At 38.9% G+C, this 68,840-nt stretch overlaps 2 protein-coding genes and 1 pseudogene across 4 annotated transcripts in view; all 3 read right to left on the reverse strand.

The window, feature by feature from the left end:
- Positions 1 to 6,658: 6,658 nt before the first annotated feature.
- Positions 6,659 to 59,812, reverse strand: TBK1 (TANK binding kinase 1). Of its 3 annotated transcripts, XM_077775185.1 has the most exons (21): positions 59,700 to 59,784; positions 56,501 to 56,581; positions 53,338 to 53,478; positions 50,132 to 50,261; positions 47,808 to 47,989; positions 40,694 to 40,854; positions 37,914 to 38,024; positions 32,956 to 33,135; positions 30,607 to 30,803; positions 29,795 to 29,853; positions 29,099 to 29,190; positions 24,840 to 24,941; positions 23,998 to 24,076; positions 18,170 to 18,291; positions 17,990 to 18,066; positions 16,853 to 16,892; positions 16,241 to 16,342; positions 16,039 to 16,135; positions 15,382 to 15,488; positions 15,089 to 15,160; positions 9,139 to 9,941 (listed from the first exon to the last, which is right to left on the reverse strand). In XM_077775185.1, exons 3-21 carry the CDS (start codon positions 53,407 to 53,409, stop codon positions 9,890 to 9,892), a joined length of 2,034 nt encoding a protein of 677 aa, XP_077631311.1. In that variant the 5' UTR covers positions 53,410 to 53,478; positions 56,501 to 56,581; positions 59,700 to 59,784; the 3' UTR covers positions 9,139 to 9,889. The 3 variants fall into 3 exon arrangements, with proteins under 3 accessions (XP_077631310.1, XP_077631311.1, XP_077631309.1); XM_077775184.1 differs by lacking the exons at positions 9,139 to 9,941; positions 56,501 to 56,581 and adding an exon at positions 6,659 to 6,848 and having other exon boundaries at positions 59,700 to 59,812; XM_077775183.1 differs by lacking the exon at positions 56,501 to 56,581 and having other exon boundaries at positions 59,700 to 59,812.
- On the reverse strand, positions 55,021 to 55,139 carry LOC144240877 (5S ribosomal RNA; annotated as a pseudogene).
- A 5,088-nt stretch (positions 59,813 to 64,900) lies between the features above and the next one.
- The window catches only part of XPOT (exportin for tRNA), a 161,151-nt gene continuing 157,211 nt past the window's right edge, over positions 64,901 to 68,840 (reverse strand). Inside the window, exons 24-25 of the mRNA XM_077775254.1 lie at positions 68,787 to 68,840; positions 64,901 to 65,506 (exon numbers count right to left, since the gene is read on the reverse strand). The exon at positions 68,787 to 68,840 is cut by the window's right edge and continues 12 nt beyond it. Of these exons, the coding sequence (XP_077631380.1) occupies positions 65,480 to 65,506; positions 68,787 to 68,840 (81 nt within the window). The 3' untranslated portion in view covers positions 64,901 to 65,479. The remainder of the gene's footprint in view (positions 65,507 to 68,786) is intronic.

A 68,840-nucleotide genomic window follows, 5' to 3' on the forward strand; every position in this document is an offset into this window, starting at 1 on the left:
TGAGGGCTAGCTTTATGAAATAGGTAAGACTTTAGTTGTTGTTGTTGTTTTTTAAGATTTTATTTTTAAGGGGCGCCTGGGTGGCTCAGTTGGTTAAGCGTCTGACTTGGGCTCAGGTCATAATCTCACAGTTCGTGGGGTCAAGCCCCTCGTCCGGCTCTGTGCTGACAGCTCAGAGCCTGGAGCCTGTTTCAGATTCTGTGTCTCCCTCTCTCTTTGACCCTCCTCTGCTCATGCTGTCTCTCTTTCTCTCAGAAATAAATAAAACATTAAAAAAAATATTTTATTTTTAAGTAATCTCTGCATCCAATGTAGGGTTCAAACTTACAGCCTCAAGATCAGAAGTTGCACACCATATGGAGCCAGCCAGGTGCCCCTCAGTTCCTTTTAATGAAACTGATAAGCATTAATTTTATAATCAGCAATGGTCTTTGTTAAAAATAATATAATAAAGTACTTAGAAGAAGTTGGCTCTCCTAACCAGCTTAACATCCCCACTACATTCTTGTCAAATAATCCGTTTAGCCAAGTCTTTCTTCACACAGCAGCAAACAGCAGCCTAGCCCGGATGCCGTGAGTCAGAAGACGTTATGCTGAATTGTCTCAATGTTCATTACTTTCCAGTCCTTTTATTTCCTGATATTTCTGTTTTTTTTTCTTAAGTAATTATACAATTAAGAGTTTCCAAATCTGAAAAGAAGTAATTCTGGTCCCTCTAGAGTTTGTTAGGTTTATTCATAACTGCCCACAATCTATCTGGTCCTGGGAAAGGGACTGGGGATAAAGAGTAAAACATGTTTCCCTCCTCATAGAGCTCACACCACCTGCTAGAATATAATGCAGGAGGAAAAGTCAAAGAGGTGGCCCAGGAGAGAAGGGGTCAGAGGATTAATCAAAGAGATGTGGTAACCTTAAAGAGAACAGAAGACTCGGAAGCTAGGGAACTATCAAAGAAATAATGCAAGAAAATTTCCCAGAACTGAAAGATAGGGGTTTCTGGTTTGAAAAGGCCCAGTAAGTGTGTAGTTAAATAAGTAATCTTTTTTTTTTAAAATGTTTTATTTTTGAGAGAGTGTGCAAGCAGGGGAGGGGCAGAGAGAGAGGGGGCGACAGAGGATCCGGAAGTGGGCTCCACACTGAGAGCAGGGAGCTTGAGGACTTGAACTCACAAACTGAGAGATTATGACCTGAGCCAATGTCAGACACTCAGTGACTGAGTCACCCAGGAGGCTCAAGTTAAATAAATAATCTTAAAAAGATTCGTTCCAAAGCACTTCCTTGTGGGAATTTCGGCATATGAAATGTGAAATGCCTTTCATGAGCCTTTGTTACACAAAGCTACTAGATGTTGTTTACTAAAGGGAGGGAGTAAACAAAGAACAAAGAAGAAACAGGAGCCATGAAGTAGGGGATCCAACTCAAGAAAGAGGTAAAGGGAATGCCCAGGATAAAGGCTCAACCAGTGTTAAGCTACATGTCCATGTGGAACATGGATTCTGGGGTTTGGAGGGAAGGGTGGGATGTGAAGGTGACAGGCTACCTCTAAGATGTTTCATTATATATTAAATTGTATTGAGAGGCTATTGAAAAATACAGGAAGAATTACTAATGAGATAGTACAAAGTAGCTTGGAGTAAGAAAGTTAAACTATCAGGGCACCTGCGTGGCTCAGTCAGTTAAGTAACCAACTCGATTTTGGCTCAGGTCATGATCTCACAGTTCATGGGTCCAAGCCCTTCATCGGGCTCTATGCTGACAGTGCAGAACCTGCTTGGGGTTCTCTCTCCCTCTCTCTCTCTGCCCCTCCCCTGCTCATGCTCTCTGTCTCTCTCCCAAAATAAATAAACTTTAAAAATTAAAAAAAAAAAATCAATCATTGGTCTTGAGACTATTTTAAGTTTTCATTTGGGGTTGGTTAGGCTAGAGGTGCATAGGGAACCCTTGGCATATTACTGTGGCACCTTTAGAGTATAAGATATTGATGAGTGACAGAAAGAGTGTAATCCTGAAGAGGTGACCTGATGTTGAACTATCTTTTACAGGTGGCCACAATCCATCAATCTACATAAAAGGTTGGAGGAAAGATCCCAGGGATTAGCTTATTTCTAAGAGTCAAGTCATTCTTTTTAAGTTTATTGATTTATTTTGAGAGAGAGTGAGCCCACAAGTAGGGGAGGAACAGAGAGAGGGGGTGAGAGAGAGAATCCGAAGCAGATTCCGCACTGTAAGTGCAGAGCCTGATGTAGGGCTTGAACCCATGAAGATCAGATGTGTGTGAATTCAGGACCTGAGCTGAAATCAAGAGTCAGACGCTTAACCGACTGAGCCACCCAGGTGCCCCACGAGTCAATTCACTCTTCATTCATCCAATTCAGATCCCACAGGGCTGTATTCATGTCAATTCAATAAGATAAATAGTGTATTTGCCCACTACACAAAATACTGTGTTAAATATTGGAGACAGGGTAGGAGATAGTTCTTGCTTTAGAAGGGATATAATTCTGTAAGGCATATATTTGAATCATCTCCTTAGAATGGAAGTAATATCTCATCCAAAGACTGTTTCATTAGATCATAAGTAAAAAGATTACTGGATACAGGCTATTCATCTCCAAACTAAAGAGGATACTAGCGAGTTCTGCTTTGGAAGAATAAATAACCAAACTTCCAGGGTGTAGATGATCCACTGATGAAGGCTACCTGTAACGTATTCTGTGAGGGTTTAGATGTTCACATTCTCTGACGTGCACATACCACAGCACTGTGGTGCAGAAACAAGGGTCCTGGATCAATAATTAGAATGTAGTATAAATTTCTGGTTTTCCCATTAAGAGTTGTGGAAGGTTACAGGACTAAAACTTTTGGAGGCAATTTACTCATCTTTAAATGAAGGGATTGGAGGGGCACCTGGCTGGCTGAGTCAGAAGAGCATGTGACTCTTAATGTCAGGGTCATGAGTCTGAGCATGTGATTCTTAATGTTAGGGTCATGAGTCTGAGCCCCACATTCAGTATAGAGATCATGTAAAACAAATAAAACTTTAATAAAATAAAATAAACGGATTGGAAAGATGATTTTTCTAAGTTCCCTAGGTGGTCTGACATCCAAATATGCTGTGTTGTATCTGAAGGATGATATACATATAAACAGAGGGAATTTTAAACTATTTTGACAGTGAAAGAGAATAAGATAAAATATTAATTCAAGGAAAAATGCATGCTTGAAATGTATAGGCCTTACATTTTGTCAATTTTCTAATCAGTTATCTACCTTAGTGATTAGAGATCACAGTCATTTCTGGTTTTGGTTTTTATTTTAGAGAGTGCAAGCAGGGGAGAGGAGCAGAGGGACGGGGAGAGAAAGAGAGAGAGAGAGAATGGGGCGGGGGAGTCTTAAGCAGGCTCCACAGTTAGCACAGAGTCCGACAAGGGGCTCGATCCCATAACTCTGGGATCATGACCTGAGCGGAAATCAAGAGTCAGAGACTTAAACAACTGAGCCAGCCTGGTGCCCTGTCATTTGTTTTAATTTAAAAGAGGATCTGGGGGCACCTGGCAGGCTCAGCTGGTACAGCATGCAACTCTTGATCTAGTGGTGGTGAGTTCAACTCCATGTTGGGTGTAGAGCTTACTTGAAAAAATTAAAAAAATGGATCTGGTTCTAGATCATCTGCTGTATCATCAGATTATGTTTGATAATCTACTAGAGAAGGGGAGAACTATATGAGTGTCAAAGAACACATGATCCTAACTGTAACCCTGTTGCAGGATGGAACCTTATAGTTTGTTTACCTTGCTCTAGGTGCTGTGCCCAACCTCCCTCCTGCCCCAGAGGGCAAAGGCGAAAGCCAGTGCTGGCTTCAGACACCAGACCTGGAGAGCTTCTTTACTCCCTTCATTCCCCATCCCCTCCTCTGACCCTTTTAGTCTACTAGTCAGACAGGGCTGGATACTAAATGCAGTTTTATGGGGCGCCTGGGTGGTTCAGTTGGTTAAGCGTCCAACCTTAGCTCAGGTCATGATCTCACAGTTCGGGGGTTTGAGCCCCGCAACAGGCTCTGTGCTGACAGCTCGGAGCCTGGAACCTGCTTCAGATTCTGGGTCTCCCTCTCTCTTTGTCCCTCCCCCGTGCATGCTCTGTCTCTGTCTCTCTCTCAAAAATAAACATTAAAAAATAAAATAAAATAAAATGCAGAGCTTTATGTGATATTGTACTTAAGGTGCTTTAACATCTCACATCAATACCTGACTACAAAACAAAAACAAAACCCAAAACCTGACTAAAATATGCTGCAGAAACTGACCGAAACCGAAGAAATATAAAGTCCATGGACCTTTTCAGTTTTCCAGGAAAAGGAGAAGAAATTCACTGTCATTTAACTTATTCTTTTCTGTTTGTTCTGAGGGATTTTAATTGTACAAGCAAATTACAGTTTATTGGAAATAAAAGCTCTTTTCGTTACTTATTCTTTTGAAAGCTAAACATTCTCCATCTTTCTCTAGAAAAGTTCTTTGAACCTAAATGCCTACAAAGCATAAAACTGGAATTATAGAAATGTTCGTGGCTTTCAATATCTCACCTTCAAATTGCTTTCCTTTTCTCTCAGGTTCTCCTCAAACAACCATGTTAAACAAGGCCTGAAGAGCTTGGTTTTTTTCTCCACAGTTGAGGGAGGCCCCGTTTTAGTAACAGAAAAAAGAGTATCTGTAATGAAGCATTAGCTCGAGATAACTTACCTCTACCTTGGCTCCAGACCAACTTGGATTTCCGATTCCTTGAGCAGGTCAGTGATTTGGGGAACCAGTGAAAGAGCCGGGCTATTCTTCTTAAGGTCTTGTTGAAGTCACTTCTGATGGCCATGGCTAGAACTATGCATGTTCCAGAATGACTCCCTACAGAGCACGGGTGAGGAAAACACAGTAACGCCACATATGACACTTTAGCTATGAACTCTATTTCAGCCAATGTGTCTGGGGACCACCTGTTAGCCCTAAATCCCCCTCCCCTGTCATTCCTTTGGTTTGTCCTTTAGACCTTAGCCCTCCTAACTAGAAACTGTATTAATAGATGTTCTTTCTAAAGAAAGAGTTTTAAGCTTCAGAAACTTTAAGCTATTGTAACACTTGGTAATTTTTAAGCACACGCTCCCCACCCCCTCCCGCCCCTCCGGCTTCATAAAGTTACTTTCGCAGAGGAGCGAAGTAACCAGTATCCACCAAACTCAGCATCCAGCAGAATTTCAGTGGCAATGTGTGGGACTTGGCAGTGATTACCTCCCAAAGCAATAGCCTTGGTCCCATTTATTTTGTACAGATTTAAGAATGTTTTATTTTGGGGCGCCTGGGTGGCTTAGTCGGTTAAGCGTCCGACTTTCGCTTAGGTCATGATCTCGCGGTTCGTGGGTTCGAGCCCCGCATCGGGCTCTGTGCTGACTGCCAGCTCAGAGCCTGGAGCCTGTTTCAGTCTGCGACTCCCTCTCTCTCTGACCCTCCCCTGCTCACGCTGTCTCTCTCTCTCTCCTAGAAATAAATAAAACATTTAAAAAAATGTTTTATTTTGTACAAACTGGAAATTTTTTCCAGCGAAAGAAATGGTATGTGCTTTAAACTTTGGCAGGAATTGATCCCAGAAAAAAAAGTTTGATGGATTCTTACAAGCCAAGAAATGGTAAAGGAATAAGATTTTTTTCCAGGGTCCTATTTTAGAATTTACCCCTTTGTTGAATGATTCTCTAGGCCTCTCACCTTATTGTCTATTATCTCAGCAGACACTTGTATCTAGTTGTCTACCAAACAACCGGGGCTGATGTTTTCGACATCACACGTGAAGCTATGTCTAACCACTGGTCCTTGTGTATTCTGTTTACGTGGAAAGAAACTGATCACAGCTTGGTTGGTTCCTAAACATCCTGATGTAACATTTGGGCTGTAGTGTTGTTGTTGTTTTTAAATGGTTATTCATTTCTGAGAGAGAAAGAGGGACAGAGCGTGAGCAGGGGAGGGGCAGAGAGAAAGGGAGACGCAGACATGGAAGCAGGCTCCAGGCTCTGAGCTGTAAGCACAGAGCTCAATGTGGGGCTTGAACTCCCAAACCGTGAGATCATGACCTGAGCCGAAGTCAGACGCATAACTGACTGAGCCACCCAGGCGCCCCTGGGCAATGCTTTTATACACATCACACTACATTTCTGGTGCTGGCTTCTACTCTAAGGAGCCCAAATGAAATTACCAATTTTTATTTCCAGGTCAGTGTCTTTGTTTTCTATTCCATTTTTTTATTTTTTTATTTTTTATTTTTATTTATTTCTAGGAGAGAGAGAGAGAGAGAGACAGCGTGAGCAGGGGAGGGTCAGAGAGAGAGGGAGTCACAGACTGAAACAGGCTCCAGGCTCTGAGCTGGCAGTCAGCACAGAGCCCGACGCGGGGCTCGAACCCACGAACCACGAGATCATGACCTAAGCGAAAGTCGGACGCTTAACTGACTAAGCCACCCAGGCGCCCCATTCTTTTCCATTTTCATTATACCTTAGGAATTTGGATTTTGAGTCTTTCTCTAGGTGACAAGTGGGGAGGAAGTCCGAGTAAAACAACAGTGTAAGACTTTTGCAGATGTTTTAGTCTTTTTTGTAAGTTTATTTTTTTAATCTCTACTCCCAACGTAGGGTTTAAACTCACGACCCCAAGATCAACATTTGCACACTCTTCCAGCTGAGCCAGCCAAGCGCCCCAACTTCAGTCTTCTTAAAAGTGGGATGTAGGGTGGTGGATCCAACTAAGAGTTTTATAAGTTCTTTATACTTTCAACACTTCTCAGTTTTAAACACTTGAGTATATTTCCCTCAGCACTTCCTGAAAGACAAAGCATAATGCGTAAGAGGCACTTCTGAGTGGGGTGAAATAAGAAATAAAAGGCTAGCCTTGGTTGTGACTGTGATTCTGAAGAGAGAATAGACATTTTTTAAAAAAAATTTATTTTTGAGAGAGTGAGACAGAGTGATTGCGGGGGAGGAGCAGTGAGAGAGAGAGGGAGACACAGAATCCAAAGCAGGCTCCAGGCTCTGAGCCGTCAGCACAGAACCTGATGTGGGGCTCGAACCCATGAAATCGTGAGACCATGACCCGAGCCAAAGTCGGACATTTAACCCACTGAGCCACCCAGGCACTCCGAGAGAATAGATTTTTGATACTTCAGTTGATTTCAGTTGTTTATTCCTACCGATAGTGCCTTTCTTAATTCCAAACAACTTAACTCATATTCTTAGCATAGAACACGAAAGTGAACCTATTGCTTAGAAATGTAACAGGAGGCATACATAGGTGGCTCAGTGGGTGAAGCATCTGAGTTTGGGTCAGGTCATGATCTCATAGTTCATGGGTTTGAGCCCCACGTCATGGGTTTGTGAGTTCGAGCCCGCTTCTGGTGAGTCTGAGCCCCACTCTGACGTCTGCACTCTCCCTCCCTCTCTCTCTGCACCTCATGGGATTCTCTCTTTCTGCTCCTTACTCACTTGTGCTGTCTCAAAAACAAACAAACAAAAACAGGAAAACAAGAAAAACCCAAGATTATTATAATTTCTTTCTGGCTAATTTACTGATATATTTTAAAGAAGTATTTTGAGGAAAAGGTCTTTTGTATCTAAGAAGAGCCACACTGCTTGACAAAGTGTAATGAGGTCCATAAGCCACTATAATACAGTATTTGGTAATTTCCAAAATAATTGAACCTGGAACTTCAGAAGGTGTTATGCGATTATTTTTCACATTTCCTCCCTAACCTGTAATTCCTTTTTTATTTATTCAAAATTATCTTTTCTCCCAAAGGCTTCTTTACATTCACTTATTTCATTTTTTTTCTTCTGCTGTTAGAACTGCAACCTGAGGCACCTAGTGGCTCAGTTAAGTGTCCAACTCTTGATTTTGGCTCAAGTCATGATCTCACCATTTGTGAGATCGAGCTCACCTTGGGATCTGCACTGATAGCACAGAGCCTGCTTAGGATTCTCTCTCCCTCCCTCTCTCTCTGTCCCTCCCCAGCCTTTTCTCTCTCAAAATAAGTAAATAAGCATTAAAAATAATAGAAAAAAAGAACTATAACTTAAAAAGCTAAATCCACTAACTATATACTGCTTTAATATCATTAATCCCTACTACTTGAAAATATATCCCAATTATTGAAAAAAAGGCTATTAGACTGGAGATCAACTTGTTAAATTATTATGAGGTTAGCAGAGTAGTATCACCATGTATTTATTAATTTAAAATGTTCTGAAAGAGAGTTATGTTTCTGAAGGTAAAATATGAAAAGCAACAATGGTTGGTTTCCACGTTGCTGTAATGAGGAATAAAACATTAACTCTTAACCAATATTAACACAGAATGGATTTGTTCTTAACAATACAACTCCTAAAATTTCAATCCCGGCAGCAAGAGTTTGTTTATTGGAACCCTTTCCTAGAGGTGCTGAAAACCAAATCTGCAAACATATTATGTAAGTAAAATTTTACTTGGTGTTCAGTGATATGAAGATTTAAAAACTATACAATTAAATACATATACGTCAGATAGTCAAATGGAAAATTAAAATCAAGAGGGATTAAACAAATACCTCCACACCCCACAAACTCTAAGACCAAACAGGTATTTGACACAGACCATTTACCTATCCGTGCATATACTTCTAGAATGTGTACAGATGATATTTAAAATTTTCCACTACGATAATGCATTGAGATTTCAAAGTAAGTCTTAATCCATTTTCAGTTTTCCAGTGTTCACAGGAGTGGGATTTACTCTTCGGGACATGGGATCTTTGTGATATGCAGGTGTATGCACTCACACTTCAGTAATCTGCTAAGGCAGAAACCGAAACCAAAACCACATCCTCGCTGGGGAAATGGTTTCTTGGTGAACATATCCTTTAGCATAGGACTCTGGGAAGATTCTTCAAAGAGAATGTTCTGTTTGGATTTGGATAGATTTATGGGAGAACTTATACTAAACTTGGAATCAGATTTAGAAGAAAACAAAACTGTCCATATATCCAATGGTCTGAGAATAACTAACCATCGCCACCGATATTCTTTCTTTCAAAAGACAACTTTTGTTTCTCAAACTGTTGTACGCAGAAAAATACAAACTCTTTACATTAAAATTGAGAAATTTATTGATATTTTTTCATGATGGAATAAGCAGAATTAAATTAAACAAGAAATATACAGCTTGGAACAGCGGAAATAATCCTAAAATTTTTATGACAGTTCTACACTTATGACCAAAACAAAACAAATAGTTTTTGATAATTAAATCACTTTAAAAATTTTGCTCAATAATTTACCTGAAATTAAACAGACATGAGGATAACTGGGAACTGGGCACCTTGTAAAATGAAAAAATGTCACTTTCTCCTTCCCCCAAAATTGTGATCCTAGTAAAACAGTGGTTTGGTTCTGCTCCTCACCCAAAGAAGCCACTTCTCCGTCCTATCACTTACAAACCTGTCCACCATCAGTCTTTCCTGATTTATAAGGATGACAATTTTGGTTCCACTTAAAACAGGGTTTCCAGTAGGCAGTCAGAGAAATAACCCAGTTAGCCTTACTCAGAGGAGTCGAGGATCAGTATTTCAACATTTCGGTCATGGCTTTCTTCTAGTGCTCACTGAGGTCAAGTGTCCTCATATAATTATAAATGTTAAAAGGTAAAATTACATCTTAACAGCAGCCAAAAATTTATATATTTTTTGTGTATTTACAATACTGTACATATTTACATGACCACATCAAATACTGAATTGTAGAAATAAGAGATCACTTAGAGAGGCACTCATTTAATGAATGTCTCAGCATTATTTTCTTGTGCAAACTAAAACTGTTCTCGAACTTCCCAGAAAGCTAAAGACAGTCAACATTGCGAAGGCCACCATCCATGGTTAAAGAGCCAAACCTAAAACACAAGAGAAAACAGGAAATCTCAGAAGATTCATTTATTTGGTCTCCAACATTTTAAAGAAGGATATAGGGTACGTTTCAGATGAATAAGCTGTTATTTAAGAGTTTAAGCAACTAAGATTTCCCCAATTTTTACTGAAATAATGTGAAAAAATACCAATCAGTGGCTTAGGAGGACTTCTTAAGAGAAAAGGGTGAGTGATGTGATCTCCAAAGTGTTAGAAAGAATTGGACAACTTCCTTTTGGTGGGGTGGGATTTAGAAAGCGAACACAAGGAGTTGGGAGTAGGTGTGACACACTTAATGGATAGTAAGGAATGGGACTTTTCTACAATGGAATGTTGTTTTGGGGACTAGTGGGAAATGAAAGTGAGTGAAGAGGCTGGCCAGAGGACTATATTCTGTGTTTTCAAGTATGAATTTGGACTTGACCTTTTAGGTAACAGGAGTTTAGAAACTGTTGAGTCAGAGTGGCATGGCATGATTAGACCAGCATTTGGGAAGACTGTTTTGGTTGTCCCAGCTAGGACAGATGGGAAAGGCATGGGCTTAGAAGACAGATGGTAGGTTATCACCACAGCTCATATGGGAAGAGGAAAGGTGGTCTGATGAGGCTGAGAGGGGGAATATGGAAACATTTTGGAGGAAGAACACCAAACATAATGAAAGGCAATAAAAGAGAGTGTCTAAAATAACTTAAGTTCACCGGGGCACCTGGCGTGGCTCAGTTGGTTGAGCGTCCCACTTCAGCTCAGGTCATGATCTCACAGTTCGTGGGTTTGAGCCCCATGTCAGGTTCTGTGCTGACAGCTCAGAGCCTGGAGCCTGTTTCAGATTCTGTGTCTCCCTCTTTTCTCTCTGACCCCCTCCCCACTGCTTGTGCTCTGTCTCTCTCTCAAACATAAAGATTTAAAAAAAACCTTATGTTCATGGAAGCAGGAGAAAGGTGGTTCCATCAAAGAGAATGAGGAAAAAGGAAGGGAAACTGAGTTGGGAAGGGCACTAGTACGTGAGTTTTAGATACGAAAGAAATGAAGTGATAATAAGACAGCCATATGGAGACAGAGCTCAAGACCTGGATTCCGTTATTAGTTCTGGCACTAATCCTGACGTAGTCCTTTAACATTTAAGTAATGATTACGCCATGTCATACCACCCATTTACTATAAAATAAACTTGAAAATAAAACAGGAAAATGACTTATGGGATGTGCTTTGGGCAGTGGGGATTTCTTATGCCTAAGAGAGTGAGTATAAAATCTTGTTTAAGTGTTACCTAACAGTCTCTCTCTTTATTCCTTGCTGATGTTTAGCTAAGGTTGTGAAGAAACTAAACTGGGTACTAAATAAAATTAGATAATTACTATGTAATTGCTATAAAGCAATACAAAAAAGATTATAAAACCAATAGGCAATTCACACACACATATAAATTTGAATAAATAGGGGGACCTGGGTGGCTCAGCTGGTTAAGTGTCCAACTCTTGGTTTGGACTCAGGTCATGATCTCACAGTTCATGAGTTTGAGCCCTGAGTCAGGCTCAGTGCTGCTGTTGCAGATCCTGCTTGGGATTCTCTCTCTCTGCCCCTACCTCACACTCTCTAAATAAATATATAAACTTGAAAAAAATTGGGGTGCCTGGGTGGCTCAGTGGGTTGAGCATCCAACTCTTTATTTCGGTTCAGGTCATGATCTCAGTTTCATGAGTTCAAACCCCATGTCAGGCTCTGTGCTGACAGTGTGGAGCATGCCTGGGTTCCTCTCCCTCCCTTTCTCCCATCTGTGCTCTGTCTCTCTCAAAATATTAAAAAAGTAAATAAAAAAGAAAAAATTAACAAAACTTATCAAAATTTAGATGTGATACCCTCTGATCCAGCAATTCCACATCTAGAAACAACTCGAAATTGAACCCTGAAATTTTTTTTATTTATTAAAAAATTTTTAAATGTTTTTATTTATTTCTGAGAGAGAGAGAGAGAGAGAGAGAGAGAATGCAAGGGGGGTGGGCAGAGAGAGAGGGAGACACAGATCTGAAGCAGGCCAGGCTCCAGCCTCTGAGCTGTCAGCACAGAGCTCAACGTGGGGATCAAACTCGTGAACTGTGAGGTCATGACCTGAGTTGAAGTCTGATGCTCAACTGACTGAGCCACCCAAGCACCCTTATTTAAACAATATTTATTTATTTTATTTTTTAAAGTTTATTTATTTATATTAGGAGAGACAGAGAGAGTGTGAATGGCGAAGGAGCAGAAAGAAAGGTAGAGGAAAAGAATCCCAAGCAGGCTCCGTGCCGTCAGTGCAGAATCCACACACCATGAGATCATGACCTGAGCTGAAACCAAGAGTTGGATACTTCATCAATCAACTGAGCCACCCAGGTACCCCAAACAATTTTTTAAAATGTTTATTTATTTTTGAGAGAGAGAACATGAATATGGGAGGGGCAGAGAGAGAGGGGGACCCAGAATCCGAGGCAGGCTCCAGGCTCCATGATATCAGCATAGAACCCAAGGAGGGGCTTGAACCCACAAACTGTGAGACCATGACCCAAGCCAAAATCAAGTGTCAGATGCTCAACTGACTGAGCTACCCACACACTCCAATCCCTCAAATATTCTTTTTTCTTTCTTTTCAATTTTTTAATGTCTTATTTATTTTTGAGAGAGAGAGAGAGACAGCATGAGCAGGGGAGGGTCTGAAGACAGAATCTGAAGACAGGCTTCAGGCTCTGAGCTAGCTGTCAGCACAGAGCCTGACGCGGGGCTCAAACCCACAAACTGTGAGATCATGACCTGAGCCGAAGTCGGATGCTCAGCTGACTGAGTCACCCAGGCGCTCCCCTCAAATATTCTTATACAAGTACGTGTAGGTATGCATACAAATATGTTCACTGAAGCATGGTTTATAATCAAGAAAAATTAGATACAACTTAAATCCCCAACAAATAGGACAGCCAAATAGACATGGGAGAGCCATACACTGGTGTATCAGGAAGCTGTTGAAAATGAGAAAAAAGAGGCACCTGACTAGCTCAGAGTATGCAACTTTTGATCTTGGGGTTGTGAGTTTGAGCCCTACAGTGGGTATAGAGATCACTTAAAAATAAACTCTTTAAATGGAGTGCCTGGGTGGCTCAGTCGAAATATCCGACTCTTGATTTTGGCTTAGGTCATGATCTCAGAGTCGTGGGATTGAGCCCCATGTCAGGCTCTGTGCTGAACATGGAGCCTGCTTAAGATTTTCTCTTCCTCTCCCTTTGTCCCTCCCTCCACTTGCTCTCGAAAGAAAGAAAGAAAGAAAAAAAGAAAGAAAGAAAGGGGAAGAAAGAAAGAAAGAAAAGGAAGGAAGGAAGGAAGGAAGGAAGAAAGGAAGGAAGGAAGGAAGGAAGGAAATGAGAAAACAATAGTTATATGTATGGATGTGAAAAAGTTCCTACGATATACAGAGTTAAATGAAAAAAGACCAAACCTGTATGAAAAGAATGATTCCATTCTCATAAAACGTAGGTGCACAACAAACTATTAATAGTAATTACTTCTGCGGGGGTGGGGGGAACCATAGAAAAGGCAGGTAGATCCTTTCATTTCCAGATTTTTACAAGCATATACTATATAAAATCTTTATAGAATGTATTCTAAAAACCAATTCATTAAGAAAAAGTTGATAATACTACAGTGGTGTTGAACAGGGCACCTGGCTGGCTCAGTCGGTAGTGTGCTGCACTTGATCTCAGGGCTGTGGGTTGTGAATCTCAGGGGGGCTCAGCCAGTTGAGTATCTAACTCCTGATTTCAGCTCAGGCTATGATCCCAGGGTGGTGGGACGGAGCCCTGCGTCGGGCCCTGTGCTGAGTGTGGAGCCACTTAAGATTCATTTTCTCTCTCTCTCTCCCTCCTTCCCTCCATTTACCTCACTGCACCCTCTCTAAAACAAACAAAAAAAATTTTTTTAAAAATCAAATAACTTTCTGCACTTAGCTCAAAAATCATGTGACTTCCTGACAATCTTTCTAAACCACAGGAAAGTTTCTTTGGTCTTTGTATTTGCAAGACCAGACGAGGGCATAGGAGGCTAGACTGCAGCGCGAGCTCACATCTCGGGGTGCGGACTTCAGCACCCGTACCACGCGGACAGAGGCGGCCTGCTCTGTGGCTGTATGAGGCCAGAATGTGCGGGAAGTAAGCTAGCACAGTGTTACAGAGCCCTGCAAGCGGACAGAACAGCACTAAATGTGAAGTATTTTCATCAGTATTCTAGGAATTAGAGAACATATCGATAAGCACGTAAGGGCTTTAAAGAGAAGGGTTCTACTAGAAAGGCAAGTATTCTTTCACTTCCCTGAGGAACCAGGATGAGGAAAGAGCATCCAAAAGTGGGTTTACTGGCTCTGGGTGTTTTCCAACCCTCTCTCTCTCTGATTTGTGAGGATTTTTACTTTTTGAAGTTTTATTTAAGTAATCTCTACACTCAACGTGGGGCTTAAGCTTACAACCCCAAGATCATGGCTCTTCTGCCCGAGCCAGCCAGGCGCCCCTCCCTGATCTAAGAGGATTCGTCAGAAAAGCAGAGGCCCAGCTCCCAAGGAGCTGCATTGACAGATGGCGCTCACCTGCATGAGGCCTGCAAAGGGCTTGTAAGTTACAAAGCACCAGAGTACCAGCATCTTATAAGTCTCTCTCTCTTTTTAAACATGTTGTTTTTAAGTAACCTCTACACCCAGTGTCAGGCTCGAACTTACAGCCCTGAGATCAAGAGTCATACACTCTGACTGAGCCAGCCAGGTAGGTGCCTCTTATAAGCCATTTTAGTCCAAAATTTAAAATTCCAATTCTAATGAGAGAATGTATGAAAAATAATATGCAGATTTTCATTTTCACAAACTGATTCAAATAAGCAAATAATTCTATTAACCAGTGCTTTAGTATACAATAGAATCAATCACAGTTGCCTTGTTTTTATCTAAGCAACCCCACGCACATTAAAAGGCACCATGGAAATCACAAAAACATAAGGGTTCTGACTTGATATCTATCCCTTTCCCACTACACAGCCTACAACTACAGACAGACAGGTACAAGTTTAGATGTATATGTGCTCCACTGCATGAAAAATCACAGGGCAGAATGGTCTTTCCATTACTCACCTTTCTAAAATATGATTATTTTCAGCAAGTTCTTTAACCACTCCTTCCATCTCTTCCTTTAATTTCTTCATACTATACAAACAAAATAGGGATAAATGTCTCTGCTCAAAAAAAGTTTGCAAGTGTTATAGAATTACATCATGTTTTAGTTCTCTTGATTGAACTAAGCCATTAAATACATTAGGAAATATATTCACCACAAATACAAAAAATTTCAAAGTAAAAGAGCAAGATCACAAACTGAAATAAAAATGAACAGGAACACCATTGTTACCAAATAATAAATTTCTTACCCAAGAGTCATTTCCACTAACGTATTAGAACATGGATAAATTGGGGTCATGGTATGTTTGATTCCACTGGAGGCTGCAAACATTTTTTGAGGCAAAGTTTCTTGTAACTAAAACATCAAAAAAAACCCATGTCAATCACTGAACAAAGTACAAACTATAGATCTTACATCAAATGTTCCAGGTTTTAATAAGCCCTTTATAGCTTTTACATTTTAATTTCAAAACCATGAATGATGCAGTACTTAAATCCATACTCTAAAAAAAATTTTAATGTTTTATTTATTTCTGAGAGAGAGCCAGCACAGAGCCTGACATGGAGCTCCAACTCACAAACTGTGATATCATGACTCGAGCCTAAGTCTAACGCTTAACCGGCTGAGCCACCCATGCGCCCCTAAAGAAAGCTTTTCTTATAGATGATAAAAGAATGGTCTATCATATGCTTTAAAAATTTTATTTTATCATATGCTTTTAATTGTAAAACATCTAAGTTCTGAAAACTTGGCTCAAAACACATATTATAAATGGGTAAAAAGAAGTGAATATAAAGCATATTATGTCCTATTTCTCCCTTTTCGATCATTTCAAACTAAGAAGAAATGTATTTTTTCCTAATAGGAGAAAGGCATTTTTTCTAGATACTTTTCATAGTTATACCTCATTCGTATAGTCTTGATACTTTGAGACTTCTTCTTCAATATCAAAGCACTGATTAGTTAGGGATAATAACTGTTTCCTAAGATGAAGCATCTTTCTGAAAACCAAAAAGAATCAATTAATAAGCAGTCTAGTATTAATCTTAAAATATACAATATTCACTGAACTATATACTGTGCAGTCAACCACTAAGTTTACTTACCTCATCCATTCTTCTGACTTATCCAAAAATACCTCATATTTTTTCACACATTCATCTGTAAAGTGGGTCATAGCTTTTGTTGCATGGTAATACAGTTTTTGCCTATAATTTAGAAAAACACAGGCTTAAACCAATGCCATGACTTCTATTTGCAATACTGAAAACTCTTCAAATATATAAAACTTATGTTTCTTAATAATGACTGTTATGGCATTAGAATATGTATAGCAGAAAGCCCCAGGTTTCTAAGATCGACATTATAGCAGCAAGAAGTGGAAAAGAAAGTTCATAATGGAGAATGGTCACGAGTATTTATTTAATGAAGTTAAGGTACGAAGGTGGTTAAGCCCAGCCTTGCGTATGTTCTCTATTATTTGTCCTTCTGCAATCAGAGCACATGAAGCAGTAGACCACCTCCTCATTCTCCCTTCTCCTTAACCTCTCAATCAGGGACCAGACACGTGGACCTCAAATACACGTAAATAAATGGTAACAATTCTGTAAAGCCAAGATGAAAATGTATTTTTTATTGTAATTAATTTCAACTTCAAGAGGAATTATATTAATAACATAACCCTAAAAACCATTATTAAACATAATATGGACACTTACTTATCAAATTTGTGGATCTGTTCTTCATTATAAGCTAGTCCTACAAATAAGAAATATTACTTCTGTAAGTGTAGATTCACAAAATTATGCAAAACTTTTTATCTGTTGAAATTTTGACTTCAAAAAGGGTAAGAGGTTTTTCTTTTTAAGATTTTATTTTTAAGTATTCTCTACACCCACCGTGGGACTCAAACTCACAACCCCAAGATGAAGAGATGTGCGCTCCACTGACTGAGCCAGGTAGGTGCCCCCAAAAGGCAAAGAGTTTAGAGGAGATGTCACAAACTGGTGACTCATGGGTTAGATACACGGCCCACAAATGCTTTTATTTGATCTGTACAGTGTTAACATAAAAAGAAAAAAAATTAACTGCCAACATTAAAAATCAGGATATTTTTTTCTTTTCCTTTTTAACTTTTTTTAAATGTTTATTTATTTTTGAGACAGAGAGAGACAGAGCAAGAGTTGGGGAGGGGCAGAGAGAGAGGGAGACACAGAATCCAAAACAGGCTCCAGGTTCTGAGCTGTCAGCATAGAGCCCAACGTGGGGCTCGAACCCACGAACCGTGAGATCATGACCTGAGCCGAAGTTGGACACTTAACCAACTGAGCCACCCAGGCGCCCCTATTTTTTCCTTTTAAAAAAAAAGATTTATTTATTTATGTGACCTCTAAACCTAGTGTGGGGCTCAAACCCATGACACCAAGAACAAGAGTTGCACGCTCCACCAACTGAGCCAGCCAGGTGCCCCCAGGATTTTTAATAAAACCTATACTGCCGGGTTGCCTTGAGAACAGGAAGGCTGGGCAGTCAGTGTGGCAAACCTGCGTCACACCTCTCCTCTTTAGACGGGGTATCTCCTCTCCTGTTCTCCTCAGTGCCCAGGGGCCGATCGTTCTCCTTTCTCTTACAGGAGTGGCCTCTACAGACTCTGGAGTTCAGGACTCTTGATTTAAAATATTCAAAAGGTAGTTTTTAAGAATAATGTTTAGTATATTCAACTTCTTTCCCAACAGAATCAAGTCTCTGAAATAAATAACTTAAGGAGCCATCCTTACAAACATACCAATCAATTCAATTGCATTACAACTAGTAGAGTTGATTCATTAGATTAACAAATGGCAGGTTTTACTTACTACGTTCTGCTTTGTCTTTCTTGAACTGATAGTAAATCTCTGTAATACAATTTAGCAGGACTTGTAGCTTCTCTACACTATGTAAGAAGAAAAATCCAAATAAATTAAAGGAATCAATGAGAAAAAGGACATTTAATAATAAGAGCAGAAACAAACTACCAATGAAGTTATATAACCTACTGTCTATCTTTTGGATGAGTGCCTTCTTGATGGGCCCATGTGTCTGCCAGCAGTCCACCTGGAGATAATTTGCTCTCGATATCCTGAAGGCTGGTTTCTATTGTTCCCTGAGAACTGGAAAGCTAAATAAAACCAACGGGTTCAGATGCAGAGCAGCAAAATACAGAAATGATAATCAGAATGCCGACAGAGTCTAAAGTCTGAATCATACTTCTTTGGCAGATTACGTCAATTCAAAGTCAGAAAAATTATTATTTTATTTATTTTTTGAGGGAGAGAGAGTGTGTGAGCGCTAGGAAGAGGAGCAGAGGGAGAGATCCTATATGTAAGCAGGCTCCACACTCAGCATGGAGCCCCAGAAAAATTATTTTTATTTTTAAATGCAAGTACACTTTCCTGGTTTGATTTTCCACAAAGAGTATCATAAAATAATAAAACAAGAGATTAGCTAGGGGCACCTGGGTGGTTCAGTTGGTTGAATGTCTGACTCTTGATTTCGGCTTGGGTCATGATCCCAGGGTCATGGGATCGAGCCCTGTGTGGGGCTTCATGGTCAGCGTGGAGCCTGCTTGGCATTTTTTCTCTCTCTCCCTCTGCCCCTCTGCCCTGCTTCTGCTCTCTCTCTATAAAAGGAAAAAAAAAATACCCCACAAGAGATTAACTAGTATTCATACATTTTATAAAACATTTCTTAGATTAAATATCCTTTTTAGAGAATATACAAAATACTTTTTGTTTTTAGAGAGAGAGAGTGCAGTGGGGAGAGGGATAGAGGCAGAGTGAGAGAGAGAGAGAGAGAGAGAGAGAGGATCTTAAGCAGGCCTCACACTCAGTGTGGAGCCTGACTCAGGGTTCAATTCCCACAACCCTGGGATCATGACCTGAGCCCGATCAAAATCAAGAGTCAGATGCCTAACCGACAGCCATCCCAGGTGTCCCATACGTACAAAATACTTTTAAGCATTCAATTAAGCTTCTGTTTCTTTACCTGTAAAATATGGTTAATACTCTATTAGTACTCTACCCCACAGAGTTGTTGTGAAAGTCAAACAGGAGAACCATTAACAGAGTACCACATATAAATGTAGGTGTGTAAGCCTCTGGGTTCTCTTTGTTTACAGGACAAAGTAACTCCTCCTAAAATTGAAAAGAAACTTCATCTACAATCCTGTTCTTTTTAAGCTTAGTAAATTCACTGCTTATCCATCACAAAACAGAGCATTTATAAAACTTTTGAGGAAAGGATGAGGTTAGACTTAGAAGGTAAATATGTGTGAATATTTTCAGGGTCTGAGCCACAGCACTACCCTCCAAATGAAGCGGTGGCGTACACTTCACAACAAATGAGGGTGTCCTTACTATGCTCTTGTCACCATCAGTACTATTTTTTTTTTTTAATGTTTTATTTATTTCTAGGAGAGAGAGAGAGAGACCGCGTGAGCAGGGGAGGGTCAGAGAGAGAGAGAGTCACAGACTGAAACAGGCTCCAGGCTCTGAGCTGGCAGTCAGCACAGAGCCCGACGCGGGGCTCGAACCCACGAACCACGAGATCATGACCTAAGCGAAAGTCGGACGCTTAACCGACTAAGCCACCCAGGTGCCCCTATCAGTACTATTTTTTAAGCCTTGCCAGTTTGAGAGACAAAAATAGTACCTGATCGTTACCACAAAATGCAATGTTCTTTTTTAATTTTTTTAAGGTTTATTTTTCAGATAGAGAGTACACAGGCACGCAAGTGGGGTAGGAGCAGAGAGAGGGAGACAGAGGATCTGAAGCAGGCTCTGTGCTGACAGCATAAATATAGGGCTCAAGTTTACCAACCGTGAGATCATGACCTGAGCTGCAGCTGGACGCTCAACGGACTGAGCCACCCATGTGCCCCTCTGCAATTTTCTATTACTGTTGCTGTGTTAAACTTTTTTTTCTTTTTTTAAATTTCTGAGAGAGAGAGAAAGGCAGCATGAACAGGGGAGGGTCAGAGAGAGAGGGAGACACAGAATCCGAAACAGGCTCCAGGCTCTGAGCTAGCTATCAGCACAGCGCCCGATGGAGGGCTTGAACCCACGAACTATGAGATCATGACCTGAGCCGAATTTGGATGCTTAACTGACTGAACCATCCAGGTGCCCCTAAACTTTTTTATTCAAGAGTTTTATTGGATCTGTTTGTTTTAAAATCATTTCTAAATGTTGTCTATTTACTGATGATTTAATGTTTTCCTTATTAATCTGTATGAGCTATTTTTATCAAAAATAATTTTTTAAACATTTTATTTTTAAGCAATCTCTGCACCCAACATGGGGCTCGAACCCACAACCCCAAGATCAAGAGTTGCATGCTCCACTGACTGAATGAGCCAGGTACCCTTATAAAAAAACTTTATCACACTTTCTCGATCTGTTTGCTTTTTCTTCTTAATGTTTATTTATTTATTTTGAGAAAGAGAAAGAGAGAGTGCAGGGTAGGGGCAGAGAGAGAGGGAGAAAGAGAGAATCCCAAGCAGACGCTGGACAGTTAGTGAGGAGCCCAGTGTGGGTGCTCCATTTCATGAACCATGAGATCATGACCTGAGCCGAATCAAGAATCAGAGGCTCAAATGACTGAGCCACCCAGGTGCTCCTCAATCTGTTTGCTTTTTAATGTACAGAGATCTTAAATTTTTATATAGTCAAATACGTATCTTGCTTTTCATGCTTTAGGTCTCTGTAACATTAATCTCAAGATACAGAAAATGGTTTATGTATCAAGTTTTCTTTATAGCATTACAGAGAAGTGTGAAAAACAGCAAACAGCCTGAAGGATCAACAACAGAAGGATAATAAACAAAACTATTGATGGCTGCAATATTACGTCTATTAAAAAAGTAGTGTTACCAAAAAAATAAAACAAAACAAAAAATCCCAACTTGGAAAATGTCCTTACTATATCATACAAAAAATTAAAGTAACAATTGTATGTGCATAGGACAATCTTTTTTTTTTTTAATGTTTATTTATTTTTGAGAGAGACAGAGCGTGAGCAGGAGAGGGGCAGAGAGAGAGAGGGAGACACAGATCTAAAGCAGGCTCCAGGCTCTGAGCTTTAGCACAGAGCCCGATGTGGGGCTCAGACCTATAAACTATGAGATCATGACCTGAACCCAAGTCAGATCTTAACTGACTTGAGCCAGGCAGGTGCCCCAACACTCTTTTTTCAGGTTTATTTATTTATTTTAAAATTTATTTATTTTGAGAGAGACAGAACATGAGTGGGGAATAGGCAGAGAGAGAGAGAGAGAGAGAGAGAGAGAGAGAGAATCCCAGAGAGCCTGATGCAGGGCTCAAACTCACAAACTGAGACTGTGACCTGAGCCAAAATCAAGAGTTGGATGCTTAACTAACTGAACTACCCATGCACTCCAGTTTCTTTATTTTGAGAGACAGAGCGAGAGAACAAGATTGTGAGAGCATGTGTAAGCAGGGGAGGGGCAGAAAGGGAGAAAGAGAGAATTCCAAGCAGGTTCTGAGCTGTCAGTTTAGAGACTGACATGGGACTCAATCTCACCAAACACAAGATCATGACCTGAGCCGAAATCGAGTCCGAGGCCTAACTGAGTGAGCCACCCAGGGGCCCCAGGATAACAATCACTTAATAATGTATATAAAAAGATGACTAAAACAGTGGTTGTCAAAATTTTAGCAGCACCAAAATCACCTGGAGGGTTTGTTAAAACACTGACTGCGGGGCACTACCATCAGTTTCTGATTTGCAGGGTGCGGCCCCTGAATTTGCACATCTAACAAGTTACCGTGTGAGGCTGAGGCTGCAGGCCCAGGAACTACTATGAGGATCACTGTGCAGGACACTGAACAGAACTTTTAATAAACATTTTTTTGGGTGGTGAGCAATGTGTTATCTATTTCCTGTTTAGAAAGTTTATTATTTTTTTAATATTTATTTTTGAGAGAGCGAGAAAGCAAGTAAGGGAGTGGCAGAGAGAGGGAGACAGAGGATCCGAAGCTAGCTAGGTGCTGATGGTTGAGAGCCCAATGTGGGGCTTGAACTCATGAACTGCAAGATCAGGACCTGAGCTGAAGTTGGACACCTAACCAAGTGAGTCACCCAGGCACCCCACAAATTTTATTTTATTTTATTTTATTTATTTNGCCTACTAAGCCACCCAGGCGCCCCCACAAATTTTATTCTTATGGTCAAAAATAATTTCCTAATTTTTGTATTTATTTTTTTAAAGTAAGCTCTATGTTCAACGTGGGGCTTGAACTCATGACCCTGAGATCAAGTGTCCCATGCACTACTGACTGAGCCAGTGAGGTGCCCCATGACTCATATTTTGAAAACCACTGTTCTAGACCTAAAACTGAGGAAAACAATAAACTAAAAAGCTGGGGAAGAGAAAGGAGGTATCATATCAAGTTCTTTTCACTTTTAATTTAACATCCATTTCATGAAAGAATACTTCAAATGCTAAAGACTTGTAGGAGTATAGCATTTTTATTTATCTATTTTAATGGGTACAACCTGTGAGATAAGTAGAGTAAGAAACTGTCCATTTTAAAGAAAAAGAAACCAAGGATGTAAAGAATTAAAGGCATTGTGCAATTAAGAAGCCAGACAGGAATAGCTAAGCGAATAGGGGGACATCTGGGATTAGTGGTCAGCTCTCACAATAATACCATAGTCTGTGCTCTTCTAGAACACATTTTAAGTTTTTTAATTTTAAAAATTTTATTTATTTATTAATATTTATTTGGGGGAGAGTATAAGCAGAGGAGGGGCAGAGAGAGGGGGACAGAAGATCCAAAACAGGCTCTGCACAGACAGGCTGACAGCAGCCAGGCCGATACGGGGCTTGAACTCACGAACTGTAGAACACATTTTAATAAAAGATTCAGAGACTACCTAAAATGCTATTGTACTTTTCGGCAGAGTAGAGACCTTTGTCCCAACTCCTTTTTTAGTTACAGAAATTATTCACTGCCCTGAGGAACCCAAATCTTTCTTTCCTTAGTTTTTTTTTTTATTTTAGAAAAGATATTTTTCTAACTTGTATCTATTTCTAAATAAGATTAAGCACTCTGCACATTTCTAAACAAGATTAAGCACTCCACACAGCAATTTACATTTACGAACTTGCTTTAATTGTCATAGCAGCATCATGAGAACATCACAGATTTTTTTTTAACTAAAAAAAAAAATACTGGCTTATTTTTGAGAGCGAGTGAGTGAGAGAGAGAAGGAGGGGCAGAGAGGGAGGGTGGCAGAGAATCCAAATCAGGCTCTGCAATGTAAGTGCAAAGCCTGACATGGGGCTTGAACTCATGATCTGAGATCATGATCTGAGCTGAGGTCAGTTGCTCAACCAACTTGAGCCACCCAGGCACCTCCGACCCCCACCTTTTTTTAATAATGCTTATTTATTTGAGAGAGTGAGACAGTGAGCTGGGGAAGGGCACAGAGAGAGAGGGAGAGAGAGAATCTCAGCAGGGTCCATGTAGTCAGTGTGAACTCACGAATGAAATCATGACCTGAGCTGAAATCAAGAGCTAGATGCTTAACTGACTTAAGCCACCCAGTGTCCCAAGCATTATGGATTTTAAAAGGAGACTTGTGAGAGAAAAGGACTTAAAGCAAAGCAAGCACGTCATAAAGAATTTCATGTCATTAAGGGTATTTAAATATTGTAAATAGTTCCTAAAGATGGGAAAAGGCTACTCCTTTTCTGGAGATCTTTTAGGAATATCATCTTTCTAGGAAAGGTGAGATCTGATCTTACCAGCAAAGAAATAGGTTATGAGCCAATGGCTGTCATTATTGTGTAAATACTCACTCTCAACAATTTGGTGTGTATGTCTGAAATTTCACCTAACTCTGCTGCTTCCAGGTTGATCTTCATCAACTTTTCATATCTGTATGAAAACAAGCACAGAAAAATCAAATGAGTATGATGAATATACAGATTTTAAAATGTTTTATGAATTATATTTGAGTTCTTATTATCATAACTATTTAAGAATAAAACATAGAATGCAAAGCCTACAAACAACAGATTCCAAGAAAACTTGATGTCTCTGTAAAGAAGGGATTTTATATACTACTATTTATACATTTTTATACAAAAGACAACTTGATTTCCAACAGTCTTATGCCAGGACAATGGTCAAAATACTAGATTGCAGAATGGGGGTCATACTGATCTCATTTCTTGTATTTACTTTGTAGTACAAATAATACAGGGTAGGAAGAGGGAAGTCTAAAATATTGTTTCAAAACACAGTCTCAGGGATAAGATTAATAAGTAACAGTAAACTAAAAGTAATCCCCAAATTCTACAGCTACAACCAAAATACAGTTCTAGAATACCTCTTTCTACTTCCTTTGTTGACTGCAGGATCTATATTTTCCTATTCAGAGCGTCTGCTTTGCAAGATTAAAAAATGAGACGTATCTATGACAGATTACCTTTTCCTTTGTAAAGGGGAGGAGAAATGCCATCAAATGTTCATTTCTTACTGAGACAACTAAATAACTTTGGCTTTGTGAGGAAGTATTCAGTCTAAGGTGGTGTCTTGACTCAAACTCTTGCATAGCATGTTCTACTAAACCAAGGGTAACTAAATAAGTGAATATTTAACATTTTCACCATTATTGGCAAGGAAGTGATCTACTCACACTTTCACAGTTTTTTCAATGTTTCTGATGCAGAAATCCAGTGTGATCACAACTTCTGTCTTTTTGTGAACAGTTTCATTATAATCATCTTTAACTAATTCTCTAGAAAATAATAATATTCTCATTAGTTGTCTAAGGAATTATTTGTTTTCTCTCATCCATCGTTAATTACACTGCTGTTTCTACTCTTCAAATTTATTAACAATCTTGTCATATTATGAAAGCCAATCATTTCTGTTCCTCTTGGCCTGAGTCTTGCCAATTCACTTTTTATTACTAAAAGTATCTCTGTGACTCTTATAGATATCTAGGGCACAGGACATTAGTTACTACTTACTACAATGACAGTTTAGAAATCCAAGGCATTAAAATTATATTAAAAATATAAACTAAACTACAATCATACAAATAAGCCATATGTGTTATGCTTTATATCACCAAAATTAATTTTTACTGCTCATAAATTGTGATCTCTGAAGAAGCAGGATGACATAATTAATAAAACTGGAGGGCTTCTGGTCTACATTAAGGGTCAACAAACTAAGGCATGATGTTTGTTTTTGCTAAGAATATTTATATTTTTAAAGGTTGTAAAAACAAAATAAAAATAAAAATAAAGAAGGGACCCTATAGGGCTCATAAAGTCTAATATATCTACTAACTGGCAATCCCTATCAAAGTACCATCAGCATTCTTCACAGAGCTATAACAAACAATTCTAAAATTTGTATGGAACCACAAAAGACCCCGAATAGCCAAAGCAATCCTGAAAAAGAAAACCAAAGCAGGAAGCATCACAATCCCAGACTTCAAGCTGTATTACAAAGCTGTAATCATCAAGACAGTACGGTACTGGCACAAGAACAGACACATACATCAATGCAACAGAATACAGAACCCAGAAATGGATGCACAAATATGTGGCCAACTAATCTTTGACAAAGCAGGAAAGATTATCCAATGGGAAAAAGTCTCTTCAGCAAGAGGTGCTGGGAAAACTGGACAGTGACATGCAGAAGAATGAACCTGGACCACTTCCTTACACCGTACACAAACGTAAACTCAAAATGGATGAAAGACCTAACTAAGACAGGAAACCGTCAAAATCCTAGAGGAGAAAACAGGCAACAATCTCTTTAACCTTGGTTGCAGTAACTTACTTGACATGTCTCCAGAGGCAAGGGTACACACAAAGCAAAAATGAACTACTGGGACTTCATCAAGATAAAAAGCTGCACAGCAATCAGCAACATTAAAAGGCAAACTGATGGAATGGGAGAAGATATTTGCAAATGACATATTGGATAAAGGGTTAGTATGCAAAATCTGTAAAGAAGTTATCAATTTCACACCCATAAAACCCCACAAATAATCCAATGAAGAAATGGGCCAAAGACATGAACAGATACTTTTTGAAAGAAGACATCCAGATGGCTAAGACACATGAAAAAATGTTCATCACTCATCATCAGGGAAATACAAATTAAAACTACTATGAGATACCATCTCACACCTGTAAGAATGGCTAAAATTCACAAATCAGGCAAAAACAGATATTGGTGAGGATGCAGAGAAAGAAGAACCCTTTTTGCACTGCTGGTGGGAAGTCAAACTGGTGCAGACACTCTAGAAAACAGTATGGAGGTTCCTCAAAAAATTAAAAATAGAACTACCCTACGACCCAGCAATTGCATTACTAGGTATTTAACCAAAGGATACAAAAATGCTGATTTGAAGGGACACACACACTCCAATGTTTATAGTAGCACTATCAACAATAGCCAAAGTATGGAAAGAGCCCAAATGTCCATCAACAGATGAATGGATAATTACTCAACAATGAAAAAGAATGAAATCTTGCCATTTGCAACAATGTGAATAGAACTAGAGTGTATTAAGCTAAGCAAAATAAGTCAGAGTAAGACAAATATCAAATGATTTCATATGTGGAATTTAAGATATGAAACAGATGAACATAAGGGAAAGAAAGCAAAACTAATATAAAAACAGAAAGGAAGACAAACCATAAGAGACTCCTAAATACAGAGAACAAGCTGAGGCTTGCCGGCGGGGTGTTGGGTGGGGGGAAGTACTAAATGGATGATGGGCATTAAGGAGGACGCTGCGTGGGATGAGCACTGGGTGTTATATGTAAGTGGTGAATCACAAAGTTCTATTCCTGAAAAAAAATTTTTGATTAAAGAAAAATTAACAACAACAAAGGGGTATGAGAGACAGGAGCTCAAGTTCATGGACCATCAGAGGCTTTCTTTGGTCACTCTCCTATCTCTTTGGATCATTTTTGTTTTTGTTAATCAACAGGGCAAATAGTTCCCATAGTTAGAGGCAGAGAGCTGTATTTCTAATACAAAATTGTCGTGTTTGAAACATGGAACAGACACAGATTTCAAATATAGTCCTTTATTGATGGAAAAAAAAAATTTACTAACTGAAAAAGTTTGCCAGCAGTGGTCTACATTAAAAACTAGTTAAAAAAAAAAAACACACCCAAATCAAAAGCCAAATCAAAACAAAAACCTATTTTCTCATGACGTATTAAACTAAAAGTTAATAGGTATAAAAGCTTCCCGGAGCAGTGACTGTGGTGGATAACAAGATCTGTTGGTTACAATACCACAAACGTAAATGGAGTCAACACTCAGATTTTCCAGAAATTATTTAGTAAAAACAAAAAGACTTAATGGAAAGAGAAAAGCATACACTTAGAAGCTGGATACGTGAACACCTAAAAAAAAAAAGATAAATTTATGAGTTTAACATAAAAGTGGGAGGGAAAAAGTGTCATTCTCTTTTCTTCTTAATGTACCAGCAGAACGAGAATGATGAAATAAATGCTTCATCTGTGCTTTTGCAAGAAGGGGAGGAGAGGTGTGAGGGAGGTACATATAAACTGTCACAAGCACTAAGCCAAAGAGCATTATGAGCCCAGGGAACACGAGGCCATTGCTATGTGTGTATAAAATTCAAAAGCCTTAAATGATGGTGTATAGAAACTAGAGGCATGATGTTCAAAGAGATCATTTATTCCCCATTTCTATCAGATGGAAAGATAACATCTACAAATCATGTAAAGTAAAAAAAGGGCAAGTCATATTCATTCACAAAATATTTCTTAGGATGACTTTCAGAAAAAATATTATACTTAATTAATCAATATTCTGACCTAGAAGAGCTATATTACATGATTTGCTTTAAAAAAAGCTTTTATGGCTTGTCAAGGTGAACGTGTACTCCACTGTATAATTTCATTTATGTGAAGTGTCTCGAATAAGCAAATCTATATAGACAGAAAGCATATGAGTGACTGCCTGGGGCTAGAACTCTAGAACAAGTCCAGACTATCTTGAATTATAACAATGCCAAAGCCTTCCTACCAAGAAAGTGAAATGACAGCCAAGTCAAAGTCCCTGGGAAAAGAATTCATTTACCATCACACTGTATACACAGTGCGGTGTCAGTTTTAAAATTCAGATACTATTTGTCCTATCTGTCTCACAAGCTGCTGTAGGAACCAAATAAAAAAATAGTTGCTAAACGTTTTGTACACTAAATGTTATAGTAACACAGAAAGGGTGGTTGGCTGGCTCAATTGGTGGAGCCATGTGACTTTTGATCTTGGAGTCGTGAGTTCGAGCCCTACACTGGGTGCAGAGATGACTTTATAGCTTTCTTTTGTCTTTCTTTTTTTTTAACGTTTTATTTATTTTTGAGAGCACAAGTGAGCACTAGTGAGGGAGGGGCAGAGAGAGGGAGACACAGAAACCGAAGCAGGCTCTAGGTTCTGAGCTTTCAGCACAGAGCCCAAGGCGGGGTTCAAACCCAATAGTGAGATCATGACCTGACAGAAGTCGGATGCTTAACTGACTGAGCCATCCAGGTGCCCCCAAAATAAAGTCTTTAGGACTGAGCTTGGGTGACTCAGTTGAGCATCTGACTCTTGATTTCACTTCAGGTCATGGTCTCACAGTTTATGGGATCGAGCCCCACGTTGGGCTCCGCACAGAGCCAGCTTGGGATTCTCTCTCTCCCTTTCTCTCTCTCCCTCTAGCCCTCTTCTGCTCACATTCTGTCTCTTTCTCTCAAAAAAAAAAAAAAAAGAATTAAAAAAAGGATAAAATCTTTAAAAACCAAACCAAACAATAAAAATCCCAAGCACTTGACTCTTCTTAGTCTGAAGAGGTCAAGTATCAATGATGGAGTGGTTACCACTTATTTTCAAATTTCAGTCTATTACTTACATCAACCATCGTATCCCCTTTCGCATTAATTCCTGATAAAGCAGCAAGGTATTGGCAATTTTACAGGCATAACACACAACTCCTGTTATTGCCTAATAAAGAAACAGAAATGTCAGTATTTGGTGCTAATTGTGGTTCAGGATAAAAAATCTCTTACATAAAAATTTTCAAGCTTATATATTTTTATCAGGTTAATTTAAAAACACAAATTGCCAATTTCTAAAAGCTAAGGACAGATACAATAAATATTCCATCCTTAATATGATAATGTTGAACATGTACTATCTCAATAGAGAAAACTTTCTTAGGAGTTTCAGAAAAGACATAAAGAAGAAAGAGGGGCGCCTGGGTGGCTCAGTCGGTTAGGCATCTGACTTCAGCTCAGGACGTGATCTTATGGTCTGTGGGTTGGAGCTGCATCGGGTTCTGTGCTGACAGGTCAGAGCCTGGAGCCTGCTCTGTGTACCCCCCCTCTTTGCCCCTCCCTCGCTCATGCTCTCTTTCTCTCAAGAATAAATAAATGTTCTAAAAAATTTTTTTAAAAACCCACAAAATAATGTGCAACGGATAACAATTTAAATGAATAATTTCTTAAATCATATAGGCATATGGAAAGATAATACATTTTATTGCTTTCATTGTTGATAAGACAATTTTAATTCAGATGTTTACAAAGTAATTTAATTAAACACTAACCTTAGCCATGCTAGCATCCCCATCTAAATCATAACGTGGATGTACTTTAGGGAGTGAAACTGAAATATGAAGTAAAATAATTAAAATGAGAAATAAAGTATTTTGAATAAATTACTATAGCCTTTATATAGCAATCTCTAAATTAAACATTAACCTCTAAATTACTCCCAAATTAAAAGTTAGTAATAAAACTCTTTTATGTTCTTTTTCTGGTTAAAAAAAAAATCACCTGAAGCAAAAATGTTCATTCCTTAACAACTAAGAAATTACCTAAAATATTTCTAAGGAGTTTAGTTCTTTTCTTAAATATGTTCTAATGCAACAAGCTCAATGCTTCTCTTTAAATTTAAATCCAATCCCAAAGATCCAAATAGGAAAGTAAAAATTGGGGTAATTTTTTTTCCACCAATATAATTAATAATTTAAGATTCCAAAATGTAGATCTAATTTTTCATGGACTCCGAAGCCTGGCAAAGTGCCCTCTTCACAACAGACACAATAAATATTGGCTCAAACTTATGATACAACAGGTTATTTTGAGTGTTAGTAAAATACTAAACGCAAAGAGCTACAGTAAAACATACATGACAGACTACCATTTTATGAAACAAAATATTTAAGGTCAAATTATGTTCCTATAAGCCTTTTCAATTTTATTACTAGTTTCATTCAACTAATTTATGAAATTTTTAAGTTTATGAAAATTCTACATTACTGTCCTCATCAATCAACTTTATGAAGGTGCCAATCATTTTTATAGGTCATTTTTTTTTTAAACGGCTAGTTAGAATACTAGAAAAATCCCAACTTACTTTTCTCATATATCAACCCTACGGTAGTCAGAGGTTCCCGACTCACTACAAAGATGGGATTTTCCTCAGTAGTTTTAGGGAAATGCTGTGCCAGTCGTCCAGGTTCTATAACTAAGCGTCGTCCTTCATATATAAGTTCTTGATTTGCAGAAATAATTTTGGTTTGTTTATATACCAGTTCATGGAATACAGTAGCACTGTGTGAGAAACATTCAAAAGGACATTATTGGGATGGAGTAAGAATTTTTTTGTGTGCAGGGTAAAATGTTTCTTTCTAAGACATCAGATCATGGCCAGTATATAGAAATGCTACTTTGTTGATGTCGATACTATAATGTCTATTAAACTGAAAACTGCACATGGCCTGTCTATACAGCAATCAATTCTAGAATACTTTTATGTCTGAATATCAATACTGGATATGTGTAAGATACAGGATTCTTCATGTTTAATAATGGGGAGCTAACAAAACAGCACTTTAGAGCACAGACTCTAGATCAGACTACCTGTGTTCATATCCAGTTCTACTTACTTGCTAAAATACCTTAAGTTACTTAACTGCTCTATGCTGTTTCCTCATCTAGAAAACACAAGGGATAGTACTCACCTCACAGAGCTATTGTGGGGATTAAATGACAAAGAACTGACAATGGTATCTGAGACGAGACTATAAAATATTTGTTAAATGAATAAATACAACTAGGTATTTTCAAAACGATGTTTTTGGGGAAAAGATAGATTCTCCCTATCTGTGCAAGCAAAGAGGCATTTCAGTGGAAATGCTGTGATCCGGCTCAGGCTTGGGTGGGTTTTTATGTTCACACATGCTCTTAAAATGAAATCATCGCTAATACCTAACTATGACACATACTTATTCAGGCTATTACATACCAAAATAATACGAATAATACACATTTGATCTAATGTTATATTAATATTATCTCATTCATTATATTGATGTAATATCTCATGTTTATATTATTATACATATTAGATATTACTATCTAAAAATATTACTTTGATTAATTTTATTTCTTTTTTTAAATGTTTTTTTGTTTTTTTAATTTCTGAGAGAGAGAAAGAGACAGCATGAGCAGGGGAGGGTCAGAGAGAGAGGGAGATACAGAATCTGATACAGGCTCCAGGCTCTGAGCTAGCTGTCAGCACAGAGCCTGATGTGGGGCTCGAACCCACGAAACGTGAGATCATGAGCTGAGCTGAAGTCAGATGCTCAACCGACTGAGCCACCCAGGCGCCCCTGATTAATTTTATTTCTTAATAAATTGCCAGTAAAGGTTTTATAAGATATCAGAACTGCTATTTGATCTTGTCAAAACAAACATTAAAGCACACAGAATGAGTGTAAAGTTTTTTCTCCTTCATTTTATTTTTATTTTTTTCAGTGCAAAAGGTGTTTTTATTATACCACAGAGACAGGACCTGTGGGCAGAAGGAGCTGTTCCCTTCATTTTAAAAAACATTTGAGGTCACTGTAGATTGACATGCAGTGGTAAGAAATAATACACAGTGATACCACGTACCCTTCACCCAGTGTCCCCCAATGGTTAACATCTCGCATAAGATATAGCATAATATTATACTATACAGATATTATATGTATCCTCTCCAGGATACGGATACTGATAGAATTCACCTATGATATTCAGATTTCCCTAGCTTTACATGTAAGTGTGAGAGTACTTAGTTAAATACAGTTCTATCACATAGGTAGATTTTTTATAATATAGGTACAATGTGTTTTTGTTTAGGTAAAATAAATGATTATTTCTCCAGCCCCTAATAAAGGGTTTAAGTCACATATGCAAATAATAACTACACTAGCTATGTTTAACACTTGAGCTTTAATGTTTTTTAAATGATAGGACAATACTCTTGAATTATTTTTTCTTTCTCTCTTTTTTTTAAAGTCGGCTCTATGCCCAATATGGGGCTTGAACTCAGAGTCACAAGCTCTACTGAGTCAGCCACGTGACCCTGATAGAACAGTAGTCTTAATAAAACCCAGCCCATTTATTAATGGGTGTTATTTGTGGTATTGTGACTATGTAAGAGAGAAGACACAGAAACAAAAATAGCCTTATAAAAGTTGCAGTTTAATAACAAGCTATTTTACCTACATATTTTATAAAAGCAGAAAATTAATCTTTTCATTCCAAAAATAGGTGAAAAAGAATTCACTAAGCGCTCAAACATAATTTCCTAAGTGAGAAGTGGGTACCTTTGGAGAAGCTGAGACATATTCTCCCTTTCCTCTCCTAATTTAGGAAGATAATTACAAAACAAAACACAACATTATGATACAGAATGAAAATATAAAGAAGTACTTACGTATTATAGCTATGAATATAGATCTTATGAGCTGTCATTTGTTGCAGTGAAAAAACATGAATTATCATCCGATGAAGTATATCACTAGTTTCTGCAAAAAACTGGTCAAAACCCCAACACTTTTCCTGATCTGCCTCAAGGATGTTTGCAAGAACAGGGGTTAGTAGAACTTGAAGACCCCTAAAATAGTATTGAAAAAAGTTACTTGAAGAGTGAATTTAAAAGTTACGTGAAGAGTCCAGATACAAAATCATAATATTTACCAACAAATCAATGGAATTGCTATTACTTGGATTAATTTAAAACTTAAAAAAACTGCCAACTTTTCAGAATGTCAGGTAACCTTGGTTTAAAATTACCTGTCAATGCAGCAGGAGTTATGGCATTTTTTCTAAAGTTTATTTATTTATTTTAAGAGAGAGAGAGAGACAGAGAGACAAGAGAGAGACAGAGACAGAAAGAGAATATTCCAAGTAGGCTATGCCACCAGCACAAAACCCGGTGTGGGGCTTAAACTCGTGAACCATGAGATCATAACCTGAACCAAAACCAAGAGTCTGATGCACCTAGGTGCTCCTGGGCTTATGGCATTTTTATGTTAACTTATCTCTTATTGATTATTCTTTGATTCATTCCTTCCCAAGTTTTCTCATTTTTCCAAACACAATCTATATATGTATATATACATGGCCATCCAGGTGAGATCAGTTGATCAGAACCAGGCAGTTAGGATAAGATAATTGTTTAATTTCAGGGTTTTTAATGTCCTTTTTTTTTTAAGTTTATTTTTAAGAGAGAGAGAGAGAGAGTGTGTGTGTGTGTGAGTGGGTGAGGGGCAGAGAGAGAGAGAGGAAGACAGAAAATCCCAAGCAGGCTCCATGCTAAGAGCACAGAGTCCAACATGGAGCTCAAACTTCCAAACCATGAGATCATGACCTGAGTCCAAATCAAGAGTCAGATGCTTAATTGAGTGAGCTACTCAGGCACCACTGTACCACTTCCCACTCCCCCCCCCCCTTTTTAAAAGTTTATTTATTTTGAGAGAGAGAGAGAGAGAATGGGGAGGGGCAGAGAGAGAGGGGGCAGAGAGAGAATCGCAAGCAGGCTCTGTGTTGTCAGTGTAGAGGCTGATGCGGGGCTTGAACTCAACGAACTGTGATCATGACCTGAGCCAAAATCAAGAGTCAGATGCTTAACTGATTGAACCACCTAGGAACCCCAGGTCAGGCACCCCTTTAATGTCCTTGTATTTATTTATATTTATTTTTTACTTATTTTTGAGAGAGTGCACAGGTATGAACTGGGAAGGGACAGAGGGAGAGGGGGACAGAGGGAGGGGGGACAGAGGGAGAGGGGGACAGAGGATCCAAAATGGGAACTGTTTTCACAGCAGAGAGCCTGATGCAGGGCTCAAACTTAAGAACTGCAAGATCACGACCTGAGCCAAAGTCAGAGTCTTCACCGACTGAGCCACCCAGGCACCCTAATGTCCTTTTAACATGGCTCTCCAATATATAACTTTTTAAAGTTATTTATTTATTTTGAGAGAGAGAGAGACAGAGAGAGCAAGAAGGGGAGGGCCAGACAACGAGGAAGCAAGCTCCCAAACAAGCTCCTTGTGTTAGTGCAGAGCCCAACTCAGGGCTCAATCTCCCAAATCATGGGATCATGACCTGAACCAAAATCAAGAGTTGGAAGCTTAACCAACTGAGCCACCCAGGGGCTCTCTCCAATATATGATTTTTAATGTTGAATTTTTATGCCTTTTGTAGTATACTGCTATTTTTTTGGAGTATACTTCTTTAGGAAGTAAAATTAATATAATCATCTGGCAATCAATTAGTGCCAATTCAAATGAGATAATCTTTGACTAGTAAGCTTAGGTTTTTAAAAAAATGAAAGAAAAAGAAGGAAGGAAGGACCTTTATTCATTCTCATACTTACATTGAATTATATAATATATTCAAAGAGACTCTCATAATTTGAAATTATGGAATTTCAAATAGTTTTAAAAATACATTCTTTTTTTAAATGTTTTTTGTTTTTATTTCTGAGTGAGTGAGAGAGACAGAGAGAGAGAGAGAGAGAGACAGCATGAGCAGGGGAGGGTCAGAGAGAGAGGGAGACACAGAATCTGAAGCAGGCTCCAGACTCTGAGCTAGCTGTTAGCACACAGCCCGATGCGGGGCTCGAACCCATAAACTATGAGATCATGACCTGAGCCAAAGTCGGAGACTTGAGTGACTGAGCCACCCAGGCGCCCCTTAAAAATACATTCTTGACTATATAAGCAGATACTGGAAAAAGTCTTTTTAAGTGTTTTTAAAGTAGATAGTGGATATCTTATTTTTATTTTTTTATTTTGGGGAGAGAGAACACATACAAGTGGGAGAAGTGGGGCAGATGGTGGAGAGAGGAGTAGAGGGGGAGACAGAGAGAGACAGAGAGAGAGAAAATCTTAAACAGGCTTCATGTTCAGTGGACCCCAATGCAGGGCTCAGGGCTGTGATCTGAGCCGAAACCAAGAATCCAATGTTCAACTGATTAAGTCACTCAGGTGCCCTGGTAGTGGATATTTTAAGTTTTGACTAACAGGTATCTCTTCTCCCTCCTTTTGGAAGAGAATCCCTGCCTCTCCTCTATTTCCCAGTGCAGAGATGGGCATGACAATGACTCTTGAGGTCACAGTGTGAGTCCAAGGATTCAGCTGGGCTCTGAGTCACATACACATGTGAACTTTTAATTACAAGGTCAACATCCTTCTTCACTTAGACCAGCTGAGTTAGGTCTTTCTCCCTTGTTATCAGTCTTGGCTAATACATATAAGAAATGATGGTTGTCTTTTTTTACAGCTGCTTTATTTTTGATAGTCGTTTTCACTGCTGATTTATGGTACTTAAAGTCCTTACTATTAAAAAAAAAAAAACACCTACAAGATTTGGGGCACCTGGGTGGCTCAGTCGGTTGGACATCTGACTTTGGCTCAGGTCACGGCTTGTGAGTTTGAGCCCCATGTCAGGCTCTGTACTGTGCAGCTCAGAGCCTGGAGTCTGCTTTGTATTCTGTGTCCCTCTCCCTCGCTCCGCTCCTCCCTGCTCATTCCCTCTCTCCTCTCTCTCTCTAAGAATAAACATTAAAAAAAAAAAAAAACAAAACCAAACCCACAAGATTACATAATGTGCTGTTTCCTAAGCAATTTATATCAAAGAATTTATAACTAGGTGTGTTAAAGACTAATTAGGTAGGTTAAGACCTGCTAACCTCCTGAAATATACAATCTGTAGTTATTGATTCTAAGTTTCAGCAATTATTAAACAGCCAGTGTTCACTACCTGACCCCTTTACATTTTACATTTTGCCTGAGATTCCAAAAATGAGTATTTTCTAAATCAAAAGTTAACATAAATCACTACAATATGCAATTTCTGCTCTCCAATAAAACGAATTTCTCTTGATAACTCTGGCTGCATGACCCAATTTCGTTTTGGAGACTTCTTTTTCAAACAACACACAAAAATGAAACTGTCAGAATAGTTTTGAAAAATGATTTTAGAATTAGAACTCTTAGTTTAAGTGAGTATCACAGACATTGAAATATAAAATGATAGGTGATATTTTATTAGCTTATGATATAAACGATTTAAATAATACTCAATATTCAAAATATTAAATATTTAAATTCATTTTTATATTAGAAAATCATACAAAAGAGCACCCACAAATTATAATAGGTAGTAAGCCAATAAATCATAACCTGTATTACTTGTGGATTATATAACTACCATACTCAAGAAAAATGGAAGTTAATTCAATAACTAGAAATCCTATTTATTCATTTATTCATTCATTCTTTCAAAGAGAAGGAGAATGTGTGCATGCACGTATGAGCAGAAGGGCAGAGAGAGAGGGAGAGAAAGAATCCCAAGCAGGCCCTGTACTGTCAGTGTGGAGCTTGATGCAAGGCTTGATCTTGTGGACTATAGGATCATGACCCAAGCCAAAATCAAGAGATGGACGCTTAAGCGACTGAGCCACCCAGGTGCCCCAGTAATCAGAAATCCTGAATATTGATGAGTGTTTCGGCTTTATTTCCAGAGTAAAACCTAAAATAATTTACTCTCTACTTTTAATTTCTTTCTCCTTAAATTTTTCTTTGTGGTTAACAGAATTCATGCCTGACAATATAACTTTTTTGAGTTCTGGGTGCTAAGTTATATAAGACCCATCTGAACATTTGAAATGCCAAAAAAAGTAGTAGAAAATTATTAATTCTCACCTTTTTAGTAATTTGAGTACTTTTTAAAAATGAGAATACTACTAAACTTCTCAAGTGTTTGAGGCGCCTGGGTGGCTCAGTAGATTAAGTGTCTACTCTTGATTTCAGCTCAGGTCATGATCTCAGGGTCATGAGATGGAGCCTCACATTGGGCTCTGCATTGAGCACAGAGCCTGCTTAAGATTCTCTCTCTCTCTCTCTCTCTCTCTCTCTCTCTCTCTCTCTCTGCCTCGGCCCCTCTCTGCCACTGATGCTCCCTCTCTCCAAAATAAAAAAAAATGAAAAAAAAAAATAAACTTCTCGAGTGTGTTTTTTAGAATTCTAGTTACTCCCATCTGTACCACCATTTATAGCCTGTCAATATGGATGGTCAATATAAAAGATACGAAGGTCCCTAAGCTAGATCCCTACAATGGACAGAATTCTAGGACTAATGATTAGCGATCTCAAAAATGTATGTCCTCTGCCCTAACAAGAGATCTGGCAAAATTATTCATATGATCAGAATCCATCTTTACATTACCACAAAGACAAAAATCACCTATCAAAGCACATCAAAAACACAGTAAAATATTAAAAACAACAGCAAACAAAAAAACCAAAGTATACTTAAGTATTTGTGATTTTACTCAATAAAGATTCCAAACATCAAAGTGCAAAAAGAGAAAGTCACCATACTGACCGAGAAAGACTACAAGAAATAGGCATGTCTCCACTCCAGTCGATTGGTCCATTTTCTGCTTTCTGTACTCCAGATATTGCACCAGAAGGCTTTCCAGTAATGATTTTATACCTTGGGAGGAATAAATGGAGAATAAATTACACAGTTCATCATTGCATAGCCTATCAATGGGCTTTGCAAAAATATTTCCTCAGTTGCACCTACAATTATCTACTAGACGAAACTTTGTGACTGATGTTCACAGGATCCATAAAACAATCAAAATACTTTGAATCTGACTGACTGAAGTAGGACAGTGGCTGTACGATTATTTTTATATATGCCATAATTAATTTTCATTGGGCTCTCATAGTGCCATATAACAGCATCTTGATGTTCACAACAAAAATATTAATTTTTCCATCTGAAAAAATCGAGCAAACACAAAAAAGTTATGTTACAGACTGTCTCTAGGCCATAAAAATCCCTTTTACCCAAATTATCCAAAGGTAGCCAACTGGACTATGAAATTACTGCAGAATGCACAACAGCTTTCTTTTTTTTAAAAGAAGACAAAACTATAACAGCACAGTATCACAGAGACTCGCTGCATACTGAAAACATACATACACATACAGGAATAGGTGTGTGTACCAAAACTAAAAGCCAAATTTAATGCAATCCTTGAGGTAGGTGATAAAAACAAAGATGACCGGAAGAAAGAAGACAGATGGGGAAGCAAAAGAATACTATAAAAGATGCGACAAGTCAATAAAAGCAGCCTCTCAGGTTTCAGCACTTTGCTAACCAAAGAGCTCATGCCTTCTGGAATACTTTCATCCAGATGAAATTATGAAACCTAATATAAGAGTCTTACATGAATTTATTATAGATATTATTTCTGGCATAACTTTTTGTTTGTTTAATGTCTACGTAAATGTGCTCTGAGAAAAATCAAGATTTTTTTTCTCTAAAAAGCAGAACAAACCAGTAGTACCACTGACTTGGACCACGTGCCTCTTTTCTATGGGGCAGCTGGGATTTCTGCCTTAACAGAGTTTTCACAGAAGAAGAAAACTAATGAGAAAAATAAGGTACATTCACATAAGAAAGGTCTGATTGCAGAGGAGTAAGTACAGATATGTGAGGTAAATCTAAGAAAAAAAGTGAATAGAATGGATGCAGAACTCTTAAAGGAATGCTTAACATTCTTAGAAAAGCTTCACTAACTTGGTAAAATCCATATAAAAGTACACTGACAAGGTGTAAATGAGATGCTGAGGGAGCTGTAATGTGAGGTAGATGCACCCTCCCAATAGTAAAACAAGTAAAATAGGCGTCATGACTACTTCAAGCACCTCTCATCGACTACTTCAAGCACCTCTTATCGTACATTAACAGCATTCCCCCAAACTGGAGGTTTCTGTGCATATAAAGAAAGAAACTCTGCTAATGGTTATACCTATACACATGGTGACAATGTTATCAGGTTGCTGATGGGTCACATGTTTCCTTTCTTAGGGAGCATATCATGCTTTTATTTAATCCATTTTCAGGGCAGCAAGAAATGCTGCAAATGGTTTAAAATGTATGTAAGACAATAAAAACATGATTAACTGTTAGGCACAATTTATGTTTAATGAGAAAAACATGAATTTGCTCTCAGCCTTTATTAATGAAGGGATTTTATAAAATGGGCACTGCTGTAAAGCAGGCTCAAAATGGTGTTTCACCAAAGTCATCACTATAGTAATGGATGCCTTCTTCCCATGAAGAGGTGTACTGTCCTTGCTGAAAACAGGAAGATATCCAGGTTTTAGCAAAAGCCATTATATCAGCTGGCTTTACCTCCTGAAATCAACAAACAGAAAAATAGGCTTCTCCCTCAATTTCCTGAGGTGAGATTAAAGATTGTATTTTTACAGGTGCGATTATTTAAGTCATGTTTGCTTACAAAAGGTCTGGTCAAATATAAAGGTCTGAGAGAAATGTTAAGATCTAAAGTAGGACTGGATATACTGGGCTGTCAGTGAATTACTATCCCCTAACATTCTCTAAACAACATTCATAACCTCATAATTTTATGTGTACGTGGATTGGCCATTTCTCAGGAAGCAAGGTCATTCACTAATTTCTCTTACAATAAAAAGATGTGTGGTCAGTGTACAGATGTTTATAAGAAACTTGACATCTAGAATTCCATCTCTCTTTTTCTCCATTATTTAGTTTACAATAGTGATTTTACACCAAGCAATTATTTCCTAATAGTTATGGCAAAATATAAAGGTATAATAATACTAGTAAAATGCAGTCAGTCTTTGGACTGAAACCGCAACACTGGAAATAAATTTAATAGTATATTAAATATTTTTGAAATGGTAAAAGAGATCAGATCAGTTCAGGGTAAAAATTTTATTTCTTTTACGTCTGGTAATGGTTCTGGTACCCCACAGAAGTACTATTTTTTTCAGTTATATAAAGGAAAATCCCTGATAAGTAGGACACAAAGAGAAATAAACAGTATGTTGAAATATAATCCAGCAAGCAGTATGTATTTAATGACGGGCCAAAGACTGGATGCCACTTACACTTTGTACATAGATATTTTAACACAATAAGAAAAATTATGCCAATGCACTCTATAAGGTTGCATTCTTATTCAAAACCAAATAGCTTAAAATATCAGAAATGATAGCTACATCAATTTTCATTAGTGCACACCTCTAACATATGATGAAACAAAATAAGACAAATACACATTTGAAAAATTATTTCTAATTTTAGATGGAGAAACCACTTACATCACTTCCTTATTCCTACGTGGCCCTTCAAATGGTCTAAATGGCAATGATCCAGTAGCGGCATGGTAAAATGTTACCCCAATGCTCCAAAGATCAACTGTTGCTCCATACTTCTTCTGATGATCTTTTCTTAGCACTGCTCTCTCATACATATCAGGATGCTTAAAAAAAAGAATGAAGAAACTAACTTGTGTTCTATGGTAATACATTACACACAAATGGGTATTTGATAATGCCTACAAAGTCTGTTATATTGCCCTAATAATTTCACTTTCCCAATCTGAAAAGACTATTTCATGTCTTCTCTTCTTTCCTCAAACCTCCAACACCACCTTCCTTTAACTCTCAATCTCGATGACCTCACTTCATCCTTCAATAAGGAAATGTAAGCAAAACAGATCAATTCTCCCTTATGCTTTTTACCAAATACCAACCTTCTTGAATCTGTGTCTAGACTCTGGCCTACTTTCCCTTTATGATGGAACTACTCCTATCAAGGGCTAACTTTTCCATCTGTGCTATGGAATCCATACTAATGTCTCGCTAATTCCAGAAATCAATTCCTACAATTATCCTTTTTATTTTATGCAATTTCCTCTTATTGGATCATTCCTTTTAGCTTACATACATGCTATAAGATCTCCTACTTTTAAAATCTAAATTGACCTCACGACCCTTTCTTGCTATGACCCAATTTTCTTTCCCACCATAGCAAAACTTCTCAAAGCAGTTGTCTCCACCTATAACTGCCTTATTTCCTCATCTCTCATGGAGGCCTTTGGCATTAAATATTACCCATATACTTTAACTCCCAAACTATCTCCTGCCCTGAGTTCCAGATTCATATACTCTACTGTTTTCCCAAATGTCTAAAAAGTAGCTCAAACTTGGGGCACATGGGTGGCTCAGTCAGTCAACTGAGTGAAGTTGGCTCAGGTCATGATCTTTCAGACTGTGAGTTCGAGCCCTGCATCAGGCTTGCTGCTATCAGCACAGAGCCTGCTTTCGATCCTCTGTCTCCCTCTCTCTCTACCCCTCCCCCCACATGCTCTGTGTCTTGAAAATAAATGAACACTAAAAAAAAAAAAGTAGCTCAAACTTCACATGTCCAAAATAGACTCTTCTTGGTCTTTGCTCTCAACCCAGTTTCCTACTAATCTTTATCCTCTAAGCAAGCAGTACCACAATCTATCCAGTTATTTATTCCCCAGACCTATCAGGTAGCCTTGATTTCTTTTTCTCATCTCTCAAATGCAATCCATCAGAGCAAGTCATGATGACTCTGAGATAAAAATTAAATTTTTTAGAATTATTTCAGAGGACTAGCCTGACTGAGCTGACTGGGGATCTAGCAGTCCAGACAAGTAGCTGATGTGATGTTAAACACATGATTTTAAGTCAAGATGTTATACTACATTATGGAGTACAGATCAATCTTTTTTTTTCTTAATTAAAAAAATTTTAATGTTTAAGAGACAGAGTGTGAGTGGGGGAGGGGCAGAGAGAGAGGGAGACAAAGAAACCAAAGCAGACTTCAGGCTCTGAGCTGTCAGCACAGAGTCTCATGCGGGGCTCGGACCCATAAACTGTGAGATCATGACTTGAGCTGAAGTCAGACACTCAACTGACTGAGCCACCCATGCGCCCCCTCCCCCCAATTTTTTTTAATGTTCACTTATTTTTGAGAGAGAGAGAGCAGGCAGGGGAGGGACAGAGAGAGAGGGAGACACAGAACCCAAAGCAGGCTCAGGCTCTGAGCTCCCAGCACAGAGCCCAACACAGGGCTTGAACCCAGGAACCTCAAGATCATGACTTCAGCCAAAGTCAAGTGCTTAAATGACTGAGGCACCCAGGCGTCCCTGGAATACAGGTAAATCTTATATGACATGGCTTAGCAGCTTACAGGTCCAGCCAGAGATTCTGATGGACATCTAGCTATGCAGAGTACAACCAGAAGTCATACATGCTTAGCTTCCTGACATCTGCATTCACAGAAGTTATGCACTTGAAGATTCTTAGAAGATAAAGCTACAAGAGTGTACTTAGGACCAAAGCAGAGTCATCAACCAAATCAAAACGAATGCCTTATGACATTGTGGCATGTGGCTGTGGCCTAAAAGACTGGGAATGAGTGCAGGTAACACTACTGGGAGGGTGCTTCTAAATGATGCATTCTATGAATTTGACTCCCAAAGGGTCACCATCCCTGGATTTTTTGTGTGAATAGTGGGGTGGGAGGTGGGGATGGGGGACCACTCTTTTGGGAAATACCTTTTAACGAGTAATCAAGAGGTGATAAGCATGAAGGGTTTGAAGTGAGTGTCTAAACAAATGTCTTCGAGATATATGGGGTCTAAGTGGTTTTGCTGGGTCTGTGCAACAGCATATAAACTACTATCCAAAGAAGCATCAGCCGGCCCTTTGACACAGTAGCTGGTACTTAGTGTATAAATGGTACTGTGAACAGACCAAAACCCATGTATATGCCTGATATCCTCTAGCACATGAGGGTGCCAAGCTGGGAAGAGGAGATACAGTGATTCTAGAAGGAGACAAAGGGAGAAATCCCCTCAAAAGGTGCAATAAATAATATAATTCTCCCACAGAGTGACATTAGCATATGCTGGTTACTAAACATGATCTCTACTCATTGGCTCTCTCCTGAATGTGCTGCCTGCATTTGTGTAGGGCTTGGTACTGCTGGGCCTGAGCCTCCACATCTGGAACAGGAATAGGAGAAGAAAGCTACTGTAAAGCTCTCAGGTTATATTATTAAGACGTATCCATAACAGGGGTGCCGGGATGGCTCAGTTGGTTAAGCCTCCGACTCTTGATTTTGGCTCAGGTCATGATCTCACGGTTTGTGGGATTGTACCCCACACTGGATGCTGTGCTGACGGCACGGAGTCTGCCCCAGCTCATGTGCATGCACTGTCTCTCTCAAAATAAATACATAAATATTTTTTTAAAAAGAAAAAAAGATATCCATCATATTAAAAATGGTGGAAGAAAGAATGTTGAAGTTTTCTTTGGACTTTAGCAAACAAAGAGAAGATTTAACATCTGGTCTCGGAATTCCGTAATGAGAAAAATTTTCATTTAAATATAAAAACTTTTAGATTTTAGCCTGCTGAGCTGCAGGCTATTATTTATCTCTTTTTGTAAAATTTCTGGTATACTGCACATGGAAACAGGGCTGGGCATAATCTGAAATAGGAAATATATTAGAGTAAAATTTTAGCCTAGAGTACAGCATGAACTTGGAGTTAATTTAATGTTTTGCTTTTTCCATTTTAAAAGCCTGTTAAGAGGCAAAAGCTAAACAAGGATCCTAGGATATGTGAAACATTAACAGTTGATACTGGGCAATCAACCTCATGCAGGCTGGAACAGAGCGGCTGCTTGTTTTGCTCATCACAGTAACCAGGAAGGGTTATTGGTATTTAGTGGGCAGAGACTAGATAGGAAAGACATCCTGCTGACTGTGGAACAGTTCCAAAAAACAAGCTTCTGATATCCAGCAGGAGTTTTGAATATTCTGCCAGACATCTGTGGAGGTGAGAAGTCTATTACCCGCACATCTTATATATAAACATAAAAATTTTTGCACACAAAGTATTTTTGTAGCTATAAGAATGTATCTTTATGAAAATCTCCTTTGTTTAGTTGGAAACTACTAAGAATTATTCAGTGGTTTGGAAATTCATGTCCGTGACACCACCACCACTTGTGATTTGTAACTCATTACCGGAACATACAAGTCATCACTATACTTGCACTGCAAGTGATAGTACGTACAAGCGTAAGCACTGGATTCTTTAATTTGTTTGTCAGTGAGGTTATTCCTAAACTTTTACATATTAAATATCTCTGCTATTATTATAAATGTTTTCCTTAATAATATTATTGAGGTATTATGCCATCTCTTAATGAGGTATACAAATTGATTATATCTAAGAATTTCATTTCAAGATACTGAAGGGAACACTGCAAAACAATTATAAAAAGGGCGTGATTGGGGCGCCTGGGGGGCTCAGTTGGTTGAGTGTCCGACTCTTGATTTTGGCTCAGGTCATGATCCCAGGGTTGTGGGATTCACCCATGTTGGGCTCCAGGCTAAGCAAGGAGCCTACTTCACATTTATTCATTCATTCTCTCTTTCTCTCTCCCTCCCTCTCTCTCTGCTTCTCTATCTCTCCCCATCTCTGCTCCTCTTCCTTGCTGGTTGTACGTTCTGGCTGGCCTCTGCTTATATCTCCAACTCCTACCACCTGCCCCTTCACTCATTAAATTCCGCCAAACTGCCATCCTTTCTGTTTCTCAAACTTCCAAGGTCATTCTTATTTCTAAGCCTTTGCAGTTCCTGGTTCCCTTTGCTTGTCACGCTCTTCCCCCAAATCTTTGCACAGCTTGCTTCTTTTGAATCATTTAAGTGTCACTTAGGATGGAAAGGAGGCTTTCCCTAGCTATCTTTCTCCTGCTAGTTGTTCTTACTCTTATTACCTTATTATCTTCCCAACACTTCAATTATCTGAATTTATCTTGTCTACTTGTTTAATTAACTATTTTCCCCACTACTGTGTGGGTTCCCCTAAGAACAGGAATCATGTGCATCTGGGTCACTGCTGAAGGTCCAGGGCCTTCAACACTGCCTGGCGCACAGCAGGCACCCCATAGATATTTGATAGATGAATCTAATCCATTTGTAGGTTTTTGTATTAAAAGATTATAAAATATAACTACTATTAATCAATTTGGAGTTATATGCTGTTATATACAACAGTATATACAGAACAATTTGAGACACTAAATTCAGGGCAGACTTAGAATAATCTGAATAAAACTATAGGGGTGGTTAGATTTTACTCTCCATGTTACAAAATTACAATGGCAGAATCTTTTTTCTCTCTTTTTTTTCTTAAGTAGTTTATTGTCAAGTTGGTTTCCATATAACACCCAGTGCTCATCCCAACAAGTGCCCTCCCCCATGCCCATCACCCCCCTTCCCTCTCTCCCACCCCCATGAGCCCTTAGTTTGTTCTCAGTATTCAAGAGTCTCTCATGGTTTGCCTCCCTCCCTCTCCCCAACTATTTTTTCCCCTTCCCCTCCCCCATGGTCCTCCATTAAGTTTCTCCTAATCCTCCTATACGTGCACACATATGGTATCTGTCCTTCTCTGCCTNACAGTAATCTCTATACCCAAATGGGGCTCAAACTAATGACCTCAAGATCAAGAGTCAGATGCTCTACTGACTGAGCCAGTGAAGTGCTCCCATAATCTAAGACTTTTAAGATATAATCCAGAGCTATGAGCAATTAGTGACAGTTCTATATTATAAACTTCCTGATTACATGTCAAATGTACCTACTTTTTGTTTTAAATTTTTATTAGTGAAATATAATTGACGTATGTTGTTATATTAGTTTCAGGTGTATAACACAGTGATTCAATAATTCTATACATTACACAAAACTCACCACAATAAGTGTAGTTACCACAAAGGAAATGAAAGCAAAACTAAACACTAAAATAAAAAGCTTTGCACAACAAAGGAAACCACCAACAAAACGAAAAGGCAACCTACTGAATGGGAGAAAATATTTGCAAACGGTATCTCTGGTAAGGGGTTACTATCCAAGACATATTAAGAACTCATACGGGGGTGCCTGGGCTGGCTCAGTTGGTGGAGCATATGACTCTTGATCTCAGGGTTGGGAGTTTGAGCCCCAGGTTGAATGTAGAGAGGTTACTTAAAATCTTAAAAACAAAAATCAAGAAACTAAAAAAACCTCCTACAACTCAACACCAAAACCCCACAAATAATCCAATTAATAAATGGGCAGAGGACCTGAAAGACATTTTTCTGAAGAAAATACACATATGGCCAATGGTCACATGAAAAGATGGTCAACATCACAAATCATCAGGGAAATGCAAATCAAAACCAGGAGACTATCACCTCATACCAGTCAGAACGGCTAGTATAAAAAGACAAGAAATAACAAAGTGCCTGGTGGCTCCATTGGTTAAGTGTCCAGCAGCTGAGGTCATGATCTCAGTTTGTGAGTGCAGAGCCTGCCTCAGATTCTGTCTCCCCCACTCCACCCTTTGCACTCATGCGCATGTGCTCTCTTGCTCTCTCTCTCCCAAAAATAAATAAACATTAAAAAAAGAAGAAGAAATAACAAATGTTGGCAAGGATGTGGAGAAAAGGGAACCCTCAGGCACTGTTGGTGGGAAAGTAAATTCGTACAAATACTGTGGAAAACAGTGTGGCAGTTCCTCAAAAAAGTAAATGTACTTACTTTGAAGTATATTTTCTTAACCGTTTCAAACGTTTACTAACTTCACAAAAACACACCTATGCAAACAGTTTCAACCACAGAGCTTTTCTAACTTTCTAGCAGTTCAAGTTAGATCTTTTCAAAAACATTTCATTTCTGTTTCTATTAATGGTCTTGCCTTTCCATAACCAATCTCTGCTTTCCATAACCTGACTAGAATCTTCTGCTTCAGAATTATAATGAATTTTGCCTTATAGAGGATTTTATTATAACAAGCTTGTAATATATTAACTGCTCTGATCCAAAAAAGGAGTATTTACTAGCTAGATGCTTCTTAAGTGCACATACACCTTTTTTCTTTTAAGATACATCCATAGCATTAGTAAATTAAAGAACTTAAGAGTGTTATAATACTTACAAGAATTTTTTTAAGTTTATTTATTTGAGAGAGAGAATGTTCAAGTGGGGAAGGGGCAGAGAGAGAGAGCAAGAGAGAAAGAATCCCAAGCCAACTCTGTGCTGTCAGTGCAGAACCTGATACAGTCCTTGAACCCGTGAACTGTGAGATCATGACCTGAGCCAAAGTCAGACACTTAACCAACTGAGCCACCCAGGTGCCCCTAAAACTTATGTAAGAATTTTTAACAGAAAAAAAGCAGCATCCATAGAAACCAATATCTAATTCCCTCATTACACACCAAATTGATTAGAATAAAAAGTTTATTTTTTGTCATAAAAGTTACTAAGATATTTTATAGTGAACTGGTTGACCAGTTACCATATTTACAACATATTCATATATAAATAAGTTAGTGATGTGTGACTTACCAAATATTCTTCTGTGCCATACAGAGAAACAAACTGCTCATCATCTTCTAATTCTCTAGCTGCACCAAAATCTGTGAGTTTGTACACTGACTGTCCATCTTCCCCTATAACACGCATGATGTTTCCTGGCTTGATATCACGGTGCACTATGCCATTCTCTCGAAGATGATTCATTCCACCCACTTAATAAAATAAAGGAAATAATTATGTAGGCATCTATGTGTATGTGTGTGCGTATCAAATTCATTGACATCATTCACTCAATAGGTTTTTCCACAAGTTGGTCCAATGTCATTTTTATCAAAGAAGTAATAGATGGTATTTATGTTTATGTTATCTCATGTTTGAGTAATAAAGTTTTAGAATAAGGATCACTATGATCTAAGGGAGAGTCCAACCTCTTTTAGTTAAATATTATCAGGAAAATGAAACAAAATGATCTTAAGCATATGACTTCCTGAATTACTTTTGGTTATATACATGTGGGCAATATGCCTAAATTTAAGAATAATGATTCTCAAGAAAGTTACCAATCTTTCATCAGAGTTTCCTATTTCTTTACCTTGGGGAAAAAATTCCATAAAAAATAAACTGGATTCAAAACAGTAAAAAAGTAACAGAGGAAAAGTATCATACTAGCTTTCATAAGAATAGTATTTCTCATATACTTAACGCTATTCTAAAAAGGCCATTTTCCTTTTTTCTTTTTAAGGGTAAAGGTGGCTACATTGCTGAAATTAAGCTGTTTTGGGTGACAGGCAGTGTCCCTAAACACTAGTTTGAAATATTTGACAGCTGACAGATGAATGCCCAAATATAATCTATGAAAATAAGTTTAGAGGGATCACATTCAATTATGAAAACTCAGGGCTATCAGTATACTTGGGAAGTCATCGATTATCTATAATTTCTACTTGGTTAAACAGGCTGTAGTATATACTGTGTCTTTCTTATTTTATCCTCACCTAAACTGCTTCCAATGTCAAGTTTGTGAATTCCCACTAACCTTCTGCCTTCTTTATCACTGGGCTTCACTCATTCCTCAAATACTGATTCATTCCTCTCCAAGAAGATATTATTCTCTTTGGGTGGTATATATATGTATTTATATTTACATATATTTATATTTCTTAAATAGCTTTTTAAGGAAAAATTCAAGTATCATAAAATTCAGCCTTGTAAAGTATACAACTGAGTAGTCTGTAGAAGAGTCAAAGTGCACACCCATCACTAGTTTCAGAACATTTTCATCATACCAGAAAGAAACCTCATATCCATTAGCAGTTAGTCCTCAACTGTGCCATCCTCTCAAACCTCTGGCAATGACTAATCTGCTGTCTCTGTGGATTTGCCTGTTCTGGACATTTCATATAAATGAAATCATATAAATATATTGTGACCTTTGGTCATGTGGCTTCCTTCACTTAGCAAAATTACCCACATTACAGCATGTATCACTACTATATTTCTCTCTTTTTTTCAAGTAAACTCTAGGCCCAAAGGAGGCTTGAACTCACAACCCTAAGATCAAGAGTCACATGCTCTATCAACTGAGCCAGCCAGGCTCCACTATGTCTTTTTTATGAACAGATTAATATGCCATTGTATGGATATACCACAATTTCGTTAGTCATCAGGTGATGGACACGGGCCATTTCCATTTTGTGGCTATTATGAACATTGGTGTGCAAGTTTTTGTGTGGATATGTTTTTAATTCTTTTAAGTAAATATCTAACAATGGAATTGCTGAGTCATATAGTAATTCTACATTTAATCTTTGGAGGAAATGGAGGAACTGCTAGACTGTTTTCCAAAGTGGCTGCACTTTTTTTACAATCACATCAGGTGTATACAAGTGCTCCAACTTCTTCACATGCTTGCCAACACTGTTTTTGTTTTGTCTTTTTGATTTTGGCTATGCTAGTGGGTATGAAGTGGCATCACTCTGTGGTTATAATTTGTATTTCCCTACTTATTACTTACTTATTTTTCCCATTGTTCAGTTTTAAATTGGTTTATTTGTCTTTTTATTAAGTTGCCAGGATAAAAATTCCTTATCAGATATATGATTTGCAAATATTTTCTCTCATTCTACGAGTTGTCTTTTCACTTACTTGATGTTGTCCTTTGAAATACAAAGCTTTTAATGTTGATGAAGGTCCAATTTATGTATTTTTTCTTTTTGTACTTGTGTTCTTGGGGTCACATCTAAGAGAGCACTGCATAAAGGTCTTTGGTTTTGAAGAGGAGATTTCTTTTTAAAAATTCTTGTGTTGTTAAATTATATTTACACAGATCTATAAAATCATGTAAACAAACGTACCCACATCTCGCAAAACAATTAAAAATTCAGACTCTGGCAGTCCATAGGCATTAGATGGCTCTTCTAAAACAGTGTATAAACTTCCGCATGGACAAAATTCCATAATAAGTACTTTATGTCTTGTTGTCGTCTGAAAAAAAAAACAACCCACTGACTGGGACTCAACATAAAAAGTAAGTTTTTATTATATGCTAACGGTTATCTGATTTCACTTGAAAGTAGTACTTCAATGATGAAGGTGCTGTAGTAAATTGCCTTACCTGGGATTTGTTAAGTATTTACTGATAGTACACATATAACAATTAACATCTTCTAAATTCCTACCAGATTTGTTTTTGAAGACAATCAAAGCTCAGTGAAAGCTGGCTAAATCTAAACTAATCACTGCTATATCGTCATAATGGTTCTTTAAAACCTATCTTTAATTTCTAACACATAATAGTACATTTAGAACATTAATCTTCTAACAAATCTCTTAAAAATACTTGAAATTCTTCTCATGATGAGTACTTGTACTTCAAGGAATGGAGTTCTAGCCTTAAAAACAAAAAGATGGCAGAATGGCTGAGAAGTCCCTTGTGTAGCAAAGCTCTAGTCTGCTCATTTGTTATAATCTTGATTCCAATGTACCACTGATTATAAGGTATACCATCAATTTCATAACAGCTTTATAAGGAAAAAGAAATACTACCAAATTACATATATACATTGATTATAAGATATATGCCCATTTCAGGAAAATGTGATTACGAGTCTTAAAATCCAGTATCTATCTCCAATTTTGTATGTTTTTCTCTTTTTTTAATGCATTAATTTAAAATTATTTTTTAATTTTATTTGTTTTTTTAAATGTTTATTTTGAGAGTGCATGAGTGAGGGAAGGGCAGAAAGAGAGGGAGAGAGACAATACCAAGCAAACTCTGTGCTGACACCTTAATCTCACAAACTGTGAGATCATTATCAGAGCCAAAATCAAGAGTTGGCACTTAACCGACTGAGCACCCCAAGACTGTTGTTTTTAAATAATGAAATGACATACACTGATTGTTTAAAATCTGGGAAGTATCCATAATTCCATCAGCAGAGATAATTACGCTAATATTTTGGTGTATTTCCTTTCAGTCTTTTTCCTATATATCAAGTCACACTATACATACATAACACTATATGTACATAATGCTATATATTAAGATCATACTGCATACATATTTTAATCCTGTTTTTCTCACATTATACATAAGCATGTTCGTAGGTGATTAAAATTTTGGTAAATGTCTCTCATTACTGCTTAACTACTGTGTAGTGAAGAATAAATTCTACCCCAAGAGAGGTCAGGCCTTTGCCCTCGGCCACTGGGAGGTGATCACTAGGCCTCTGGAGTATCTTGTGTGCTAGAAGTGTCTTTCTTTGGCAGCTCTGGCCACATAATGGCCTAATGATGCAATTTATGATGGGGATTTAGGGTGTGCATACCCATGTTAACTTCCAGAGGAAATGGAGACTAAAGGTGTTAGCCTGAACCTCTGGAAAGGGCTAAAGACTAGAAGTCAGCCATGCAAGCAGCATGTGATTGAGTCCCAATAAAAACTGTAGACACCAAAAGCTGAAGTGAGTTTCCAAGACTAGCAGTACTCCGTGCCTCCTGTCGTACATCAAGGCCAGGAGGGGAATGTATCCATGAGGACAAGGAAGATTCATGTTTGGAGTCCTCCTTTATCCTCTCTGTGAATTTCTTCCTGGGACCAGTTCTAAGGTGTATTCTTTTGCTACAAGAAAACTAGCATAGTGTTTTCCTGAGTTCTGTGAGTCCTTCAACGCTCTAACAAATTACCCTATCTGGGGGCAGTCACGGGGAGTTCTAAATTTGTAGCCTGCTGGTCGAAGCGATGGTAGCCCTAGGGGACTCCTGAGTTTACACCTAGTATCTGAATGATCCCCATCTTGTGGGGACTGTTCTCTCTGACTGTGCAGTATGCCAAAGTCGGCTGCAGCAGCTGGGGTCAAAATGTCTTGAACAGGAGGCAGTCTGGAGGGCTACGTTCTTCGCTCATATTGAGTGTAGCAAACTGAGGAACTACCCATCATATACTTTTTTAACCATTCTTTATTATAAACAGGGCAATAATGAATATCTTTGTGCATAAAATTGTAATTTACAATTCTGATTAGCTCCTGCCAGCTCAGAGCCTGGAGCCTGTTTCAGAGTCTGTGTCTCCCTCTCTCTCTGACCCTCCTCTGCTCACACTGTCTCTCTCTCTCTCCTAGAAATAAATAAAAATATTAAAAAAAAAAAAAAAAAGAAATATGTAGATTTAATGGGGCGCCTGGGATGCTCAGTCGGTTAAGCGTCCGACTTTGGCTCACGTCATGATCTCACGGTTTGTGGGTTCGAGTCTGCTTTGCAGTCTGTGTCTCCCTCTCTCTCTGCCCCTCCCCACACCTTGTGCTCTGTCTCTCTCTCTCTCAAAAACAAATAAGCATTAAAAAAAAAGAATTATGTCAATTTAACTTTACTTAGTTTGGTTTTTAGTAAAAACACTGGTAACCATATTCAATACTCTTATTTCTTATGCTACTTTTTCTTTTTATTTGAAAGTTTTTAATGTTTAATTCATTTTTTTAAATGTTTTATTTATTTCTGAGACAGAGACAGTGTGAATAGGGGAGGGTCAGAGAGAGAGAGGGAGATACAGAATCCGAAACAGGCTCCAGGCTCTAAGTTAGCTGTCAGCACAGAGCCCGACGCGGGGCTCGAACCCATGAACTGTGAGATCATGACCTGAGCCGAAGTTGGTCGCTTAACCGAGTGAGCCACTCAGGTGCCCGTTTTATTTATTTTTGAGAGAGAGAGAGACAGTGTGAGCAGGGGAGGGTCAGAGAGAGACGGAGACAAAGAATTTGAAGACAGGCTCCGGGCTCTGAGCTCTCAGTACAGGGCCTGACATGGGGCTTGAGCCCACGAACCGACTGAACCACCTAGGCACCCCCTTATGCTACTTTTTCCGGATTCCATGATATTTTATTTCCATTGTTATATCTCTTCAAAAATATTTGAGAACAGAGTATTTGGTTATATGAACTGTAATCTCCACAATTATAAAAAATCTCATTGTTATAAAACAAGTTTTTACATTGGGTCATTTCTCCTAAATCACAGCAACTACAATAAACATGAGAAGATTAGCAACTAAAATGTCACTACTTACCTCCTCTTCAATAGCAAATAATTTGACAATATTTTTGTGATTGAGTTTTTTTAATACTTCAAATTCTCTCATCTGAACATCCACTGGACGAAGGAAGCTTATGTTATTAAATACTTTGATAGCAAATAAGTCACCAGTTTTCTAAAAGAAATTTAAAAAAGAAAAGTTTTATTTATATTGCAAAGAAGATTAAAAGTTACCATTAGCACTAGATAGCAATATATCTTTCTTATAAAACACCTAAATATATATACATATATGTGTGTATATATATATATTAAACTTTAATGTTTTTTATTTATTTCTGAGAGAGAGAGAGAGAGAGTGTGAGCAGGGGAGGGCCAGAGAGAGAGGGAGACACAGAATCTGAAGCAGGCTCCAGGCTCTGAGCTAGCTGTCAGCACAGAGCCCGACGCGGGGCTCGAACCCACGAACCGTGAGATCATAACCTGAGCTGAAGTTGGACGCTCAACCGACTGAGCCACCCAGGTGCCCCACCTAAATATATTTTTTTAAGTTTATTTATTTTTGAGAGAGGGAAAGGGGTACAGAGAGGGACAGAGAAAATCCCAAGCTGTCAGCAGAGAGACCAATACAGGGCTTGATCTCACGAACTGTGAGATCACGACTTGAGCCAAAACCAAGTCAGATGCTAACCAATGGAGCCACCCAGTCACCTTAGAGAACACTTAAATATTTTTAAGCATAGGTAATTATATTAGGGCTCTTCACTTGTTTTTATTTTTATTTTATTACCTTTTTTTTTATTGAGAGAGAGAGAGAGTAAGAGAGAGACAGCAAGTGAGCAAGGGGCAGAGAGAGAGAGAATCCCAGGAACGGCAGAGAGAGACAGAGAGAGAAGGAGGGAAGGAGAGAGGGTGAAAGAAAGAGAGAAATTGAGAAGCGAGGCTCACCCAAGGCGTAGCTCGAGCTCACCTGATGTGGGACTCAAACTCAAGAACTGTGAGATCATGACCTGAGTCAAAGTCAGGTGCTTAACAACTGAGCCACCCAAGTGCCCTCTTCACTTGTTTTTAAAGCTAAAATCAGCCAATCAACTGCTCCAAATTTCTTTCAAATGGTATGTATGCTTTGGAATGAAGAAAAGGCTATTTTCTTTCATATTAAAACACTTCCAGAGGTGCCTGGCTGGCCTAGTTGGTATATAGCATGGAACTCTTGATCTTGGGGTCAGGAGTTCAAGCCTGACATTAGGCCTAGAGCCCACTTATGAACTAATAAATGAATGAATATTGAAAAAAAAAAGCTTCTATTATAATAATTGAAGCAAAGATAGTCTTTCACATATAAGAGAAAAAGAGCTCTAATAATACCAAATGTGAAAGTATATTTTAGATTAAAAAGTGGAGGGGCACCTGGGTGGCTCAGTTGAGCAGCTGACTCTGGGCCATCTCATGGCTTGTGAGTTCGAGCCCCATGTCAGGCTCTGTACTGACAGCTCAGAGCCTGGAGCCTCCTTCAGATTCTGTGTCTCTCTCTCTCTCTCTGCCCCTCCCCTGCTTGCACTCATATGTGTGTGTGTGTGTGTGTGTGTGTGTGTGTGTGTGTTTCTCTCTCTTAAAAATAAATATTAAAAAAAATTAAAAAAGAGAGTAGAACTCACAAGGGTTTCTCCAGGGCCTAATAATTTAAAAACTAAACAGAACAGAAAAAGAGAGATTGAATATTCCACATATGAAATTTCATTTGGATCTCCCATCCAAGTACTAACCAGGCCCGACCCTGCTTAGCTTCCGAGATCAGACGAGATCGGGCGCGTTCAGGGTGGTATGGCCGTAGACTCATTTGGATCTCAAAGTAATGAAACTGATGGTTAAGAAACACCCCCTAGATGCAACACTGTGCGTGTAGACGTGCGAGTGGAGGCAGGAGTTGGAGTTGTCGGGTTCAAGCAGACTCTCATCACTGGACTGCACCACTACTGCCTTGAAGAACCTTCTGCGACCTCACCTAGATGATTAGGGCAGATTGTTTCTACACAGAGCTTTCTCTTAGAAGATCAAAGACATTTCCTTTTCTCTGTGGAGGTAGCTGCAGCCATGCTCACGGCGTACTGAAGTAGATTACACAAAAAATTACAAGGCACAGCCTTGGCTGGGAGGGACTCTTAGAGGTACAAATATATGCTTCATTTCAGATACATATTATCTTATGTTCTTCATATTAACCTTACTGTAAGCTCTCTTCCAGACCCTCCCATCTCCTTCCAGTCACTCTAATCTAAGCAAACCTCTCCTCGGTGGTCAGTCCAATTCTTTGAGTTTAATCTTACCTTTTCCATAATCCAATGTTGAACTTCCCTGGAGCAAGCAGAAAGATAATTTCCTCTCTGACTTTGGGGTTCAAGCACCACCTGCCTAAAGATATTTCATGGCTGTCCATCTGTCAGAATTTCTGTGCTGTTCCTGCTCTGACACCTTCTCTACAGCTTTCCACACAGATTCACTGCTTATAGCCACAATCACCTCAGAATCTCATGATTTTTTTTTTTTGCAGTTTATTTATTTTGAGAGAGAGGGCATGGGCAGGGGAAGGGCAAAGAGACAGAGAGAGAGAATCCCAAGCAGGCTCTGCACTGCCAGCACAGAGCCAATCTCACCAACCACAAGATCACGGTCTGAGCAGTAACCACGAGTTGGCCCTAGACTCAGGTGCCCTAGAGCTTCATGATCTTTTTCTCACCTCAGATTCTCATGATCTTTTTCTCACCTCAGAATCTCATGATCTTTTTTCTTAAAACCATTTAACTGCTTCACAACCTCTCTTCAAGATCACTATTTGGAGACCACCATCTATGTGTCATAATCACACCTCCCTCACCCCCCTTCACACCAAATACACATTTTTTTTCCAGAGAAAATGTCCACTGACCATTTTCAGACAATACGAAAATAGAGTAACAGCTGAACTGCAGTCGAATTACGCTGTTTTTCCATTTGTTCAACCAGAGTAAGAACACTGCCAAATCTATACCACCCAACATTTGCCACCATGATTTTGCTTGAGCATACCTGTCTCCGACTTGGTTTAAAATTAGGAGAATCCTAACAGAGGAGCAATCAGGGAAAACAATATAATGTTGCAAAGTGCCCACTTGTGTTCAAGGCTAGCATTTTTCAAACTTTTGTAGTCTACATCATACCTGTGAGATTACTGGCACAACAGGTGGAAATGTATCATTTTCCCTTTAGCCAACTGCACAGTCATCTATCATTCACTGTCCCTAAGTCAAAAGGAATATGAATAATATTTAGAGATCTATGTGGATATATAAAGTTGACCTCTGAACGATGTGAGGGTTAGGGCGTCAACCCTACATGAGGTTGAAATTCCACATATAACTGACTCTCCAAAAACTTAGCTACTAACAGCCTACTGTTGACTGGAAGCCTTAGCAAGAACATAAAGAGTTAACATATATTTTGTATGTTATGTGTCTATAACATTCTTTGTATGTTACATTCTTACAATAAAGCAAGCTAGAGAAAAGAAAATGTTACTAAGAAATCATAAGGAACAGAAAATATATTTACAGTACTGTACTTTATTGAAAAAAAGTCCACATGTAAGTAGGCCCACAGAGTTCAAACCTATGTTGTTCACGAGTCAACTGTATCACATATGCCAACATATCCTTCCCTTCCCTTTACAGCTCCCTTCCCTTTAACTTCCCCATGGTTAGCTCATGCGCGCGCGCGCACACGTAACTAAAAGCAACTCCATGAGAAAGAGATAAAGTAACACACTCTGAATGACAAATTCAAAAACCTGGTCTGAAATTTGGAAACCTGTTCATTCTAGGCAATAACATAAAAGGGCTTAACAAACATCATGGTTAAAAATCCTTAAACAGTTACTAAGAGTAAGTAGGAAAAACAAAAACAAAAAAACCCCAACTTCAGCTCAGGTCACGATCTCATGGTTCATGAGTTTGAGCCCCGTGTCAGGCTCTGTGCTGACAGCTCAGAGTTTGGAGCCAGCTTTGGACTGTATGTCCACCCCCCCACCCCTCCCCTGCTCGCTCGCCTGCTCTCTCTCTCTCTTTAATGTTTAACCAGACATTAAAAAAACAATTTTAAAGCAAGTAGGATTTTTTTGAGTATAGTCCTAAATCTTTGTAGTTGATGTCAATGAGGACACACACGGTTTCTTAAACTATATCCCTGGGAAGAATATCAGGGACTAAATACTAAACTGAGTCTTCACAGTCTTTTAAGAAAATTCCTATGTCTCTCAAATCCTTATTTTAGGCTTTCTGACTATATTGGATAAAGTACATTTTTGTTTCCTTTGAAGAAGAATTTGGGTTGTCTTAGGGTAGTCTAATCTGTCCTCATGCATTCATTCATTCATTCATTCATTCAACATTTACAGAACGCTTACTATGTATAGGAACTTAAACGGAAGAGAGCGAGTAGGGAAAAAGGACCAGAATTGATGGAATATTTACAAGTACCAGGAACTTTAAACATGCCTCACCCAATCTCTCACTACTGACTACCTATCATTCCATCAGTTTCCAACTTACAACCCTTCTAATGCCAGCCCACCTTGCTACTAAACCCAAAACCCTCTGTGGGAAGGGACTGCACGTCATTTGCAGTTATATTCACTAGGTCCATCACAGGGCCTGTCATATACCAAGTGATTATTAAAGTTTGTTAACTTGGGTCAGAGGAAGACAATCAGATGTAGTCTCGAGGCTAAACCTTGTGTCGCCACCCACTTTTTCTTCTTCTTAGCACAGAGCACAAAACAAAAACAATTTCTAGGATAGGAATACCCAAAGTTGATCACAATGGGCTTGATAAAAGACCCAGAGACAAGAAATGTGAAAGGATTCCGAACCTGTGGATAATTCTGGAAGAGGGCAAAGGCTCAAAGTTCCCTGTATGACACTTCTGATTCATTCTCCATTAACCACAGAGACTGCTTATAGTCATAATCATTCCCCAGAGGAAACAGGCCCTCCCCTCTGAATGCTTATCTCACTGTTACTGACAGAACTGATTGGTAATCACTAAGGCTACAGGAAAATATGAAGAAACTCCTCCTCACTAAAATACTTAAAGCTCGTTTCTCAAAATAATTTAAAAGGCTCTGATCGTCACTAAGCTCAAAACAAATTCAAAGGGTTGAAAAATTAGTGGATTATTTGCATTATAAAGGAATTTTTACTCCAGCTTTCCTCCCAGAACAGAAGCTTTAATGATCTTAAATTTCTTCAATTTATTTACTTTTTAATTTTTAAAAATTAATATTTATTTATTTTTGAGAGAGAGACAGAGACAGAGAGACAGGGTGTGAGCAGCACAGGAGGGGCAGAGACGGGGAGACAGAATCGGAAGCAGGCTCCAGGCTCTGAGCTAGCTGTCAGCACAGAGCCCGACGCGGGGCTCAAACCCAGGAACTGTGAGATCATGACCTGAGCCGAGGTCGGCGCTTAACTGACTGAGCCATCCAGATGCGCCTTATATTTCCTCATTTTAAATTATGTTAATTATCTTTAATTCCATCCTCCAATATAGAATTTGACAGTAAATCCTTTTGGTTCTTGGAGTGCCTCCAAGATTAGCCCTTTTATTCTATTCTCGCTTCCACTAACAAGTTCTAATTACCTCATACCCTTTAAATGTGAGCTCCTTGCTGATAACCTCACTTTATTATTTTTTTTATATTTGAGAGAAAGAGACAGAGAGAGAGAGAGAGAGAGAGAGAGAGAGAGAGAGCTGGAAAAGGGCAGAGAGAGAAGACACAGAATCTGAAACAGGCTCCAGGCTCTGAGCTGTCAGTACAGAGCCCGATGTGGGGCTTGAACTCATGAACCGTGAGATCACGACTTGAGCTGAAATCAGATGCTTAACCGACTGAGCCACCCAGGCGCCCGTCTCACTTTATTCTTAGCTGCCTTGTACGGGGCTGTGTACCGGGGCCTGAAGCTATAGGACAGCATATCAGAATCATCTGTGGATTCCCCTCCAACGGTACATCTGCCTCCCTGTATTCCTCCCTCACCTGTAGCCCGCCCCAGTACACTGACATACTGATCTTGTTAGTGAGATCACTCATGACCACAGGAGGACGAGGCTGGGCAAAGAATCCGAAGGTACATATGAACCTTGCTAGTCTCTTTTTTTCCCCACTCTCAGCACAAAACCTCTGCCAGCACTGGGCAGATATCACTGACTCTGACATAAGCTATACTTTAAATAACCACACGAACAGGTACTCTTTTTAGACAGTATTACCAAAAACATCAAGTCTCACATTGTGGAACAAGCATGCTTCTCACAAGAGGACATACACAGTGCTAAAAAGTCTTCAGTTTTCTCTGAACCAACCTTATGCCTTCCACGAAAGACATTTGCAGTGGCTCCTTGGCCTAAAATATCAGATAAAAGCCACAGATGATTAGAGGTGCTCTGCATCTCGGCTTGGTCAGTAGATCTTCTTATTAAACTAAGAGAGAAGAAAAAATGTGCAGGTTTGTTTTAAGGGAATAATACACTTGAAGAACAAATGTTAGCTCCTTTTAGTCTCAAGTAAGATCACCTCTTAGCTATTGCTAAGTTGAAGTGTATAGTCTAATGTAAAAATCTAAGTTTCCAACAATATTAAAGGTTAAAGTGCTGTGTGGGCTCTGAAAAAAACATTAACTGGTGACATCGTATATATTCATTTTAATTCACTCATCACAGGGCTACGGAAACATCTATTTCCCTTCCAATGTTACCTTTGCCATTGAGAGTGATACTGGCCGCTTTTCTCCTTCAAATGTTTTCAAAGACTGATCATGATGAATTACAAAGTGTTTTAAGATAAAGTAACAATGTACAATATAACAGATACATAGGAAAGAATTACTTTGTTTCCTTAAGGGCAGGGTTACACCTATGAAAACAACTGTTGCCATGGCATAACATTTCCATTAAATGTTTCCTTTAAATTTCACCCCCAAGTGCCTGACAATCATAATGGAAAGATGCAATTTTTTGTTCCTGAAAAATTACTAACTCTCCTGAAATTAACTTAAGGATAATTTCTCCAATCTCCAAGTATATGAACAGCCACATACTAAGTGCATATTACCAAGTCTTAAAAAATGAGCAAGTGGAAGCTATCTATGCATGCAGCTGGAGGCTATTATGTTTAAGTAAAAGATTTGTACCTTCTGCTCAATTTTGCCATACACCTAAAACTGCTCTAAAAAATAAGGTTGATTTAAGAAAAAAGCATCACCCCAGCCTTGTCATTTAATACTTAAAAGCTATATAACTATGAGGATATTAAAATACTTGCGCTCCATGTTGGAATAAAAATCAGGTATGCTGAGTAGCATAAACCCTAGCCTCCCCATGCCACCTTAAATCTGCTGTAGTATCAGATCTTAATACCACTCTGTACTCCGAAAGAATTCGATGATAAATTAATGACTCCCAACATTCCAAGAAGGATCAGGAACATAAAGAAGGGCCAATTTTCAACAATCTTTGATATACTAAGATATATACTTTTACCATCCGCCTAATTTAGATAAGGAATTCATTGGAAATAAGCAATAAAAATAAGATTCACTTTTGGCAAGTAAGAAATACACATTTGTCAGCTGAATACACATTTAGATAAGGAATAATAAACTTCTTAACTACCTTTTCAATATTTTCAAGTATTTTTCAATAATGAAAAACCTTCCCTAATTGCTGTAACTGTGCTGTCTGAGGTAACTGTAATGGAAAACAGTGTCACTAGGTACGTGTATGTACCTAGTGGATAAATACAAACACATTTATCAGCTAAGATATCTGCTTCTCTATATGAAGATAGCAGACTAGTTTCACAATCATCAAGGGGAAATGTCTTTTGGTGACTACCTTCCAGTAAACCCACAATAACAGCATGCTAAAACATGACTCAGCACATCCACAAGGTGTGTGCTTTACAAATCTTCCCCAAATTTCGATACATCATAGGTAAGCACTCAACAAGTATGTTACTAGTGACTTTGCCTTAAGCCTGCTTCCTTATACTGCCCAAAACGAAAGTTACTGTTCGTCCATCGATGAAAACAGGTTTGGTGAGAGGCATACGAACAAAGTTCAAAAATTTTCCAACTCTACCACTACGTTAAGAATTTCGGCGTTCTAGAGCGAACAAAAACCTCGGGTTTTGGTTACGTACTGGGCAGCTAACGGGTAGACCTTGTTTTGAGGCCACCTACTGAAAATACCCGGGAAACGGACTGGGAAACAAACAACGTACGGAATTTCCCAAAGGAAATGTTTGGGAATTCACATTATATATGTGTATATTCATAAACGTCTGCCTCCAGCTTCCGGTTAGTCAATCCCCGCCGTTACCATCACTAAAACCCTAACGAAACGCCTCTTTGGGATCATCTGAAATATCAACCCATTCAAACGGTGTCGATCGTGACAACGCTCATAAAGAGGGGAGGAGCGGCCAAACTCCAAGAAAAAGGGGAATTCGTCTCTCGAGCGCGGCCAGGGCCCAGACCCGGTAACCCGCACGTCCTCTTTCTTCGTGCCCAACGTCGCTCTCCGCTGACCCGGGAGGGCCCCGGTCAGAGGGCCGGCCAGGGGGCGAGCAGGAGAGATGGAAGGGCCCGGGCCCGGGCCTCCGTNCGCCCTCTGCCCGTCCCTCCCTGGCTCTCCGGGTGGAGCCGGGGAGCCCTGCGCAGTGAGCAGTTTCAGATTCCCAGAACTGCAAATCCCGCCCAGTTCTCGAGAGCCGACGACGGAGTGTGGCGTGCGGCGGTCGTAGGCAGGACGAACCTCGAATTCCTGATTGCAGACACTCAGACAGGCACAGGTGTGCAGACTGCTGGACGCGGGAGAGGCGGTCCCTGGGGAATACCACTGTCTGGAGGGATACATCTGCAGCTGCTCTGAAGCCTGCGTTGGCCGCCGCGGAGCCCCATGATCGCCTCAGAATAATCCAGACGTGAAATTCTTAGTGGAAATGAGCTCACTTCTTATTTATTTATTTGGCGTTCTGGGGCGAGGGATCCAGGAATAAATGTCTTAATTCTCTCTTTAAGCGGTATTTTGGAAATGGGCAGTATTGGAGAACTTGATTAAAATCGGGTCCTGCAGTATTCGTGCCGCCGAGAGCCGAAGCAGCTGTTCCCTAGAAAGTGATCCCCTCTGCCCACTCACTGCGCTGCAGCCTTTCTCGACATATGGAGAGGCCACAGAGACCCTTGATGGGCCAGGGGTAAACTTCCGAGACACGGAAGAGAAGGAATTCTTCCTAGAGGAGAACTACAGCAACCAGGAATGACATAAGAAACCAAGGCTGAGTGGTTAAGAACGGCGGCGTTTGAATGGAACAGATCGGGGGTGCAGCCTCAACTCTCCCCACCAAATACTGACTCTCAGCACGTTTTTCCAAGTCGGTTGTGTCCTTTGCACCGTGGAGATAACAAATGCCCACAGTAATGCGTTATTACAAAAGAAGTTACTTTGTTAGACTTTTAAACAATGTATAAGTCATGGAGTCATTCCAAAAACCAATCTGTTTACTGCTTACTATTCCAACCAATTTCAGTTCTCCTGTATCTCATGCCAAGAAGGGGACCTGTGTAGGTTCCTTACAACAGTAAAACCCACAGCTCAAAAGTTTTCTGGGAGTAAATGTGATAAGCTGAGCAAAAGGCCTTGATTCGCGTATTTTACCACAAAAGTGATGCATATTGAAATTTGACAGGATTTTCTTAAAGGCAGAGCTTCTTGTGAGCCAGTTTGCGTTAACATTTAAGACTTTAAATAATCTGTCAGGCACAGAACTAGACCAGGTGTCATGAAATTCTTGTGGTTTTGTAGTCAAGTCACCCAAATCTGTCTTTTGGCTCAGTGACATCATCTGTTAAGATGTGAGATTCACTCTTGTGACAATTATTTGGGTGCTCATTTTCGGAAACTACAATGCAAACAAGGTAATTCATAATGAAACAGAGGTCATTGCTATGGTACTCTGTAAATAAAGTGCTCTGGATAACCTCAAGGAAAAATGGGAATTATCCTACGTTATCATAGAACATGAAGTTTAACTTCTGTTGCAGACTCTTAATTTCTGTGTCTTGATTTCACTTGGCCCTGAACACACATGAATCTTTTGAAGGACTTTAAAGAGACAGGAAAAGCAGGTGTCACCCTCACATGTATGGAACTAACAGTACAGTGGCCACGGCTGATATGAAGCCTTCACGTGCAGGTACCGTAATAAGCTCATTTCATGCTTTTACAGATGCAAAAACCGGGGCAGGGAGAAATTATTTAATGTGCTTAAACTTCTAAAAACCAGAGACTGGCGAACTGTTATTTGAACCTACTTAATCTGGGTCTGGAACCTGTCTTAGCTCTTAACCACTATGTGACTTGTTAATATACTTTTGAAACTTAGTGCTATTGTAACAGATGCCAGTTGTCTTTCCCACTGTTTAGGGAAACTTATCAATGAAACACCCAAGCTTTATTTTTTTTTTTATTAACTTTTATGTATTTTTTTTAAAGTAATCTCTATGCCCAAGGTGGGGCTCGAACTCATGACCATGATATCAAGAGTCATATGCATGACCATGAGATCAAGAGTCGTATGCTCTACCTGACTGACCCAGTCAGGCTCCCTTCACTTATTTATGAAGACATTTTTATTGAAATATACATTTCACTGATCTGTTCTTCCAACTGTTAAGTTTGGAAACAAAGTTTAGTACCTTTGTCCTATGATGTAAGGAAAATGTTTGAAATCACTTACGGAATTAACCCCAGAAAAAGATATATGTGTATCATTTAGAATAGTTTAAGGGAGTTTATAGACCACTGAAGCCCATCATAAACCCCTAGGGGAAACACATGAGCCAAAGGTTGAAAAGAAAAACCAAACTAACCCTCACCTAAAATTTTCCTTACGTTTTTTGAATTTAAACTTTTATGCCTGCAGTAATTTAATTCTGCTGCTCAGTTTGTCACTCCTTTTTTTGTTTTCCAATACTACTACTGATACTTTTCCTCTTGCTTTCTTGCACAGTCTACTTGTAGTAACTAGACGGGCAGCTTACTTGTAAGCATCATTAATACATAGGTATAGTGACCTACGGAAATCCAATAGGAGGGAAAAATTGGGATTTTAAATTCTAACAATACAATGAAACAGGCTTTTCCTAGCACCTTAAAAAAAAAAAAAGTCTAACGGGCACCTAGGTGGCTCAGTCAGTTAAGTGACCAACTCTTGATTTCAGCTCAGGGTTCGTAAGTTCAAGCCCCACACTGGACTCTGACCATGCAGAGCCTGCTTGGGATTCTGTCCCTCCTTCTCTCTCTGCCCCTCCTGTACTCTTTTTCTCTCTCTCAAATAAGTAAAAGAAACAAAAACAAAAACAAAAAAGAGTCCAACAAAACTAAGTTGCATATAACCTTCTGAGAGCATAAATAAATCATCCATAAGCCTAAATGTGTAATTCTTTAAATGGGAAATCTGGGAGAGATAAGAAAATAAGGCTATTTATAATAACAAGACGTGGTAGATTTCACTACGTAAAATTTATTTTTTATAAAAAGCGTGTAACACCGACACCTACTCTTAAATCAGTTAATTTATGAAACCATTCTCTTTTGTAGAACACACATTGGCATCGAAACAGTTTAAAGAAATGTAATGGCTATCTACAAAAAATTAGTTTTAATTTGCTGTATTCTCCCCATATTTTGAGTCTGCACACATAAAATTAAAATTTTCAAACATTTTATATTCAGCAATTGAAAAAAAGTACACTGTTTTCCTGCTATGTGGTCTTTATAAAGAATTTAATATTTCAAGTAAAAAAAAAAAGGGGGGGAGTACTAAGATAACCGTGCTGTATCTTTTAACAGCATTTTTATATAGAACAATTTGAACTGGCATGCAAGCAACTTCTCTTGTTGTCACATACCTGTATTCAGAGAAAATTACACCCATTTTACAGAAAAATCCCAATACATATACTGCAATAAGCTTAAAGCAATGTTAAAAAGACCAGTGTGAATGGCACACAAAAACTGCTTCTTTATAAATTATTAACTGGAATTCTTGATCATAAAGTAGGCACAGGGAGATCCAGTCCTTAGGGCTTTGCTCTCTGGAAGAATACCTGGAAATAAAGTATTAGTACAATTAGTACTGGTTTCAGAAGATACCACCTGAAGAATGGCTCCAAGTCAGTAAGTGCTAGTCACTCTTTTATAAAATATAATAAAAATTCAGAACATTTCACATACTTCATAAATCCACACATGGTTCGAGAACTTTTTTCTGGACAATTTGATCAAGTCTCAAGGTAACTTATGTTGACATTAGCTAGGAAACTAGTGAAGACTATGGTATTAACTCTAATGCTATGAGAATTCAAGTGCTCAGAGGAAAACATGCTCTGGATACCTTTTGCTGATTGGCACACCGTCAAAGCTAATACTGTGAAATTAATTTAAAAAAATTTTTTATAGTTTATTTATTTTTGAGACAGAGAGAGACAGAATATGAGTTGGGGAGGGTCAGAGAGAGAGGGAGACACAGAATCCGAAACAGGCTCCAGGCTCTGAGCTAGCGGTCAGCACAGAGCCGGATGTGGGGCTCGAACCCACGAAACACGAGATCACGACCTGAGCCAAAGTCGGACGCCAACCGACTGAGCCACCCAGGCGTCCCTGGACAACTAAATTCTGAGGAAGAAATAAACAAATCAAAGCTAAAGATAACAACTGTTATCACTTAAGGAATTTGTTTATTTGATTAAAAAATACTTGCAATTTACCATACTAACTTCCATATTTCATAGTTAAGTACATGTTAAGTGATCATTAAAGAGACTAAATAGGCACTAAACTCACTAAGGGTAAGGACTATAGTCATCATCGCATCCTTAGCATCTAGCAGATCAGGCATCAAATCTATTCTAGCAGTCAAATCTATTGACTAAGTGAAGAGAATGATTGCTATATGAGCAAAATAGAGCCTTACAAAGAGGCCATGCTTGAGGTAAGCCCTCCCCCCCCCCAAAATAGGTAGAATTCATAAAGAGGAGGGTTGCTAATAAGGCACAATTTCTGAAAAACAGCAAAAATAGCAAAGACCATTCCTGCAAGAGAAACCAGAAAGGTAGTCTGAGATCAGAATATGAAAACAAAAACAAAAACCCTGAATGTCAAACTAAGAAACATGAACTTGTTTTTTAGTCAACTCTATAGGTTTATGAAGAATGAGGGGAATAAATTTCAGAGGTCTATTCAGGGTTTTCATTTAAAAAAGTTGGGGGGGGGGCCGCCTGGCTGGCTCAGTTGGTTAAGTGGCTGACTTTGGCTCAGGTCATGATCTTGCAGTTCGTGGGTTCGAGCCCCATGTTGGGCTCTGTGCTGACAGCTCAGAGCCTGGAGCTGGTTTCGGATTCTGTGTCTCCCTCTTTCTCTGCCCTCTGCTCACGCTCTCTCAAAAATAAATGTTAAAAAAATTTTTTTTTCAAATTTTTTTTAACATTTATTTTTGAGAGACAGAGAGAGACAGAGCATGAACAGGGGAGGGAGATACAGAATCTGAAGCAGGCTCCAGGCTCTGAGCTGTTTGTTAGCACAGAGCCTGACACGGGGCTTGAAGTCACAAACTGCAAGACCATGACCCGAGCCAAAGTCATATGCTCAACCGACTAAACCATCCACGCATCCCTATTCAGGGTGTTCAAAGAGGCGGGGCTACGAGGGAAGGGAGATTAACGGGAGGTAACACAAACACGTACTAGAGAAGCAGCAGGGGAGACAAAGTGAGAGTGAGGAAAAGAGGATCTGCAAGATCCAAGAATCAATCACATCTAAAGATAGTAGGCACAAAAGAAGGAATCCAGACTTTTCCCAACGAGAAGAACATTGCTATCCCAGAGATACTGCCAGCACTGAAGAGATGTTGGGCTTGGGAGGGGACTTTTTATAAATGCAGCTGGATGAATTAGTATGTTTGGAGCAGAGACCTGGCACGCTGCACGTGCATCTGCTTACAAGATACCTATAATAAAGAGTTAGTTTTTTTTTTAATCCTTTTCTCCAGTTTGATCAGTTACTTAGCAGAGATTACCTCCACAGGTACTTCGCTTTTACGGGGACATGGGAGTGGGGAGGGTTCCCAATGACAAACAGTAACTCCCAATATTCTTCTCACAGACTCTCGTCAGTTTAAGCTGACAGACTACTAGAGGGGAAAAAACCGCCAACAGGAGATGTTATAACCAACGTCCAAGGGTGACACACTTTCTTCCTCAACAAAGGCCCTGACTTAGGAATGTTATTGAATGTATCGGACAGAAGAACCTGGTAGCCAGCCATTTGTTCAGTCACTTGCTACCAACATATTTGGCACAGTGTTTTGCCTGCCAATTTGTTGAATGAAGGTAATAAAAATAAAGAACACTTTTTCATCTGTTACCCTGGAATTTTATTTCCAGAGGATAAGCTCTTTATAGGCAAGAGAAGTCATATATATGGATATCTGCAGCAGTAAAGTCATGATGTAAAGTCACGATGTGGCACTGAATGACTATCTGGGTGACAATGAGATAGTCTGCCTTACGGATTTAAGCTGTCCATATGAATACTAAATAAACATTTGGTACTTCTTGCCAACTTGGAGAGATTTTTAAAAACTCACTAATTTTATAAATGTAAAAAGAGCCTCTGACAAGTCAGAGATTTTGTTCTGTTCGATCTACAATTCAGAAGTTTCAAAATAAGATACAACCAAGTAACTCCCACTTCTGTTTTTATATTTTTAGTTCCTTTCTTTCAATTCAGTAGGGTCACATTTTTTTTTTTTTTTTTTTAGTGTATTTATTTTGAGAGAGACAGAGAGAGAGAGACAGAGAGAGACCACGCGCGTGCACAGGAAGGACAGAGACAGAGGGAGACAGAGCATCCCAAGCAGGCTCCACACGGTCAGCGCAGAGCCCAATATGGGGCTTGAACTCGTGAAATGTGAGATCATGACCTGACCGAAATCAGGAGTTAGACACTTAACCATCTGAGCCGCCCAGGCGCCCCAGAGCACATGTTCTTAAACATTACTGTCTCAAACCTGTAGCTCCTACCTAATTTCAACACACACTGTAAAAGGAAACTAGCATTTTCAGTGTGTTCGAGCATATACACAGTGTGCTTACCTCTCTTATGATCTTTTCTAAGAGCTTAGTTGAAAATTGACTTTATAGAAAACTCTGAAGTATTAACATCTAAAACTGCAAATTCTTAGAAGCTGGTTTTAGAGCAAAGAGATTCCCAAGTAAGTAATAACTGGTAAGATTACAGTATGACACAGTATCCTGTAATATGTACCCTCTCTCAGGTCTAAAATATTACCTAATTATATGAATATATGTAAGTTTTCCAAATACCTACCTTTAAGTAATTTTTGAAAACTTTTGCATCAGGCTGCTGAAGCGCTTGACAAAA

This window comes from Crocuta crocuta, unplaced genomic scaffold (assembly GCF_008692635.1).
Source record: "Crocuta crocuta isolate KB4526 unplaced genomic scaffold, BGI_CrCroc_1.0 scaffold97, whole genome shotgun sequence".
In the NCBI taxonomy this organism is placed as follows: domain Eukaryota; kingdom Metazoa; phylum Chordata; class Mammalia; order Carnivora; family Hyaenidae; genus Crocuta; species Crocuta crocuta.

What these genes read in the sequence shown, in the direction of transcription:
- TBK1 (XM_077775183.1), bottom strand. Translation starts at nt 59,786, where the DNA reads ATGCAGAGCACCTCTAATCATCTGTGGCTTTTATCTGATATTTTAGGC. An exon ending in GGGATGCTAGCATGGCTAAG is followed by an intron (nt 29,191 to 29,794) that starts GTTAGTGTTTAA and finishes TTTCTTTATTAG; the next exon opens with GCAATAACAGGAGTTGTGTG. An exon ending in AATAATCATATTTTAGAAAG is followed by an intron (nt 9,942 to 15,088) that starts GTGAGTAATGGA and finishes CTTGTGTTTTAG; the next exon opens with GTTTGGCTCTTTAACCATGG.